This window comes from Theropithecus gelada, chromosome 8 (genome assembly GCF_003255815.1).
Source record: "Theropithecus gelada isolate Dixy chromosome 8, Tgel_1.0, whole genome shotgun sequence".
Taxonomy (NCBI): domain Eukaryota; kingdom Metazoa; phylum Chordata; class Mammalia; order Primates; family Cercopithecidae; genus Theropithecus; species Theropithecus gelada.
In genome coordinates, this window is record NC_037676.1 from 121,128,730 (window position 1) to 121,200,818 (window position 72,089).

The following is a 72,089-nucleotide window of genomic DNA, read 5'->3' on the forward strand; positions in this document are numbered from 1 at the left end:
GGGTTCCACCAGCACACACGCTCTGTTTCTCTCTCTCTGTCTATCTCTCTGTGCACATCTGAGTGCTTGTGTGTGTGTGTATGGAATCAATATAGTAATAAGATATTTAAAATTGTTAAATCCAAAGTTACCACCCTCCAACATGGTTTTGGGTATGGCTGGAGCAAAGTAGGAGGAATGAACAGATGACCTCATTATCTCTTAGAAACCTATGATTCCATGAAAATGATACAGGTTTTATGCATGATTTGCCCTGTTTACCTCAAAATGTCTGAAGTCAGTGAGTCATAAAAAACCAAAATTGCTATAGAAATGTCAATTTGGAAGACATCTTTGTTTTAGTTAGAAGGATTTTTGTGGAAATATGACTTAAGCCTTTGTGTTTCAAAAGATGAGGTATATTTCCCTGGGAAAAGACTCAAGAAAACACAAGGAAATGGAAGATTTATTTTCTATTAAATACTTGGAAAAAGACAGAAGTCTCAATCCATTAGTCACAACCAAATGCCTAGTGATGAAATTGCTCCTCTTATGACTCTTCTGGAAAGATTAATGGCTGTTTAATCTGACCCTTCCTTTCCACTCTGTGCTTCCACCTCCAGTCTGAGTTGTCTGTTTACTCATGACAGCTCTAATAGTCAACCACCTGTTTTAATTGTCTCCAGCTTATTTCTGCTCCGATCCATTCGACATCCCTGTGCCAAAAGAATCTTTCAGAAAAGCTGCTTTACAACTAATATCAACTTCAATAGTTCCCATTGTGTTTATAGATAAATATTATAGAATTAAAGATTCTCAGGTGAATAGCACCTCACAAATCATGACAGTTAGCTCCTCAAACCCAAAGATCTGTGTCTGACATTCAAGGCCTTCTTATGTACTCCATATATTAGTCAGGACTCTTGTTTACAAGAGAGGGACAGAAACTGTCTTGGGTAAAAAGGCAAATTCAAAATGATTCACAAAACTAAAAATGTGGAAGAAAAGATATGGCTAGAACCAAGGGCCTGAACATTAGGATTCTTTGCCTGTCTCTTCTCCCTAGTTTTAGATTTCTCTCTCTTTGGCTCTGGCATCTTTAGGTTGAACATCTTTACATCTTTTCATTAAACAAAAAAAAAAAATCATTTTTAAGTAATTCCAAATGTACAGATCCTAAGAAAGGTCTCTGATTGAATATCTTGGGTTAGAGTTGGGGTAAGGTTGAGAATTATCAGTCCCCATTGGAAATATATGGTTAAGTTGAGAGGATGTGAGAGAACAGTTTATTAAAAGACAAAGGTATTTAGCAAACAGAAATGAAGGTTTCTGGATAGATAAAGCAATTACTTTTATCTACTACAACCCGCAGTATATTATCAATCAGCTTCTACAAGCTTATTTTATACTAGTCATTGAATTTTTTTTTTTTTCTTTCTGAGACAGAGTTTTGCTTTTGTCACCCAGGCGGGAGTACAATGGTGTGATCTCGGCTCACTGCAACTTCCGCCTCCTGGGTTCAAGTGATTACCCTGCCTCAGACTCCCAAGTAGCTGGGATTACAGGCACCTACCACCATGCCCTGCAATTTTTGTATTTTTAGTAGAGACGGGGTTTCACCATGTTGGCCAGGCTGGTTTCCAACTCCTGACCTCGTGATCCACCCGCCTTGGCTTCCCAAAGTGCTGGGATTACAGGCATGAGCCACTGCACCCAGCCCTTACTGAATTTTTACACAAACCACATGGATCTAACCAGTGTTTCCCCAACATGTTACATATATTTTTCCTACAAAACCTAGCTGAAGTTACTGCTTCTTGGTCTGTCCTAAGGTTCAGAGATGACATTTGATGACTGTGCCCTGTTTATACAACTCAATTGGCACTAAGCACATACCATCTGGTATTAGTAAACATTCTTTCATGTGTATATCCTGTTTCCCCAGCTAGATTATAACCATCTTCAGAACAGATATATTTAAACTCAGGTAGAGAGAGAATTGCTGCTGGCTATTATTAAGGTTAAATCCCTGTTTTATAATTTCCTAGTTTGGGAAAGAGAAATTTGAAACATAACAGCAAGGAAGTCATAAAAATTGGAGCCTAGTTGTATTCAACACCAACAATTGGAATTACACTAATTGAACAAATAGTAGCCATTGGGAACCCTTGATCAAGGTAAGAGAATAGTACAAGTTTGTCCCTCAGATTGAGTTTAGGCATTAATTCAGGAAACAACTCTGAAGGTACTAAGTATTTTAGAAAGGAGATATTTCCAGGGCTATAGAGCTCCACATTGGTAAAGAAAGTCTTAGAATTCTCTCCTATCAGAGCGCTCGCTCTCTCGCTCCCTCACACTCACACACAAAATCATCTCTATGCCCATTTGCAAATAATTTCTGTTTGAGAATAATTTTACACATTACAAATTAAAACAACCTAAAACTCAATGCTCTTGGATGTAGTAGTGATTTGCAACTGTATCTCTTGCTTAGAACTACATTCTCTTGAGTACTCAAAAACCTTTTCTTTTCAATAATTAACAAATGAGATTTTCAATGTATGAATCAAAAACTGAAGCTAGTCTATTGAATAAGATAATGAAAATAACAAATAAAAAGTTTTAGTGGACTTCATAAAATGTTTTGCTAACACATCTAGAATAAAGACTTCAATATTGTTTCTTAGTTTTGATATTTTAGACTGTAATATTAATCTACAAAATATTTCACAACTTGCATAGGTTTCTAGATGAACAAGGGGACACAGTAGATCTGGACTCATGGAAATAATTTTAACTCCAAATCAATCTTTTACATCAAGTCTTTAAACAATGAAATTGACTTGATATGTTCTGGCTCCCACCCTGGTATGTATAAAACTGGAAAGTGTAGACAGCAAATATTAGTGATGTTCCAAAACTAATGACAGAAAAGATCAAATTCAAGTTCAAAATCATGACTTTCAAAAACTCATTGGAGAACTGAGGTCACAGAACAAATAACAGGCCCCAAATCTAAGGGACAGTGACTCTGGGGAGAGAGGAGGTACAAATGAGTACCTATCTGAGGTTGATACAACTGGACACCAGTAGGAAGAATTCAGTGGACTAGCTGAAAAATCAATATAGGCCTAGTGTGGGTTGGTGGAACAGCGTAGATATCCCTGGGTGTTAGAAAAAATGTGGGAATCTGTAGCCTTTTGCAGGATCTTTCTCCATTAACCCATTAAGCACTCAAAATAAAGATCAGAAAGAGTCATGCAATCTTGGAGAGCAGTCACCCTGCATGAGAGCAACAAATATCACTCAAAAGTGTTTATGGAGGGAAAGCAAAACTACTGACTTTAGGATATTGGTGACCACTCATTGCAGCTGAGGAAAGGGAACAGGATGGAGGAAATAGAAGTGTATTCCTAGGAAGAGCGGCCAGATTAAGTGCAGAGCCTACAAATATAGCCAAGAGAAAGGCAGGAGAGCTGAAAAGGCCACGCATCCCAGGGAAACAGACATACTTAACCTTAATGAGAACAACAGAGACTGTACCTGACACCCTTTACTGTGAAGCTAAGAAGCTTCGAATAACAAGTAACAGTGTAATGCCATTGAGAGAGGGATAGGAGAAGAACAAGAACGTACAAAGAGAACCTCTTTGATGCACAGTTCAAAGGTAGACCTAAGACTCAGAATCAAGCAAACATTGCTCTGGTATATATCCACCACCCTAGAAATAAGCTATCTATAGGAATTTGAAATCTGTAGTTCACTGAGTATAACCATAGCAACAACAACAAAATCATAAAACCTGTCCAATTTTCACTTGGATTAAGGCAAAGCCCTCCATTAAGGTTCTAGAAGGAGGAAAGAAAGGCATGCCCATTGCCAGGTATAAAAAACATCTCCCAGACTTTCCTAACCTGCCAAACTTTTAACAACAACAACAAAATTATGAGGCATACTAAAAGGCAAGAAAAACCAACACATTCCCAAGTAACCAAGCAACCACTAAATACCTTCAAGACTTACTATAAAGCAAGTGTAATTAAGATAGTGTGGCACTGGTGAAAAATATAGACTTACTAAGTTAATGGAACAGAATACAGAACCCAGAAATATCCCCGCACAAACATTTCAACCAATTTTTGACAAAAATGCAAAGGCAATTCAATGAAGAAATGCTAACCTTTTCAACAAATCACACTGAAACAATGGGTCATCCATATGCAAAAAGAAAAGAGAAGAATGTCAACATATATTGTACAAAAATTAACTCAAAATGGATCCTATACCTATATTTGAAATGTGAAGCTATGAAAAAAACAGAAGGAAATCTGTGCATCTGTTGATGAGTATGTAGATATGACACCAAAAGCACAATTCATTAAGAGAAAGATCAACTGTACCAACATCTAAAACTTTTGCTCTGTAGAACACACAGTAAGAGTATTAAAAGGTAAGCCCCAGATTAAGCAACTATGTTTGTAAATTGCACACTTGAAAGTCTTGTACCCAGAATATGCAAAGTACTCTTAAAACTCAACAATTAGAAGAAAATAAACAATATAACTTAAAAAATGGGCAAAAGATCTTGACTGACATTTCACCAAAGAAGATATATAGATGGCAAATAAACATGAAAAGATGCTCAACATTATTAGTATTATATAATAAACTGTCCTTAAAATTTATATGTTAAAGCCCTAACCCTCATCATGTATTTGGAGATGGAGGTTATATGGAGATAATTAATTTTAAGCGAAGTCATAAGGGTGGGATCCTAATCACATAGTACTGGTGTTCTTACGAGAAAGAGACATGAGAGATCTCCCTCTGCATGTGCACAGAGGAAAGGCCATGTGCAGACACAATGCGAAGGCAGCCATCTAGAAACCAGGAAAAGAGGCTCCGCCGGAAACCAAGCCTGAAGGAACAATGACCTTGAACTTCTGGCCTCCAGAAATGTGGGAAGTAAATCTCTGTTGTTTCAGCACCCAGTCTGTGGTATTTTATTATGGCAGCCCCAGTAAACTAATTCAATTAGTCATTTGACAAATGCAAATTAGGAGTACAATAAGATCCCACGAAACAATGTAAGAATGGCTAAAAAGTAAATAATAAAACCTGACAAAATGAGGTTGCGGCAAGAATGTAAAACAATAAGAATTCTCGTTTATTGTTGGAGGAAAAGCAAAATAGTATAGCCAAATTGGAAAAGAGTTTGGCAGTTTCTTATAATTAAACATAAACTTATCATATAACCCACCAATCTCATTCCTTGGTATTTACCCAAGTGGGTTGACAATTTATGTTCACATAAAAATTAGTGTGCAAAATTGATAGTAACTTTATTCATAATCATCTCAAATAGCAAATAACTACGATCTACTTCAACAGGTGAATGGAAAACCAAAAGAATGGTCATCTAATAGAATGTTACTCAGAAAGACAAAAGAGCAAACTATTAATTCACATAGCAATATGAATGGAATCTCTAATGCATTTTGCTATGTGAAAATAGTCACAAAAAATGGCAATATATTGTATGATTCAGTTTATGTAACATTTTAGAAAAGGCAAAATTATAAGAATGGGAAACAGTTCAGTGATTGCTAGAAGTTGATAGAGGGGGCACAGACTAACTACAAAGGAGCTACCCAGAGACCTTGTTAGGGTAATGGAACTGTGAGGTATGGCAATATGTTGGAGAATACATGATTTTATGCTGTTGTCAAAACCTTTGGTTTGCCACAAAAAGTATTTAATTGTATGCAACTTTAAAAAATCATTCAGGTTATAGGGGGATTCTCCAGGATAGAATGTAGACTGTAAGAATTAAATATAACTATTTCAATATATGACATAACTTCACAGAAGGGGTGAGGACAAAAGAGCTGGCCCAAGTGACTTTGAAAAATGTTTTGAATGCATACTGTAATGCTGAAGATGAAAAGAACTGTAAAATAATACTGTATTCTAGTTGATAAATTTGTTTCTCACAGAGATACCTGTTAGAAAATCTGAAAATACTTTACATGCATTTGTGGTTAACAAATAAATAAATTACATATAATGTGAGCCATGTTACTCACTCTCAGAAGGATGACACAAAAAATCAGGGAGAAGGAGAGTGAAGGCTGGAATGAACCCAGTGACTTATATAGCTGTGTGTATTACATAGAATATATATGTATAGAGATATAGAAATAAGTATGTGTAAACATACATGGGTTAACATACATATTATTTACTAGCTCTGTCTACTGAGATGGCCTAGAAGCAGTGATACCTCAGTAGCAAAGAGCACACCTAGCACCTGGATTGTGGTTTTTAAAATACCATTTTAGAATAAGAAGAAAAATGCCTGGTTCTAGAGTTAGGGAAGAAGAAATGCAAGATGAGCATGGAGAATCTACTAGTGTCAGAAAACACGAAATGCCCAAGAAAATAAGGATGGGGAGGGCCATATTGAAAGGGCACAAGAGTCAATGGCCAAAGCTGAAACAATTTGAGCAACATAAATAGTGATATTATTGGAATATAATCCAAAGAATAACATTAATTTTCTTGAGTCCATAAGCATATAAATAAATGATTGACACAAATAGGCAGAAGAGAATGAAAGCACTTAAATGTAGGGGGCATGAGGGAAATAAGAAAATCTCCGTTAGAAATTCACAATAACAGTTGCTGCAGGCAAGATTGATTGATGAATGCTAAAATTAGTAGAAGAATCTTTGAGAAATGGTATTTTCAGAGCCTCCAAGACTCTCTTCCCTAAAGTGACTAAATCTGTGGTAGTTTTAATACATTAACGCAAATTCCTTGGTATCTCCTTCTCCAATATGAAGAGTTTAATTCTCCTTTCCTTGAGTGTGGGCTAGATCTAATGATCTAACAAATAATTCTAGTGAATAGAGTATACAAAGGGAAAAATAGTAACTTTACGGTGGAAAAACCTGGCAAAGCCATTTTAACCAAGTCATCACGTTTAAATTAACATCAACAGTAATTAGTCATGCTGATATGGTTGGCTCCCGATCAGATGCAATGAGAAGAGTTATGGATTTCACAATATTCTTTCCCAAACTCATAATCTCAGTCTATTCGTGAGAAAACATCACAAATACACAAATTGAAGGATATTTTACAAAAGAACTGACCGCTTCTCTTCAAGAAGTGCCAAGTTGAGGAAAGACAACATAGACTGAAAAACTGTCACAGATCACAGGAGACTAAGAAGAGATGATAACGAAATGCAACATGGGCTCTTTATTTGGTCTTGAAACAGAAGATGAATACCACTGGAAACACTGGGAAAATCTCAGTAAAGTTGGCAGTTTAGTTAATAGTATCAGACTAAGAATTTTTTTTAATAGGTGAATAATGGTTATGAAAAATGATAATTTTAGAGGAGGCCAGGTGAAGGGTATACTAGAAAACTACTTACTATCTTTTCAGTGATTCTGTAAATCCAAAATGAATTCAGAATTAAATTAAAAAATATATATATATAGGCCAGGCACGGTGACTCACGCCTGTAATCGCAGCATTTTAGGAGGCCGAAGCGGACAAATCACGAGGTCGGGAGATCGAGACCATCCTGGCCAACGTGGTGAAATCCCGTCTCTACTAAAATACAAAAAATTAGCCAGGAGTGGTGGCACGTGCCTGTAGTCCTAGCTACTCAGGAGGCTGAGGCAGGGGAATCGCTTGAACCCCGGAGGCGGAGGTTGAAGTGAGCCAAGATCGTGCCACTGCACTCCAGCCTGGTGACAGAGCAAGGCTCCATCTCAAAAACAAAAACAAAAACAAAACAAAACAAAAAAAGCACTGGTATGATATTTACAAATTTTATCTCCCTTGAAAGAGAAGTTCAAGGTAAACTGAACCCAAAGGAGCAGCCAGGGAGGCCGATCAAAGAAGCATTTGAATAATTTAGCCTTGATGCCATGAATTTTCAGACTTTTCTTAAACTTTGTGGAGTTGCGTAGGCCATTTCATTTTCTGCAAAGAACTTTGAGGGAAGAACTGGAGCTGCTGAAGGGAAAATGAGGCCTAATAGTTAACTCTTGGCCTTCTGCTTCTACTATCAGCATGTAATTTCCACCACTTTTGTCATGTCCAGTATTGCAACATTGGGAGGCTGTTACCCAGGTTAGAGCCTCTTGACTTCACTTTCACTTTTCATTTTTCCAGGTTTATGAGGCTGTGTGATATTTACCTAGACATACTCTTCTATCAAGGTGGCCATAACTGATCTAATTTCACAAATCTGCTTTCACAGGGATGGTCTGTGTCAACTCAAAATTCTAAGTCATAGTAAAGTGAGGAAGGCAATAACACACTAGGAACGGATAGGAAGTAATTCCTGGGCCCCATTCACAATGATATCTTCTTCTCGGGAAGTACAACTGATAAACAAGGACAGACACTCAATGGCCATGCCTTTACATCAATCAACCTAAGATTGTTAGAGTCTCCTTCCTGGGAATTTGGAACTAAAAGATACAAAGATGTTTGACTAGGAGGAAGAGTTGGACCTTCTGCCCCAAAGGACCCAGAGTTCTAGAGAGGCCTGTTTTGCGCCTACTTGTCTCCATCCTCTGGTGCCAGCCTCCTTACCATCATTGCCTCATTGAGGCATAGCTAGATTTTTCTTACAACAGTCTCTCCCTTCTTACTTCAACTTCTTCTGGGGATAGGGGGAACCGGTGATATTGAAGATGACTAATTGCTATGTTACGGGGTTGAGTTGCATTTGGCTATAAAACAATCTTGTTTGGAAAAGTATATGGGGGAGAGGACCTCTTCCCACACACTCCTTGAGACAGATACCAAATGGTCTGTGATCTTGTTTGCAAGAGATTCTGCTGGCCAAATGCCTAAAGATAAAGGTGGGATGGCCTTCAGATTGTATCAGCTTAGCTAGCATTGCTAAGCAACTGTTGCCAGCTCTGAAAGTAAAAAATTTTGAGCCAACACGCCCCGGCCCCCTGCCACACACAAAAATTGATTCTGCTCTTTTTAAAGCTTGGATGCCATCTTTGTTAGTGTCCTGTGGCTGCTGCAGCAAATTACCACAGACCGCATGGTTTCAAACGATAGAAAGTTATTCTCTGACAGTTCTGGTGGCCAGAATTGCAAAATCCAGATGTCAGCAGAGCCCCACTCCCTACAGAGGCTCCAGCAGAGTGAGGGCAGCCCATTACTGGCTGCTGTTAGCTTCCTCGACTTACAGCTATATGACTTCCACCTCCGCCTCTGTCTTCACATCATCTTTTCTTCTGTTTGTCTGCTCTGTGTGTCTCATAAAGACACTTGTCATTGGATTTATGGCCCACCTGAATAACCCAAAATGCTTTCTTCATCTAAAGATCTTCAACTTAATTAAAATGACACTTTTTCTAAATAAGGAAATGTTCACAGCTTCTGCGAATTTTGAAAATATCTTTTGGGCGACCACCATTCAACTCAGTCAATATACTACTCTTCCAATTATTTTTTTTTTCTTAAACTTAATAGTGCTAGTTTCTCTTATTTACTACCAAAATACTTTACATAGCTTGGTGTCTCAGGGTTAGTGGCAGCAGTTATAAGTGGCTTGCACTATCTGTAATCTAAGGCTGACTTCAGAAGTTCTCCAGTTTTAGTGTAATACGAATTACTCTGGAACTTGTTAAAAATGCAAGTTTCTGTTCTCATTGCCAGAGGTTTTCAACAAATTAGTCCAGGAATCTGCATGTTAAACACTTCCCAGATGTTCCTGGTGATAACAGGGATATTATGAAAGCTCAGACCCATTAATGTCCCATTCAAATAAAAGCAATAGAAAAAGCAATAAAAAATAATTTGAAAACTTTAATAATGTCATTTATATAGTTATAAAACCAAAAAATCTTTTAAATAAGGTACATTCAATTTCTCAGAGCATCTAATATTCAGATAATTTATATTTCATACGTTTTTCCAACATTGAACAATTGACTAAATAATGCATTTTCTATAAAATGATATTACAGCTTATACAGATAAAATTATAAAAATACTCCACACAGAAAAAAATGGCAGTACCTATTAGAAAAATGCTACAAACTTTCCATTAAAAATATATTTTTATCTCTTTCATTTGTCATAATAAACAGAATATAATTTTTTCTAAAATTAAGTCATATCATTTCTTTATAGGATGATATGTACAAATCTTATATCTGAATGAATATAAATAGCAATACTGTAATAGTGTTACAGATATATTAGTAACTTTTACAGAAAAAAATATGGCTTTCTAATAAAAGCCTCTAGCATAGCTGAACTCTCAAAGCTATTTAAGTTAGACATTCCCATATTTAGTAAGGCACAATGGAGTCTAATTTTTTTTTTTTAATTTCCAGTTAAATTACTGCAAGCAGTAATAAGGCAAAATATAGTCAGTAGATAACGGACCAGATCTGACAGTTAGATAAACCATTTGGGGTTTATTGGAGGAGATGTTAGTTCTTTCTCCACATCATAGTTTCTTTTAGTACCCTGTGGCAAAATTAGTCATTGGTAATGAGAAAGATATCACCGAACGCCTCAAATGCCTGAGAAACAGTTTACTCATCCATGGGATCTGGCCAATTGTGAGGAAACAGCTCAATGGCCATTTCCAGTTATAAGCAGCTTATTTTTACTGATTGGACCTGGTTCCCTATCATTTCTAAAAATAACTTCTGATACAATTTGTACATTGTGAAGCTGTGAAGGAACCGGATGGTCTTCTTCAGGCTCTGAGTGACAGTTTTGGGAAAGTGGTACGTCTTCGAGTGCTTTAGTGCGTGCATTAGGCCCTTCAAGGTGTCTTGGTCGCCATTTTTTATTCTCCATAAGCTGAGCAGCTTCAGGATCTGGTCACTGGGTTTGCATGCTTTTGTTGTTTTCTCGATGTCTTCTGCTCCCACTTTCTTTCCAGGTAAGCTTTCCATCAAGCTACGAAGCTGCTCAAAGGTGAGGTTAGCATGTCCAATGTGCCGCTGCACACTGTTTTCACAGAGGTCAATATCTGCATAAAGCAAAAGCCCAAAGAAGTATTCACATCATTTATATTCATCCAATACCATCATAAAACCAGCCTGAGGCAAAAGGTTCTCACAGAATTTCATAATTATATTTTAATGATAACCTTTTCTTTTTTTGAGGGGGGGTTAAGTGACACCATTTATTTCTAAGAACTGAGATAAATATTTTTTGTTATAATAGGATAATATGCTATATATTCTTGGCATCCAATGAAACTTTGGAAGAAGCCCCTGAGTTTGAAAATTAACAGTAGAAAATAAGATACATCACTCTCAGTTTTCTAAGAAAAAGTTTGAGAAATTAAAACCATAACATTTCAGAAAAAAAGGAAAGTATTCAAGTTAGCTGCTTTGTAATATAAAGTTTCATTCGTAGGAGCTAGTTAATAAGTTCATTGCTCTAACTAGTCTTTAAAGAATACACATAGCACCAGAGGACTACCTCCATGAGGAGGATATCTGAAAACCCAAAGACATGAGGTCAAGGAACTAAAGGAGACACACAGCCTAGAGAATATTTCAGTAATAAGCTAGGGTACAAACCTAAGAGGGAGGAAATATTTCTATTAATGACATGAGTCATTTAGTATCTGTGAGCCCTAAGGCAAATCAGTTCATCTTTCTGCGTTAAAATATCCTCATTTATAACACAGGGAATTTGGTTGCTTCCAATTCTAACAGTCTCTGATTTTCTCTTTTCTTTTGGCTTCAGGGCTAATTATACGTTCAAAGAATACTTTTGGTTTGCCTAAAACAGAATAAAGGTTTACTCTTTGCATGAACAAAAGCATTCAGCTCTCAAAGATGTTGGTCTCATAAAATCTGTTTCCTCGGATTCAGACACTTGAAGTTTTTTAGGGTAATGCAAGACTATACAGTCACTTAACTACTGGTGAGGACCAGAATGAATTTCTCATTGACCCTGTCTGCATTATGGAAACCCTCCCTCCTTTTTCTTCTAACATGTCCTCCCAATGCTTACTGAAGTTAGAACTCCTTCCATCATGTGTCCTAAAACTTACAGTCCACACTGGATGAAACTGCTTTTCTTCAGATTCTTTCCCACTTCTCTCCCTATCTCTCTTTATTTCTCTCTCTCACCATTTCTAATGGAGAATCTTTATATAAACCTATAACATGTGAGAATGTTTTGCTTTAGCGTTTTCCTACAAGAGTCTCCTTTTTCAGACTTTATCTCATTAATTCTCATAACATACGCTATTAAAATAATTTTAATACAGGCCATATCATGAGGATTAATAAGAGGATATTTGTAAGCTACCTAGAGCCTACCTGGAGAAAATTACCAAGTAAATACGACAGAGCTTCTTGGTAGAGATGCAATGTAAGATTCAAAGTTGTTATAGAGCTTCTCCTTGGTAGTCTAGAGGGACTGCTTACAGAAGAGTTAAGGGATCTGAAAGCAGATTCCCTGAGATATGGTCCTGCCTTCAAATGCATTTCTCTTCTCTTAGAGTGTTCAACATACTTTACAAGGAAACTGAGGAGCAGGGGTGAGAACAAAACCTTGTATAACTATTTTTGGAATCACATCTACATTATCAGTTGGTGGAAACTTTTTCAGATTGATCTTTATATTTTAGATTATCATACCTTGGATGATCTTCTTGACTATATCTTGGTCTTTGTTTTGATGTTTCCATAACTTCAGCAGCTGGAAAGTCTGTTCCTGTGAGCTGTGTCGCCGTTTTATCCTCTCTACACTCTCTGCATTTACTTTGGTGCCAGGCAAATTGTCTACCAAGACACTAAGCCAGTTAGGTGTAAACTTTGTAGGAACAGCAAACCTGAAGAATGCCTCCTCACACAGGGTAACATCTAAAGAAAGGTTAGAAAACCAAGAAGATTTACTCAACAATTGGATTTCTGAAAGTCTATTCAATACCAACAAAAACAAAAAACCAACACAATTGAATTTTCCAAGATAAAATATGCTAAAATGCAAAGTTTGAATAAATCAAGCTTTTGTTGGCTGGTCTTAGTGGCAGAGACCAGCTAAGCTTATGTGCCTTCTAATGTTCTTTCTTGGGCATTGTTTTCAAGAGAAAGTTTAGTAAATGTCTAATTAGAATGACATATTGCTGTAAATAAGTAACAGCCAAAAATTCTTATAAAGAATACAAATATTAACATTCTGTTAAAGGTTTACCTACTACCCACGGGGAACTTCACGATTAATGTCAAAACAAATATTATCACTGACTTAAAGGAATTTGAACAGTAATTTGGAATAATACTATGTTATTTTATGCCCACATCTAGACATATAGTTTACCTTTGGAAATAAGGCAAGAGATAGATACAGATATATAAGTAGACATTACATAGGAAAATAACCAAACATAAAACTATGTTATTTACATAGGCATTACAAAGGCCAGAGCATCTGGGTAGAGTAAGTATATCCCGGAAAACGGGAGTAATGAGGGTTTGTTTTTGGATTCATCAGACCTGGCTTTGAATACTAGTTCTGCCGTTCCACTACCTATATTCATCTGAAGCAACTTCCACAGTGTTTTTGTAAATATTAAAGCCTCTATAGCACAGTACCACATAGTAAGTGTGCAATACATGAAAAAAGTAAAATTAAAAATGAATTAAATTAAAGAGAATGTTAAAATTTAATCACTCCTTTTAATACCCCTTCCTTTTTTTTTTTTTTTTTTTTTTTTTTTTTTTTTTTTTTAGATAAGAAAACAGGCTAAATGGCTTGTGTATGATTTCAATTACACAATGAAAAAATGTTGGAACTAGGTTAGAATCTCATATATATATATCAATTCACGTTTCTATGCTTCATAAACTTCTTTGTAGTACAAAAATCTGTTTGGGCAGAGTCAAGCTGGTTTATACCATTGCTTAATTAAACACAAAAAAGCAAATAATCTTTACTGTGATGCGTCTTTGAGTGAAGGTCTGAGATTAGTCTAGCAGTGGGAGTGACAAGGTGAACACATACACTAGCCTGATGAATTGTCATCACTACCGTGGAATGCATTCAAATAACCTGAGCTTAATACTAGTGACCTGTACCCAGTGAAGAGCTTAACACAACCAGAGTATCTTGGAACTTCCATGCAATAGATACACTAATACCATAGGTAACAAAGCCAAGTACACATTTCTAATTTATCTTTTTTTTTTTTTTTTTTTTTTGAGATGAAATCTCACTCTGTTGCCCAGACTGGAGTGCAATGGTACAATCTCAGCTCACTGCAACCTCCACTTCCTGGGTTCAAGCGATTCTACTGCCTCAGCCCCGAGTAGCTGGTACTACAGGTGCCTACCATCATGCCAAGCTAATTTTTGTATTTTTTGTAGAGATGGAGTTTTACCATGTTGGTCAGGCTGGTCTTGAACTCCTGACCTCAAGTGATCTGCCCACCTCGGCCCCCAAAAGTGTTGGGATTACAGGCATGAGCCACCACGCCTGGCCTAATTTCTCATCATTTTTATATCACTTTGCTTCTTAGTTGCCAATTTATACTTTAGCTAATCATACAGACAATCTCGAAAGTAATAACATATAACTTGAATTCTATAATTTGGACTCGACTCTCCTAATTCCATCTCAGTGGCAAACTTGACACTGCCCATCACTCATGGGTATGGGTAAGATTTGATTTCAGTGTGAAAGGAGAGAAAGTCAAGCTTTGAGGTGTTATCTGAGAGAAGATGACTTTTTGAGAGATTCCGAGTTGTAGCTTTAGCAGTGATCCACCAAGAATAGCCTTAGCTGGTTAAGGTTCAAGAAAGGGAAAACGTGAGTTTGACCAAGAATGTGGCCGGAGGCCTTGTGTTCAATTCAGAGAGAAATGATACTATAAAATCGTACTAAGACATATTTTGGAGTGTAATTACCTATTCCACACTTTTGAGTTGATTCACTGTTTCCAGAACATATATTGTCGTGCGTTGCATTTCCTTTCTGAGTTAGCAGGAGACCAAAGACACTGCAATTTGTGTGTTTTCTACAGGGTGCTTTAGATGACGTCTCATTTGAGAAGAATCCATCTGGACATCTTTTGCAAACTGTATTTCGCTCTGGGGTTCCTACAGAAAATACCAAGCAATTTAGTACCTTCTCCTCAAATCCTTTCCCAGCAGATGCCCTCTTAACACAGTTTTGGAAAGACTTTTCACTTGGTTTTTACTGCTACTATTATGTTGCACAAAACTCTAGACATTTTCATTTTTCACTTCATTAGACAGAGAACAAAACTTCCACCGTCATCCCCTTTAGCAGTTTCTTCTCCTTGTAATACAAATGCAAGTCAGTTTTCTCGTTACCTACAAAACGCTCATGAAATGTTAGAGGAAAGGAAAGAAGGGTAGGGTGTTCATTAGTCCAGCCTCTGCTGAGTGGCAGTAAGGGCTTGTTGTCAGCCATATTATTCATACAATTATTCCTAGAAAATCATCAAGATAACTGCTGTGTGTCTGCTGTAATATCATTCTTCGAAATTAGTACCCATTGAATGCTGCATCATTAAATTCCAATCAGTTCCTACTGAAGTTCTTTCTTTTCTGAATCCTAATTGTGAAGCAACTCATAAGTATGCTAACCTTGAGAAGTAAAAATTTACAACATTATAATAAACTTTTGAAGGTGGCAATAAAGTTGGCCGCTGACTCAAAAGCGTAAGCCTGCAGTTAAGTTACATAGTAAACGGAAGATGATATACTATTTGCTTAAACTGTTTAAAAGAGCAGAGTCATTAAAAATTCAGGAAGGGTGACTGCAAGGGCATTTTACTTCATGATGGAAAGATATTTGATAAATTTGAAGAAATCATTGGCAGAAAAACTTGAACCAGTCAACAACTAAAGATGCTATTAAAAATAAATGCCTTCAAGCACTTGAGTCTATTACACATGGCTAGATCATACATTCCAGTGTATCTGAACATGAAAATATCTCCATCTAGTGTAAGCTAGTTGAACAGATTTAGACTTCAATATTCAAATGTAGATTTTACAGGCCAATTCTGGCTTATGCAAGATAACAAATATGAAAGAGACAAAGCTTACAGAAAGTTATTAAACTTCATTTATAAAAAATGTCAACCTCCTACCTCATTGTATCTTTTACCAAAACCTGAAAATAAAAAGGGGGCAAAATGAATTGGTTCTAGTTTCATCTCCTGTCTCTTACCTTTCTACATGATTCATTGACCTGTAAAAATGACAAAGGGCTGGCAGAAAAAAAGAACAGGAGGGGAAACCACAGCCTAAAACCTTCACATATTAAATGTTATTTCCAGCGTTACACTGACATTATCTTAGGAACCATGTTACAAAGCAAAGAGAAGTTTTTTGTTTGTGTGTTTGTTTTTAGTACTTTCCTGCTACATCCTACTCCTTAAATGGGATCCAACTCTACACCGAATTCTACAATATCATAAGCAGAGGTATTTGGGCAGGGATTCCATGGTGTTCTTTCATTGTTAATTTACTGAAAATAGGTGACTTGGACACCTGGACCCCGGTCTCCCTTTGTTGACTGCCATATGTTCTGCATGAAGAAGAATCTTTTTTGGGTGGAAAGGGAGGGGGGACTGCAGTGGGGACAGAATCTTATCTGTCACCCAGACTGGAGTGTAGTAGTGGGATCTCAGCTCACCACAACCTCCGCCCCCAGGGTTCTAAGCAATTCTCCTATCTCAGCCTCCTGAATAGCTAGGATTACAGGCGTGCACCACCACGCCCGGCTAATTTTTGTATTTTTAGTAGAGACAGGGTTTCATCATGTTGGTCAGGCTGGTCTTGAACTCCTGAGCTCAGGTGATCCGCCTGCCTTGGCCTCTCAAAGTGTTTAGATTACAGGTGTGAGCCACTGTGCCGAGCCTAAGAATCTTGTCATTCTTGAGACACGTACCTGTCGTGCATCCTAATGAAAAGTTCATATGTGTCAGATATTTCTTTTAGGTAAGTTAGCTTTTAAACTTATTTAACAAAAAGAATCTAAGAATGACAGAACTAATGTTTCATAATATATTCAGAAGCTTTATCTAATGACCTTCCTGAACATGACTTCCCTCTTTTTAACTGATGGTACTTTTTATGAAAAAGATCTATCCATCTAAGTAATGATTTTACCTTATTACTATCAGTGGAAATATAAAAATTATAACCTGGCAGGCAAAATGTGAAATTATAATGATGGGAAATTTGGCTTTACAGTTTAGAATTCGCCATGGTTGCTATAAGTAATTCCACAGGAATTAACAGAATGAAGTAAATAAAATATGGAGAGGAGACAATCTGATTTCAAAACAGCAACAGCAACAACAAAACGGTTATTAAATACTTTTTAGAGTAACACCGCATAGTCTTTCCTTCTCTTTGGGCTGGAAACCTCTTATTTCCCAAGAGGAACCACTGTGTGGGTTTTTAGGGAGGGAGAGGTAAATAAATCCCACTGTGGTGCCAGTGTACACAGAGTCAAATGTGTACTTTTGTTCTGAGTCTTCTGGTTGCCTGCTTGCTTCATTCTACAAACAGATTTTCATACTTATTTAAGAAAGATCCTTGTTATTTCCATTATTTTTCAAAATTTTCTAGTTTCCAAGCTGCATAGCCCACATTTAATTTTTCTACATATACAACTTACTGAATGAATTACATGGATTTGCTTTTATCGGATGGGATTCCACACCCCCACGACACACATACGATGTAGCTTAGCTTTTGAGTCCCAAAGTACCATCCAATAAAAAGTAGGAAATAACACCAGTTTCTCCCTCAAATACTCATACCAAGAGGAATTTTAAGAGACTCTGATGCAATTTGCATCTTCTGTGATTAATTTTATAAGATTCACTATTTGAGAAACTGAATAGATTTTGATTTTTGAATATGTTTCATTTGTATGCCTTTAAACCTAAAATATTGGTCATCTAATAATTTAGACTTTGTATATCACAAGTTTTGAGAGTTAAAATAGTTACAAATACTTAGCATTGATGACCCTGTTCTCAACCAGGAGCGATTTTGCCACCTGACAACATTTGACAATGTCTGAAGACATTTTTGGTTGTCGCATGGGGGAAAGATGACTGTTACTGGTATCTAGTGGCTAAAGTCCAGGGATGCTGCTAAAATTCTACAATGCACAGGACAGCTGTCCACAAAAGGGAGCCCAGCCCAGGAATCCAGATATTTCTTAAAATATCAGTAGGGCTGAAGTTGAGAAACACTGCTTCAAATTGAGTCATCAGAATCTATACTGATTAGTTCCTCCATCTAAGTAAGTGGATACTCTTAATTTTCTCAAGCTATGAAAAGTTATAGACTGCACTGAAGCTTCACAAATGTGGTAAAAAAAAAATGTAGGTTACTGGTTTAAAAGATTCAATACACATGAGCTCTAACCTATGCTGTTCAAGATGCAAAAGAGAAAGCATTTTGTTTATAGACAAGTGCTTGCTCCTGGCTTGACAATCTGTTTTGTCTAAGATAAAGAATAAGCTCATTGAAGAGATGCTGCTATAGTCTTTATCCTCCCAGACACTCAGCTCCCATGCTAAAGGAAGAACTAGCCTTGTTTTTAATAATGAAATGCAATTCCCCTCACCATTCTCATTTTTTACATAATTAATTATAACTGCTTATTGTTAGCACTCCGGAGTATCATTAATATCAGCATAATTACTCTCTTGGTATAAATTAACATTTCTGATGTTTGTCAAAAAGCACTGCAGTTTGAAGGTGTCCATGCTGAAGTGAAACACAGAGGTATAGATCAACTATCAGCAGTGCAACTCGAGTTGGTTTCTTCAAAAAACAAACAAACAATCCATCACGCATCTCATGAGAGAACAATTTGCTGCATTTGAGATTTGTCACTAAATTACCCTGTAGTGGCAAAGTATTCCTCTGAGCAATGGTCCTTTGGAAGCAGTCCAGACATATAGTACCTACCTGGCAGGTTCCATTACCTTTGCAATTTGCTATCCTAGAATGTCATCAGAAGAAAAGTGTTCTCCTAAACTGTCACAATTATCTGACTTTGCACGATCCTAATTAATTGTGCTGCACATTGACACGTACCAGCTTGCACCACTCCAAATCCAGGAGGGCAGCTCCTATGTTTCAAGCAGAACTCTATCTCAAGGTAGCGCCCTTCCTTGCATTCGCACACACGGTTGTGGGTGCGATTGCACTCCTGCTTGACGTACTGCAGCTCCTTGCACACGGGGCTGCAGTATAGACACTCATCACTGGTGTGCCAGCTGTCTGTGTAGTAGTGGTCGGGGCAAGGGGCACACACGGTCTTCCACTTCGCTGTACAGTGTTGTTTTAGGTAGGTACCAGGAGGACATTTGTCACATAACAGCTGATGAGAGGTTTCTTGATCATAATGAAGGTACTTTGGAGGAAATGTTTCCTGGGTGGTCCACTTAATGGAGATGTCCAGAAACTAGAAGGAGAAAGGAACACAGTGGCATCTTAGCATGAAAATAGCATTGTTCTTATGTGCAATAGTATCATTTAACTCAAAAACTCCTGTATTACCTTAAGCCTAATGAGATTTACCACAAAGTAAGCTTAGAAGCCATAATTTTTTGCCTCCAGGAGCTTAATCTCAAAGACCAGGAATGCAGATAGCAGTGCTATCTGCTGGATTTTACATATTAAGTAAAATCCAGGCTCAAAGACGACTGGAGTAGAAAGCCCATCAAAATAGAACTATAACACTTAGATGCACTGCTGAATTACCATGTGACCCGAAAGACACTGTCTTCTTGGGTTTCAGGATTATCTCTAGGTGAGTGAGTTGGATTAACTGGTTGTTCTCAGAACAGCTACACCAAAATCACCTGTTAAAAATGTAGATTCCTGGGATTCATATCCTTAAGTATTCTTATTCCACTGATGTGGGATTGGGCCTGGGGATTTAAAACACCTGCAGTGCTTCTGACGCCTGGGATGCATACTAAAAATTTATCTTTTCATTTATTCATTTGACAAATAATTACTGAGTCCTTCGTATGTGCCAGGCTTTGTTCTGGGCACTTGGGATACAACTCTGAATAAAAGAGGCAAGAAATCCTGACCTTATGGAGTTAATCCAATTAGAGGAGTAAAAATAATACTTTATACTAAATTATGCAAGTATTGTTTTAAAAAAAAAAAGGAGAGAGAGAGTAGGTAAAGAAGCCTGGAAACATGGAGGGGAAAATAGGGAGATTAATATTTCTAAGTAGGGTGTTTGTATTGGGGACTAAAGGATACCTCTTTCAGAAAGGATACCTCTTTCAATTTTCCTATTCTAAGACTTTTTGATTCCAAGAAAATACGGAAGAGTCGGTGATATGTGAAGGTACATGATTACAACAGTCATTCCTGTCATCATTCATGCAACACATATGTTGAATGCCTTCTAGGTGTCAAGCACCAGGAATATGCTGGTGAGTCAGATATGACCCCCGTTCCCATAAGCTTGCAATTCATGGAAAAGTTTCCTCGAATGTAAGGTTGATATTTTCTCTAAACATCATATTGATCAGCAGTCTTGACTCTCATAGGTGAATGACATCTAAAAAAATATTAAGCAAATTAAACAACCACATCTCTTCAGGTGTACTGGGATAAATTTCAGGGAGCAGGCAGGGTTCAGAAGTTTCCATACATAATGGCAGGAAGAGGCCTGTGCAGTAGGGGAAAGAGGATTTCATGGACAAGGGTGCCACTCGGAAGGACAGTTTCAACTGGGTATTCTATCTTGTATTTTAGATCCCCAAAGGTCTTCCAGGGAGCACTGAAGTAGTTCTTCACACTAATTACAGGAATCACACGCTCAGAAGAAACTGTGTTATTTGTGTGTAGGGGGTGGTTTGTTTGTTTTTGGTACAGGGATCAACACTGACTATTTTCAGGCTTTGGGGAGGTGGTAAACCAAACAATAATTTTTTCCAAACTCTCTTTGCAGAATTCAGGAAATCTCACAGGAACCCCCTGACCTGGAAAAAGCATGCCAAGCTAGGGAAACAGCACACCCTTTTGAATTAGGGGTGGCAAAGATAAAGAATGGCCCTTTTCATAAGCATTTGAACATTTTAACTAAAGGAACTTCATTCACTTCTTAGGGAAACATGGCAAGTGTTTGGGCTGATTTGACCTAATATGAGTTGATAAACCAGAAGAGAAGAATGAAACATCCCATCCAGAGTCATTGACCTCTTTACAGAGACAATTTTCAAAGAGAGAGGGTGCTATAATGTAAGGAACTCCCAACCAACAATAAGCAAAATTCAGTGCAAGCTCAGAGGTGCTTCAGTGGTCTTTCCGGACACTCCCTTGACCTGAGAGTTTCTAGTGAAAGCATCTTCTTGAATTTTCCTGGGGCTTTTAATTGTCTCAGGTGGAGTGGGTTGACACTAGGTTAAAGAAATGGACCAGTAGTGAGTGGCAGCTCTGGTTTGTTCTGAATCTTTCAGAAATAGATGGAACTTATTTCTTCATTCAATACACATTTATTGAGCATTCACTATGTACCAGGCATCATGGAGGGAACTCAGCATGTGGCAAGAATAAAACACAAATGGCCCTTGCCTTCAAGTGCACAGTTGAGTGAGCATGCAGACAATAATAAGAAATAATTACAGCAAATAATTACAAATAATGATCAAAGTAATGCAAGAAAGCAAGATGACATGTCTGACTTTCTTGCTAGTTTGTCATTTGAATATATACTGGGACATCTTTCAGGGCTCCTATGATATAATTAATCCTATAATATATTGGAGAATTATATATGATATATAATTCAGGGCTCCTATTGTATAAGCAATTCTCAATATTATAAAATGAGATTTCCTGATTCAACTTGCAAAAACATGTGCAAGTAACGAGAAATACTATTTTCTCTTGCTGTTCACATTCAGTTTCCTGGAAAGCCACTTTTGAGAGTTGTGTTTGCTTTCAAGAGGCCTGGCATAGAGATCCGGAGGGATTCCTTTATCTTGAGTGCCACTGCTAAGTGAGTCACATCCTGGTAGGTAGGAGTCCTAAAGGTTTTCCCCAGCAGAACTTCTCACTGGTTTCCCTTTCACATTTCAACATGGTTCAGGTGTGCCCATTTGTTCATCAACACACGGACTCTCCTCCCTTGCCAAAAAATGAGAACAGGATGGGAAAACTCTACAGATGGTGCTTGTGATCTTCATTAGAAAAAGCCATATAAATACAGATATGACCAAGAACACTGATGCAATTTATATTTTTCTAGGTATTTGGACATGATATTGTTGGTTTCTAAAAACCATACTTCAGAAATGTGTTGCTCTTTCTTAAAGATACAGGGACGTTGAGGTGAAGGGAACCCACAGAGAAAATGAAAAAATAAGGTCAACTTAAGAATTAGAGAGTATGTTAATGAAGGTAATGTCTCCAAGGCTATCACGTGGAATAATCATACACAGTTTTAAAACTCGGAAAGCCTTGAGAAATTACAAACTTGTTTTCAGCAAGGTCAATTGGGCCTCTGTGTTTTTGTTGAAGATTTTTCCACTTTGGTAAAAAGACAGGCTCTGTGTGGCCAAAATTGGATGTTTAGGTCTCAATCTTTGGTTAGCCCCAATTCCCACACAGAATTTCTGGACTCAGTTACTGGACAGAGGATGGGCAAGATTAATAGAGCTCTTCATCTCAGTCCTTTCTCTCGGTTTCTTCTGCTTATTTCCTGGAAAAGCAATGAAAAAGATGCCACGGGACAGATCACCTTAACATTGGATACAGCCCCTTTGCCACTTGATAATATTTAAAACCTAATAAGACCTTAAAAATTCATTTCTGTGTAAAATGCAGACCCCTGATGACCATCTGCCCAAGCTGGGACACATGCATAGGAGTGTCTGCTGAAGCGTGAGGTGCTGTCTATAGAAGCTACTCCGAGATGGCGCCACTGCACTCCAGCCTGGCGACAGAGCGAGACTCTGTCTCAAAACCAAAACAAAACAAAACAAAAAGCTACTCTATTTTTTGTGTGTTTCATGCTTGACTTTTAAAAAAGAAATGATTTTTTTTCTGTGTTCTTTCTTTCATCCTCCTCCCATTCCCTGGCTACCCATCCTTTGGTATAGACCACTTATGCTTGAAGAGAACCTGAAAGTCTTCTAATCTAGTGCTTCTCATCAGTCCAGAATTTCTTCCTGAAGCCTCCATTCCTTTTTTTGAAAGGACAGTTAAGGTTCCATCTCAGCTAGCTTTGTCCCTCTCCTTGCCTTCCATTTTTAGTGTTGAGCAATGTTAAAGAATTTTCCATTTTAAGCTTAAGCATCTTTTCTCACATATCAAATGCTAGCAGACGATGGTAGTGGGTGAAGATGGTGGGTGAATTGAATTAGCTGTTCTCTAATGCCTTTTCTAGCTCTATCATTGTATTATCCTTTGGTTTCATAGTTTAATTACCCAGTAAACTTGGAAAAAAATGTGTTGCTCTAATCCCCTTCATACTTCTTGTTCCACCTGTTTTATTTGTGAAACCCCTCTTCATAGCAGAACTCTTTACCAATCTCCCCTTCTCAGATTCCCCCATGCCTTCCATTCCCCCTGTAAAATCACCAGATTTCCCAGCTTATCAGTTGTGCCTTTCCTGTAGCAAGCCAGCTCATGTTTGATCCTACCAGTGGAGTTGTATGCTTAACAAAAGTCAGTTCTGAATCTGTTTATGCTAGTTGTAACTATAATTAGGAAATTCAATTAAATTTTATGTAAACCAACAAACATAAATGTGAAAAACATTTTTCTATGAAAAGTAAATGGAATGCTTTGGAATGACTTGAGAAAAATGAAGCCTTTCCCTTACCCTCAAAATAAAACACACAAAAAACAACCTACTGCAGAATTTGGAATAGGTGAGATAACTGTTAAGACAGGGAAAACACCTAGAAGGATCATTTAATCGATTAGTTTCATAAATAGCTTTAAGTTCCAAAGCTGAATGAATGGGTAATACTTACATAAGGGGGTTTTGTAAGAAAGGCAGCATGAGACTTAGCAAACACCGTCTCTAAGAAGGAGGTTAGTTGTATCTCAAAATACAGAGGAATGAATGTTTATTTAAATGTTTTAAGTCAAAATAAAATATTTAAGATGTATGTATATAATTTTTATTAAATGCTCTGATTTTGCAATTAATCATATTTAAGAAGTAGGAAAGTATCATAATGGTATATGCAAGAAGAAAAAAATAAGTATTTTGAACATGGAATTTTATTTTGTCTATATCAATTTTATTTTATTTTTATTGAGATGGAGTCTCGCTATGTTGCCCAGACTGGTCTTGAACTCCTGGGCTCAAGCAATCTGCCTGCTTCAGCCTTCCAAAGTGCTGAGATTATAGGTGTGAGCCACCATGCCTGGCCTGTTTTGTCTGTTTCATTCAAGCATACATGTATTAAAGCAACTCTGTGTCAGACAGTGGAAGAATAAACAATGTATATAATATTTTGGTTTGTACCTACTTAGAATGTTTAATCATTGTTGTTATTAAGTCTTCACCAACTATAAAAATGAGTCAGGGTAATTAACTTGCTTCACATCATAGTAATTAGTGCAGGCAGAATTCAAACTTAGAGCATGTGTCATATAAAATGAATTTTTTGGTCAAATCCTTTAACATTTACCAAATGCTTTCCCTTACACTATTCCCTTCATACATAGTCCAAAAGTAAGCCCTAAAGTGCTTAGTTTTCATTCAGTCTCAAGGGCATAGAGTTAGAAGATCACCAATGTTAGGACATCAATCACAACCTTCCTGAAGTCCAGATAAACTGACCTTGACTTTTCTTTGTGCTAAGACTAGCTCTTGTCCAAAGCTACTGAGTTGAAAATTTCTCAGATCACAATTGATTTGACTAGAGAATTCTACTGGTGTATGCGTCTTCCTAAAAAAACAAAAGAATACACTTGGTCCAGCAAGTTTATTTTTGTATTATGCAGTGTAGCCAATCCCATACTACTGGGCTTGCTCTCTGTATACAGAACCATGAGTGACACAGTGGGTTTCCATTTAGGGAAATTCATTAAAAGAAGCCCACACAAAGTCTGAAATAACCAGTTGGTTTGGGAGTTCCTTTTGTGATCCCTCGTCATGATCTTTGCCACAAAGAACTATTTGAGGACTACCCAGAGTTAGCTAAACTTCTGGTCAGTTTGAAAACCATGTCAGTTTACAGTTCATCTTAACCAAGAAAGGAAACATCCAGGATATATACTATGGTGAATTTACTAAAGATCTCTTGTAGTATAAGTCATGAAAGTTATCAAAAACCATCTTCCTGTGAATGTCAGTTTATTTGATTTTTTATAGTCTTATATTACAACTCCTCTCCCCTTTTCCTCCATTCCTCAAATAATTAATTTATTCATTCAACAAACACTTATTGAAACAATTGCTATATTCTGAGAATATGGCTAAGTGGAGTTGAATAAGTTAATGTTAGCATGCATCCAAAAGCCCATTCTGATGTAAAATAAAAATCACTGCAAAACAATTGGAGGGATAAAAGGGGAGAAAGAAGAGCAAGAAAAGACTCAATAGAGAAAGAGGTTGGAAACTGTAAGGGGTACTGGTAATGGAGAAGGAGAGGAAGGAATAGGTATGACATGTTGCCTGGTCACATTGGGAGGGGGTGGTGCTAAGAAGCAATTGAAGAGCACATCCATGAATTCTAGCCAGTAGGTATGTGGTGTTGCCATTAATTACTGGCAGCAGGAAGAGCCAACAATTATGGAGAAAGAGAATGAATTTGATTTGGAACATCTTATCTGCCTTCTATAGGAGACTCAAGTGATGATGTCTGGTAGACAATTAGAAGTATGTATTGGGAACTCAGGACAGAAAAGCAGCTGAAGACACAGCTTTCATGGTTATGAGCACATAAATTGCTCTAGAAGCAGAGAGACTGGAGTGACATTACCCAAGGAAATTGTGTACAAGCCAAAAAGGACAAAAGTGTTAACCCTTGAGACTTACAAACATTTGGTGAGGTAGGATGAAAAAGGGAAGGATTAAAAAAAAAGCACAGAGAATTTTAAAAAGGGTGCTAAATCTATATACACTATGGAATACTATGCAGCCATAAAAAAGGATAAGTTCATGTCCTTTGCAGGGACATGGATGAAGCTGGAAACCATCATTTTCAGCAAACTATCACAAGGACAGAAAACCAAACACCGCATGTTCTTACTCACAGGTGGGAATTAAACAATGAGATCACTTGGACACAGGGCGGGAAACATCACACACCAGGGCCTGTTGGGGGCTGGGGGGCTGGGGGAGGGATAGCATTAGGAGAAATACCTAATGTAAATGAGTTGATGGGTGCAGCAAATCAACATGGCACATGTATACCTATGTAAAAAACCTGCATGTTGTACACATGCACCCTAGATCTTAAAGTATTAAAGAAAAAAAGAAGGTGCTAAGTGGGTAAGTTCTGAAAAAGTGCACAGCTTGGTTATTTGATCAATCAATTAACAAAAGCACTTTCAGCTGGGAACCTGCATTTAGAATCTGCATACCATAATTCCAAATTGAGCTCCACCACTACTTAGTAACTATGATCTCACCTCTACAATAAAAATAAGCCTTATTTTTACCTACCTCAGTACAATTGTTATATTTCAAATCAACGAAGGGACACAAACTTGGTAAGAAATATGGGTCAGACTATCATGAGACATTATTACACATACTAATTACACAGGAGGTAGGAAGTAGAAGACATTTCAAATCAGACTCATTTCTGGAGACATTTTGAAGATTCTCGTTCTGTATGAAGTAATACACCTAAATTGTGCCATAAGTTCATTATCTACCCTGTTCTTGTCTCCAGAAAAAAAGCACCTTGGATTTGTTGATAAAATTAGTTTCAGTATCTTCCCAATTGGCATCATTTTCTTGGTGTAAAACAAATGATTCAAGGCAGTTCCATGACTTTGTTTAGAAAACTCAGCTAGAAAATAATTTGTCTCCGTATTTCTTAAATGCTTAGCATGGTGTCTTACAAATGGCAAGTATTCAATATATCTAACTTTTTTCAAATCAATAGACATATTGATTATCTACTATGTGTCATTAGGATCATTGGAATTCTACAGATGCCAATATTCACCATGTAAAGGATACATTCGCAAGGATAAGCACAAAGCCTGCAATTTTCTCATCTGTAAAATGATAGTGATGACCGAAAGTGCCTAAAGGAAGAGATTTTTTTAAAGCATCTTTCATCTCACATGGTGTCTTGTATGTACTGTTCCATTTGTTCTTAACTTCCATTTTAAAGGTAAATGTGTGAAAAGGGCAGACAACTCATGGGAGAGGTTTATCTACTGCTGCCAGTTCCCCACCTGAGAGTCTACCACTGCTTAATAGTTTTCACAATAGCCAGTTGTTTGGCCAAGGATTATGTCTCTAGGTAAGGCAGGAAGGGCAAATGAATTAAATCTGTTCATGTATACAGACCTGATTTGCTTCCAACTGCTTTCCTAGGTGAACAGGGGAAAAGAAACACAAACAATTATGATTTATTAGATGAGTCACTGGGCCAGATTCCACACGATTTTGCTTCCCTTGAGGCTGAAGAACTGTCTTCAGGTAAAATTTAACTTTCAGTGTAATTTTTGTTCCCTTCAGAAGTCTCCTTTAGTTGTCTGAAGGCTTTTAAATTAATTAGCAATACCTTGTTTGTGTTTGGAATCAATCATAATTGTTAGGTTGAATTTGCTTATGATTTTTTTTGCTTCTTCAGGGGAATGTTATAGACAATATTTAACAGATTAACAAATGAAGGCAAACAAACAAAAAACAACAACAAAAAATCTGAGAAAAGAGAACTTGTAATGCAGGGATATGCTTAAAACTTTCCCAAGAAGATATACAGAAATCGCACATATTTTATCTCATAGATCTTAATATTTCTTCGTTTGGGCTTCTGTTAATCATCAGATTTGAGAATTGGCATCAAGTTTGTAAAGCCAATTCAACAGCAGGGATGGCCAAATTTTTCATTGTAATTATCTCATTCAGGCCCACCTGACAAGCACAAGGGTAGCACCACTACCTCGGGGTCTTCCAGCTACAATCCCTGGCATTCTGGCTCAGAACTGGAAAAATATTTTTATATGTTGATATTTTTGAGCATCAATTTTTAAGTTCCATTTTATTTCTACAGTTGCTTTTCTTTGAAGATAATGCATTGCTCACATTACCTTATGAATCCCTTTTGGTTTTTAATGACCTATATTAAAGCCCAATCAATATATGACAATGGACAGCTGGTGAAAATTAGATACGAAAAGCCATGTGATGATGAAATAGAATAGAAACTAGAAGAAGAGATGGACTAAAACAGAATCCAAGCTAAACCTGCAGATATTGACTGCATGTCTATGATGAGCAAAACATCATATTGGAAGCCCTGGGTGATACGGCAAATATTAATAACTTAGTATACTATATTATTGTGTAGTGGGCTCTATACTCAGCCCTTTCTTCACATGCTATTACCATCCATCCCCTGCAACAATCTCTAATGAGATATGATTATCCCCATTTTACATATAAAGAAACCGAATCTCAAAGAAGTTGAGTGACTTTTCAAAGGTGTCAGAATTAGCACACATTCAAGCTGGGATTTAAGTCCTATCCTGTCTGAATCTAAGCCTTTAACAACTGACTTTTCCCTCTGGGAACTTGCAGTTATGAAGACAGACATATAAATGACCAACTACAACACAAAATTCAATATGATTTACTATCTATCCATCTACCTACCTACCTACCTATTTGACCATTCATCCATCCATCCACCCATCCACCTATTCATCCATCCACCTATCTACTCATACTGGTGAATAAATGCTTCTCCCTTCTTCTCTTGTCCTAAAATACAGTACTTTACACAACCTCTCTGGAAGACAGTCCTATGAGATTGAGTAATCAGTTGCAATTTATACTAAGCAATAGCTTCTCAGTAATTTGCTCCTTTGTTCTCTTCCTTTTCTACATTACTCATCATACACTTTCTCCTGCTTCCCCAGGGCTGCACTTTCTAAAAGGTACTCAAAGTTTTTGTTTTATGTTCTGTTACCTAGGGAATCTGGGCTTAGACTCATGTCCACTAAGGCTAGGGCGCTTAATTGCTACAGAAAAGAAATATGGTAAACACCTGAAGCTTGAAGAAGGAGCTGAAAAAAGGATGAGAAATATACTAAAATCACTTCACCCAAAGATTTGACCCTCATGAACCCCATCCTGGGCATTCTTAACCCCTGTGGAAAACTCTGAGTTCAGGGTATCCACAGAGGGTTTCCTCTAATTAATGGGTATTTTTTACTGGACTCAGCTAATATATATACACTAGTATAGAGCAGAAAAATTTCTTAGCTGGGTAACATTAGGGAAAGTTACATAACTTCTCTGAACCTCAATTTCCTTATCTTTGAGACAGAGATACTAATCTCTGCATCATAGGCTTTTTGTGAAAATTAAGTGAAATATGGTATATAAGGTCCAAATACAGTACCTATTCTAAAAATGATTAGCGTCTTTCTATTTTATGGCTTCCTCCTTTTGGCCTGGCTTAAATGGGTAGAAGTTGTAGATGAAGATAACTGAACTTCTACAAAGGGTCAACTGGAAGCAAGGAAAAACAGGATCCCTGTTTGCTTACTGTCACATAATAGGGTGTTTGATTTGGAGTGTATTGTTAAGTATCTGTTGACCTTCCCACTTTGCAGCCCAGCTAACCCTTTATGTAATCTAAATTTTGAATTTTTGAATTTTCAGCAGCAGAAGGCAAAAGAGATCCTTCTTCATGAATCCTTCTAACAATAGTTTTGATGAAGAAGGGGTTGGAGAATCTAAAATCACAGATTTAGTCTTTTGGGGTTTGTAAATGTTCTTTGTAGTTGCTTACCCTCAATGATCAGATACAACTGGGATTTGGCTACTGAATAAGTCAAGGATGGTTGGGTCTTATGTCAGGCCAATAAACAACTTCAAGCATCTCACTGGCTTAAAAACAACAAAAGTTTATTTCTCAGACATAGTAAAGTCCCTAGTTGGTCTACTGAAGACTCTTAACATTGTCTTCTTTCCAGGACCTAGGATGATATAGCAACCAACACCTGAAATATTGCTGATTTGCTGTCAAGGAGGAAAAGGGAAAAAACAAAAATCTTTGGGAGGGCTGTATATATCAACTATTAAGTGCTCTAATTTGGAAGTGACTTATATCATTTTAACTCATGAATTACTGGCCAGAACTATTCACGTTCTCCCCGACCCCATCCTTATCAGGAAACTAGGATACACAATCCCACCAAGCTTCTGGAAGGCAGAAGAACCGGGAACAACTGGCAAAGAGCACTAACAAGTACACCATCCTCATAAACATTGCTCATGCTTTCTATTGGCATTTATTTTAGCACAATCTAGTTGGGTTTTTTGTTTTTTTTTTTTGTTTTTTTTGTTTTTTTTTGTTTTACATTTTTACTGGATATTAAAAGAAGAGACAGGAAACAGAGCGTGGGTGCAGAGGTTTCTGTCCATCAGCCTGGTGTATTATTCAAGTGTAGTTGTTAATGGTCATGCCAACATACCCATTATCATGCTTATTCTGCCTGAAGGTTTGACATTTATTCCAAAGAATGGTGTGCAGTTGTCAAGTACTTCCTTGTGAATACAAATTCAAAGAAAATTCCACTCAATGCATCCAAGGAGACTGCAAGTGACCATAATTACATCTCTTCAGTAAGTCCTGAGGGGATGTCTTGAACCTGCTTTTAACTAAATGGGATATGAAAAATACTCACATTCATAACTTCTATGCATACTGGCTAAAGACAAGAAGAATGTGTCTCAGAATGAGAAGGTATTTTTTGGCTTAAAAGAATAATTTGTGACTCTAAAATATATAAGTAATACTACCTAACAGTAGGTGACATTTCAAAAGCTGCTTCATCTTGTAGTCTCACTGATTTCAATAGGATTTCTTATACATGAACCAATGGGGCAGAATAAACTTTGACAAAGGCAACAAAATAGAATATTTTAAAACACTCCTATAATGTTTTTTATAGACAAGTCTGTTTGATATTTGCATGTTTTGAGCAGGAAATAATGCACAATCGTGTGTGTGTGTGTGTGTGTGTTCAGATGGCAAAATCTTTACATCAGACCTTCCACATATCACCTATTCTAACACCTCTATTTTAGCGATGCTGGAAGTAAGACCCATAGAAGTGGTGTCACCCATTAGAGTTCAGAGACTAAATAGAACTGAGAACTTTGGAACCTGGCTTTCCAAATTTAATTGGAATATGAAAAATGCACACATTCATAACTTCTATGCATGTTGGCTAAAAGACAAGAAGAATGTGTCTCAGAATGAGAAACTCTTGCCTCTCACCACTGCCACTGCAAAAGTATTGTCACCATGACCCACAACTGAATTGTTAAATTACATTCTTTGGCGATGGTGGTGGTGGTGAAATTGATGCAAATTGATGGTGAGGAGAATTTTTTAAGGAATAGAGTGCTGATATTCATATTTCTAAGAATAAAAGAAATCATTTTTTGGAACAAGAAAGTAGTATTACATGGCAAGAGAACTGAGGTTTCTGGATCAAAGACCAGAGAAGAAAATTGGATTTACTAAAGGCAGCCACAAAGTTTAGATGAGTCACTGTCTTGTCTTGAATCTAAATTCATCTTGACACCTATTTTCCTATTTTATTGGTGATTATTGAAGAGGCTGTTATAGAAAAGGTCCAGTCTGAATTGGAGTACAAATCTTAAAGCGATTCATTTTATTTTTAAAGAAAATGGCTTCAAGGAAATTAAATATTTTAATAGGTATTAAGACTATAAATCTAGAGAGGTGAATTTTTTTAAAAATCACAACAATAAAGTGGTAAATCAAAGTCATTATCAGCACATTACTTTTTTTGGAAGGGCTTTAGGGATTACATTTCATTTCCTCTTGCATCCTCTATCCAGTTATGGTCTGGCTGACTCAGGTGCTTCTGAGAAATTGGGGTGAAAAACTACTCAAGCACCTCGGAAATTATGTCAACTTGTAGCTGGAAAGAACCATTTTAGTGGGTCTAGAGACTGTTCTAGCCTCGGATCATTCATTTAGAGAGGCCAGGTAAATGTGAGAGAGAGTGGGTACCACTCAGTTTCTTACCTAATGTGTTGTAACACTATTCTTATCCCTTACAACTGTCTAAAATGATTCTTTTTTTAGACTTTCTATGCTAGTTACCCCAAAATATTCTGTGGTAGTGAGTTCCAAAAACTAATTACATGTCACATAAAAACACCGTCCTTGTATCTATTTCAAGTTGGCCATACCTCACTCTTTCTTCTCGCGTAGATAGTTTACGGATGTTCCTAGGATTTCCGATTCACTAGTTCCTGCTATTGTGGGTTGCTAAGTTTTATTTTGATTCTTGTTTTCTTTTCTAAACATGGCTGCTACTGCTGTTCATATTTGCATTTTGTTTACCAGGCTATCGATATCAGAATTGTGCTCTGGGGGCAGCTTCACACTCTTCTGTCTTGGCATGTGAAGTCATCCTTCTCTAGGGCTCCAAAAGTCTTCTCTAGGCTGATGAGACACATTTTTTTTTAATCTCCAGCCCAGCCTTCTCCTGCACTCTGAAATATTTTATGTCTAAATGCCTACTTGACATCTCTACTGAGACATGTTACAAACATATAAAATTTATCAAACCAAAAATGAACAGTTGATGTCCAAACCCACCATCATTTGTTCTCCACTCAGTAGCTGTGTATACTTGTATTCTCTATTCAGTAGATAGCACACAGTCCCAGCTGGATGGGAAGGCCAGAAAACCAGTCCTGCCAGGCTTAGATTGCACTCCAAATATCAATATATGAATCTGGTTCATTTTTGTTACTTAAGAATGGGCTTTCATGAAGGTATTGATATGAACCTTTACAGTAGGAATGTACAAATGTATTTAAAATATTGGTCAGGTGGGTAGGATGTTATGTGTATCTTTTCAAAGAGATCAAAGTTAACATTAGAAGTGAACTATCTGGCAGTAAGCTAAATTCTGTTAGAACATCCATGGAACTTGCTAGTAGATTATCCAACACCCTAGCAGATCTCTTTATAGCTCCTTTGACTCAGGAAACACACCTTAGTGTCATGCACTATGGAGACCCTGGGGCTACAAATGAACAAGATGAAAATCTGTGCTTGCAAAGAGCTCATACTTTGCCACAGAGGTGGTGCTATCCCTTAGGAGAAGTTCTAGGAATCTGTGGGGGCATTTCTCTGGTCATAATGACTGTATGCTGCTGGACATCCTGAACAATGAAGAATAATCCCACATCCCACACACGTTCATGTCCTATTGACCACTGATACCAGTAATCTAAATTAAAAAACCTATTTATTAGTATCTGAGTCTAGACCAGAACTCCATTTTATATACACACGAAGTGTTTTTTGCATGATTGTTATCCATAATTTTTCAGGAATTTAACAAGATAAAATGTGATAGAAGATTATTAAAACTTGTTCTGTTTAAAACTCTAGCAACATTTGTTCACCATTTCAGAAAATCACAGTACCAAAGCCAATGCTGACCATGTTTTTGAGTCACCAATATTACACATGTTCCCCAGTCTTTATTCCTAGTGATGTGTTCATGGCAATTTTACAAAAAGATGCACATCACTACTTCTTTATGTCTTCTAGTGAAGCCTATTTTATTATAAATTACTTTCCTTTTATTACTCTTTATAGTATAGTTATGCCAGTATATTGATTTTTAAAAATTATATGCGCAGGTAAAATATATGCACTCTGAATTTCATTTCAGGAGAGCAAGGAGGTTGTTACAAAGGATTTATTGTAAAAGTGCATGGAAGAAATCTGATATAATTGAGAACTACTGCCCTACAGGGTAAACCACACAAATATCCTGATAATTTTGGCATCTCCGCTCCATTGTAGCAACAGAAGGAGCAGCTAGGCATCATCAGTCAAGGCTTTCATGCAAACATAAATTTTTGTAAGATTACTGTTTCCCTTCAAAATATTCCCCAGTCTTTTTTTTTTTTTTCTTTTTTGGCTGCAAAGGAGAAACTCAAACTAAAGGAAATGTTGTTGGTTAATGAGATGCTAGAGAAAATAATACTTTTCACAAAAAGCTTTCACATAAAGGGAACATGCCAGCAGGGGGCTGAGGGTTGCCAAGAGCAAAACCCAGCAGGCAAGTTAGTGGCTAGGAGAGCAAAAATACCTGAGTGTGTGTTTAGTTCCCTTTGATCAACACTGCCATAGCTGTCCTTCTAGAACTAACCAGATAAACCATCTGGTGCAGAACCCTTACTTCCCTGATCAATGGAATTTGACAGCTGTAGTTTCAGCTTAAGAAGTGAAATTTGAAACTAGATTGAAATGAGAAATTGTGCTGGAGGTTGCTAGGTGACCTAGGCCAGGAACGTTGCTATGGACAGAGATCAGGACTGTTTTGGATTGAGGGTTTGTCAGATTTTCCTAGAAACTACAGGGTATTCGTTCTCGTAAAACAAAACAAAAAAATACAAACAAACAAACAACAACAACAAAAAACTTAACCACTAGGGGGAGGGAGAGGAAACCAAAATAACAACTATAAAACAACAAAAAGCCCCCAAAGGCATTATCCTACAGGAAAACAGACCAGACATTTTTCCTGAGAAAAAAATAAATCTACTCCCTCCCTGCCCACTTCTCCATCCCAACTCCTAGTATCACAAAATTAATTCAGAGCTTAGCTTTGAGAAGTTCAATGGATAATTCTGATACTAAATGATGGGAAGTTTCAGCCATCAGTTAAAACTGAAGCCTGAGTGAAGCAGAGAAGGCCTCTGCTTCAATGCATTAAGGAACATTCCAGGAAAACCCATGTTTGTGACATTAGTACTAATGACAACATCCCATTCCTACCTCCTTCTCTGCTTACCTACCAGCATATCCTTTGCTCTCAGAAAAAGAATCTAGAATTCTATTTTGCTACACAATCTTGCCTTCTCTCACTTCTTTGGTCCAGGACGCCTGATTTTAAATCTCCAACAATGACACGTCATACCCCTCCTCCGGGATGACAGTAGATGGCTATCTGTCCCTTCTCTGAGTATCATCAGCACTTCGTTTACATAATTCACTTGGCTCTAGATTGTCCTATAGTTAGTTATCTGTGAGCATCATGCTAGAAGCTAGTGTTGATATGAAGCAGAAACTTTACGTGGGTATCTTGGATATATGCATATCATTATTATCATTTTATAAAATACAAAACTAAAATTCAAGAAAGAAGTAACTTGGCCACAGTTATTTCTCAGGTAAGTGGTGGTACTGGTATTTGAATCTTGGTCCACATGATAACACTGCACTAGGAACTTCCCTTATAAGATGCTATAGGGCAGAATCTTTTATATTCCCAAGTCACCCATTAGTTTCTGTTTTGCAACTCTATATACACAATTACTTGCCCAATATCTGCTTTCTCCATTACACTTTGGGTCCATGGTGACAGGAATAGTGTCCATCTTGCTTTTCACACTGTCCTGGTGCCTAGTGCTAGTGGAATGCCCATTATAAAGAAGTAAATATCTGTGGTGCTTCTAGTTCCTACAATGGCACCTTGGTTTTACAAAAGGGCATCTGGACTCTATGTGTAAATATGAAGTGTCCATTTGCAATCATTTTCAAAATAAAGTAACTCTCAGAAGCTAAAGGAGAAGCAAAATTCTTCCTATATAAAGGATTTACTGTGTTCACAACACAAAGTCTTCTCTTCTGATAATGCTGTATCATCTAAAATTAGTATTATTTCTATCTTCCTGTACAGACCACATATAAAAATATTTTACTATCATTTATGGATACTTATAAGTAGAAACCTATATTATTTAGTGGAAATCCTGAAATTTAACTCATTGCTAGTATGTTTATTATTAATTAGATCTTTGAAACAATAAAAAGGGCTAGGAAGAATAAAAGTGTCCCCATATTAACAGCAGCGTTATTTATACTAATCCAAAACTAGGATGATTAAATCAATTGTGGTGTGTCCATACAATGGAATACTATACAGCAGCGAAAATGGACAAATTATTATATATCCTATAGTACAGATGAATCTCACAACAGAACTTTGAGTGAAGGAAGTCAAATGCAAAAAATTGAATAAATTCCATTTATAGAAAGTTCAAATACAAGCAAAATTCATCTATGGTGTTCCAATCAGAATACTGATTGTTCTGGCTGTGGACATAGTAGTGATGGGAGTTCCTGAGGGGCTGATAATATGTTTCTTAATCTGTGTGCTAGCTCACAAGTGCTCACTTAGAAAAACTGCATTAGGCACTTACGACTTGCACAATTCTCTATGTGTTATATTTTAATAAAGGTTCACTTTTTTAAAAGCTCTCCATAGTATCTATAGTGATGAAGTTATACACACACACACACACACACACACACACACGTATTTTAACATACTTATGGGTAGATTCCTATCCAACTTACCTGTTCTTTAGTGTCTTTGCTATTTATTTACTTATTTATGTTTCTGTATCCTAGGAACTAAGTGGAAGACTACCTAGCCTTCTATTCATTATTTGTGGGTTGGAGGTTGAAATTCAAACATTTACTCAAACACATCCAAAACACATATGTGGCTTAAATATGGCTTTTCCTAGCCTTGCATAAATGTCTGATTCATATCTTAATGTACTCTACACTCTAGTGACATAAAGAAAATAAGTCATTGGTCGTAGAAAAACTTACATGCAAATCTTATTAACTTGATCAAAACCTAAGCTTAAAAAAAAAAAATCTATGTTACAGAGATTCCTTTCTTTTCCAAATAACATTTTAGAAACAATTTTTAGCCCTATTTAGGGAATTTCAATTATTTAGATATATTTTAGAACATAACATACGGCCAATATTTTCCACAGTATATTGAAGTTGAGAAGTGAAATAATTTTAACAATAAAATTTTATTAAAATATTAAATTGCACAGTTAAGTGTGTGTGTATGCGAAAGAGAGATCTTTTCTCCAAATTATTCCAAATATCCCATATTTGCATTAGAAAAATCTAATAATCTATCATGTCATATTCAATGTATCCAAATTATATTCTAATTATAATGGTTTTAAGAAGACCAACGTCTTCTTCCAACTTACTCTGAATCTAAGGGACCACTTCTTTGCCACTAATAATAAAAGTCCAAGTTCATTAAGCAAAGATAGTATGGACTACATGAGGGCGTTAATATTCCGAGATGAAGACAAAAGCTTAAAAACTAAAAAAACCTTCAAACGAAAAGTTCTCTCTCTTCTGTTCTCTTCTCTCTCTCTCTCTTGCTGTCTCTCTCTCTGTCTCTCTCTCTCTCACTCGCTGTCTGTCTCTGTCTCTCTCGCTGTCTGTCTTCCATAAAGTCAGCAGGAACTTTGCAGCGTAAAAAGACACCCTAGGGGAAGCATGGCATAACTTTAAAGCGGTTTCCTGCTCCAGCCTGACCCCAAGCCTCTCCTGGGAGGGAGCGAGTGGAGCCTTCTTCCTGCCGATCCGCTGGGAGGTCGGGAGACCAGGTGGCAGCAGCCTCCCCAGGCGCCGGGCACCCGTCGGCTGGCCCAGGGACTTACCACGAGCGCGCAGCACAGCAACTTGTTCATTGTGGTCCCAGGAAACCTCAGGCGCTTGGAGGCGGCGGCTGGGCGAGCGCTCCGGTGCGTCTCTGCAGCCCGTGCGCTCATCACGTTATATATAGCGTCCCAGCAACAGGAAGTATCGCCTGCCTTTGATCAGTCATTTTTCTATCCTGGACCAAACTTTGCACCTTTCTTTTTTAGGAAGCTTGGGCGGGAGCCGTCGGGGGGTGTGCAGAAAACTCCAGGGTTAACGCTTTCAGGACTGGGGAGGAAAGGATCCCCCAGGGAGGTGGGGCCTGAGGGGTGGGGCGCTGGTGTCTGGCCCCTGGGAGAGCAGGGGAAAAAAAAGCCACCAGGCTGAGGAACAAGGCGGCTGCTGTCTCTGCGGGGCTCTGAGGTTTCCCGGCCCCTTCCCGCCAGCGGCCAGCCTCCTGGCAGCCGGGACCAGCAGTGGGAGGGCTGGGCACACGCTGGGCAGCTGCCGTGCTTGTGTCTCCTCCACCCTGAGCGTCCGATTCAGCCAAGATCCGGACGCAGCTGGAGTGTGTCCCAGACCTTTGTCCCCTCGCTGGGCGAAAGCTGTGAATTTCCGCCGTTCCCGGCTGCCTGACCCCTTCACTTCTGGTTCTGAAACCTCAAATTACAGGGCCCCTCTTTATGCATGGCATTGTCTGAGCCCTGTTCGGGGAGTTCGCAATTATTCATCTTCAAGTTTACATAAACCATGTAGTAGGAATTTTTCTAACTCATGTCTGATTGGCCCTAAAGCCCGTGCTATTCTGCATTCACTCCTTGTTATCTGGGGTAGTTACAGCCAGAGAGAATCTGCAGAGTGAAAATTGAACTGCCTAGGGCAGGGAGAACCTTGCGGAGCACTATTTCCTTCACCAACACCATCATCAAGAAAGGGCTATTGGTGACAGAGCTTACTAGGTGCTGAACTTCTGGAGTTGTCTCCTCGAGGTCTTTCCACTAGCCTCAAGCTATTGACAGAAGTTTGGCACTTTGCTCTGGGGTTCGCTGTCTCCATCAATTCCCTAGTCTGGAAGTTAGACTTGATGACTTGTAAAGCTAGTCCCATTCATGGATTACAGTTCTCGGGTTGCCACTGAAACTGTTTGCAGGTGGCTGAAAAAGTCCCTGCAGAGCTGCTTCCCCATCAGGGCCAAGTGTTCAAGTTGCATGTCTCCAGAGAAGGGCAAATACTGCCTTTCACCAGATTCAAGGAAAGGAAGGTGAAGAATCAGGAGAGGGGACCTCCGGGGAGCAAGGATGGCCCACCGGGATCAGAGCACTTGCCCCTTCCAATGGACATCCTTCCACCACTAGTTCAAAGTGGATCCAGAGACTGTCCCACGCTACAAATTACAGAAGATGGCGGTGTCATTCAGCTTTGTTCCTCAAGGGCCAGAATATAACAGCATGCTGGTTTCTTAAGTGAACTAGTGAATAAATGTAGCTCAGTGAGTGTGGATAAAGTTGTGTGACTCCAAATCACTCCTCATATTTTGAATCGTAGTTTTGACATCTATAACCTGAGATATCAACGCTTAGACTTGCCACGGGACTCAGGTCAATCCAAGTGTTAGTAGTGAAGCACTATATAAATAGCAGTATTATTGTTTTTGTTACAGTAATATTTGTCTAGGATATTATTTGAAGGTGTTTTTCTCAGAACATAAAATGATGTCCACTTTGGGAGGCCGAGGCGGGCGGATCACGAGGTCAGGAGATCGAGACCATCCTGGCTAACAAGGTGAAACCCCGTCTCTACTAAAATACAAAAAAAATTAGCCGGGCGCGGTGGCGGGCGCCTGTAGTCCCAGCTACTCGGGAGGCTGAGGCAGGAGAATGGCGCGAACCCGGGAGGCGGAGCTTGCAGTGAGCCGAGATGGTGCCACTGCACTCCAGCCTGGGGGACAGAGTGAAGACTCCGCCTCAAAAAAAAAAAAAAAAAAAAAAAAAAAATGATGTCAATATGTTGGTGTCAGACCTTAGAGAAAACTAATCAAGAATTGAGTCCTTCAGTGTTAACCCTGGGAAACGTTTATGTCTCCCTAAGCCTCATCTATAAGATAAAAATATGCTGATATTGCAGAAATGTGAGAGAAAGCAAATGGAAGCATTTAAAAAACAATTATATAAATGATGGTGATCACTAATTATGAGCATTAAATAAAGTAATGCATGTAAAATAACTCAGCACAATGCCTGGCCCATAGGAATTATTTCCTATAGTTATGATTATTCTAGGGCAATACCTAAGATACTGGCCTTTGAAACCTAGATTTGAGCCCCAACTCCAATTTTTCCTAGCTCTGTGACCTCAGACTAGTTGCCTTACCTATTTGTGTTTCCATTTTGTTTTTTATTCCTATAATGAGGATAATAATCATATCTACCTCAAAGTATCATAAAGGTTATTGTAAAGTTGAATTAGATAAAAGATGTAAAACACTAAAAATAGTGTCCAGCACATAGCGAGTGCTCATTAAGTGTTATTATCTGAGGTTCTCATGTGGACATTTGTATAAGCACAAGGCAAATCTAGATTGTAAGCTCCTGAGGGCAGGAACTACATATTTTTCTATGGTATTCACTGAAGCTTTTAGCTCAAATTCTGGCTCTCCCTGTAAAGGAGCGATGGTGGTGATTTGGGGATTCAGGGGATTGGTGATTAGGTGTAATCTGGAGACAGATTGGGGCACCATTTATCTAGAATCACAAAATAGACTGTGTATTGATTGTGCCTTTCATTTCAGGGTCTAACTGTGGGCCTTTTATTCATCACCCACTGACAGGAAACTGACAGAGACCATGAGTTATCAGTCATTTCATTTGTTATATTCTTGGAGCAATCTGGCCCATCCCCTAGGGTATTCCTAAGTAATCCACTACTGTGGGCTGCAGGCTCTGAAGACTCTGAGCTGGAGTTCATTTTAAGATTTAATTGGAATGGACCCAGGGATTCTAGGCTGAACCCAAAGGGGGACATTCGAACAGTAACTGGAAGACTACATTCATCTTCCTGTGACAGATCCCTCATTGACAGAGGCCATCGGTGACATTAAGCAGAATGTTCCATAAATTTAACCTTCTGTTTCTAGGCACCAGATATATGTGATGCTGACTTTCTAGGGCATACCTCATCAGATATTCCTCATCTCTTGTATCCTAAACTCTTCTGAATTAGGTCCCATGTTGAACAGATTTTGGATTGGCCCCCAATGACCTACTGTCTACTCCCCCCAAACCCCATTTCAGCCACTTCTAAAGCTTAGAGAAACGGTGCCTGAATATTAGGAGTTCCTACGGGGAAAACACTTTATCTCTAGCACAGTAGCACAGGCCCTGATCCAGATGGTCATTTATAATCATCATCATAATGGAAATACCTGAGACTCAGGAAAGCAATTGACTTAGGTGATTTGGGAGACAAGCCACACAGCCCTAACGTAACTGAAAAGTGTCTAAAGCATCTTGTGCCTATGCTTCCTCACCTGAAAATTGTAAATAATAGTTCTGGTTATGCAGACAAAAGGATATTAACTTGAAGAACAAGAACAAATTCCTTGTTATTTCATTGTTATTAAAAAGAATTTTTATTCTTATTTTATAAAAGGAACAGAGAAAAACAGCAGATAGCCCATTGATTTATTTTATTAATGTTGTCAATTTCCTCCTTTAAAAACACAATTTTAACCATATTAATATTTGAGACACAAACTATTTACCTTTATAGGTCTAGACTATGTTTTAAAACATATATATTTAAAAAATAATGTACAGAAAGGTAAAGGTAAAGTTATCTAGCTGACTCACTTTCTGATGAAGCAAGCCACCAGCAGCTCAAGAGTTTGCCTGAACGAGTTGGACTAGCGGTCAGTAGTTGCTACTTATGGTTCACTACTGACCTATAATGTGATTCTGGCATTGCTAGCCATGCATTAACATAGCCCTTTCTTTGAAAATTGGCCTTAATCAATCACACAAATATAGAAATATAAACAAGACTGTGTATTACATGAAAAGAAATAAGTGGCAATAGGAGGACCTGACCCGGTGTGACTTTTAACAAGAACTCTGAAAACTGCGTATATTAACAAATGATGAACACATGGTGAAGAGGTGGGGAGGGAGAGCCTTTGGGCAAGGAGGACAGGGTGTCAGTAGGTCTCCCAGTGGGAGGAAGCAAGGTAGGATTTCAAGGAACTAGAAATATTCTGGTATGGTTGCTGCATGGAGAGCAAGGCATTGTGTGGATCAGGAGAGGCTGAAGAGGTGAGTGGACAGTGGCCAGGTTGCAGGTGGAAGTGTTTCCAGTCTTTCTTCAAAGAACCATACAAAGTACTAGAGTTTTAAGCATAGGAGTGTGTCTTAATCACTTTGGACTATTATAACAAAATATCATAAACTGGGTGGCAAATTTAAGCCACAAAAATTTATTTCTCACAGTTTTGGAGGCTGGAAGTTGGAGGTCCAGAAACCAGCATGGTTGAGTTCTGATGAGGGCCTTCTTCTGGTTTGCAGACTGCCAACTTTGTCTTGCAACCTCACATGGCAGAAAGGGTTAGAGAGTTCTCTTGGGTCTCTTTTATAAGGGTACTAATCCTATTTGTTAAGGCTCCACCTGCATGGCCTAATCACCACCCAAAGGCCCCCTCTCCTAATAGCATCACCTTGAGGGTTAGGATTTCAACATCTGAATTTTTGAGGAACACAACATTCAGTCCATAACAAAATGACATGATCATTTAAGCTGCTGAAGGGTGTAATTCTCTGAACCTCACCCTGCTCGTGGCCATAAATACAAATACAGACATGTAAGAGAAAACTCTCTTAAACTGCAAATCATAGTCAAATTGATGACACCTCTGGGTAGGGAAGTTGGGAAATAAGGAACAATGACCTCAACAGTCCATAACAGGGATCTGTTTTTCTGATCAGCTCAAGGAAGAGATACAACCTCTTGCTTATAAACTTTTGCCAGTCACTCCAGTCACTTCAACTGGAATTTCCAGAAACTCAGATAGTCATCTAGAGCCTACTCAGTCCCAAGAAATCAGTTTCTTAGTTAACTGATGCATATTCCAAATAACCACTCATCAGATGGCTTCTGAACAAATAAATGTTTATATCAACAGAGTAGTAAAGAATACTGTACACCCATTCAGGGTTCCTCCTCAAAAAGTATTGATGTAATTTGGTCATCTCTAGCATTAATTCAGAAATGCTCCCCACTTCCCTAATGCCCATGCAATTTGTCAGTACCTGGCTAATGAAGATGTCTTTATTAGATAAAAAGTCTTAAAACGATGTTCTTAATAGCCGATAAAATGCTTCTATCTGGGAAAGTCCTGACCTGGAACTAAAATAAATTTTTAGAAACAGAGGTTTTGATGAGATAGTTTTCAGAGAAACTAGCCTGCAAGAGTGAATCGCTTCCTGAAACAAGGGTTTGCCTATAAAAGCCTTACCCTAAAGGAATCTTTTCAAATAAATATTAAACCAAAGAGGGGAGTTAAGTGCTTTAACATTTAATGAAGGGATACCATTAACAAATCAGGAAAGAAAGTATGTTTCAGCACCAAAAATGTATTCATTTATTGAGCCAAGATTTACTTCGTATCTACTAGTGACAAGCACTGTGTTAAGTACCCTGATACAGATCAAAAGTCCCCATACTTCTGAAGCTCACAATCAAGCTGGAGAGAAAGAGTCACCAACTAAACCTAGAAATAAACTCTTTGGATGGTGATAGGTCAATTTTAGAGCGGTGATGTCTATGACACAAGTTAATGTAATGGTGACTGGCTATGAAGGCCTACTTTAGCTGAGCTTTTTAGGGAAGGGTTTTCTGAAGAAGCCCCTTTTGATCAGACAATGGAAGTAGAGAAAAGAGCACGTGAGGTGGCTCAAGGGAGCAAAGCCAATGAGGCTAGGGCCAAGGGAACTGGAGAGAGATACACCTTATGTGTCCAGAGAGGTGAATAGAGCCAGTCCATGCAGTATCTAGAGGCTCAGGGAAAGGACTTGTCAGTTGAATCTATGGACAGTGGGAAGTCATTGGCATGTCTTAAATGTGAGTGAAGTGATTTGACATATATGCTAACAGATAATGTGGCTAGAGTGGAAGCAGGAGGAACACTGGGTCACTGTCTCCAGGACAATCATCACTGAGTGCTTAGATTACATAAGGAATGAATTCTCTAGCCACTCCTGCACCTCGCATAACCATAATTTCACCCACAGGAGCTCCTTTTACCACCATTATGGTAGGTAACAAAGCCTCTGGTGTTGCTGAGAGATGGACAGGGCTGAATCCCTGGAATGGGAAACTTCTGATGAAATACTAGTTCCTCTCCTGGGAAATGGGAATCCCAGTAAAGTCAATTGCCTGCCTGGAGAGAGTAGCTCAACCTGAAGAATGTGTACATAAGGTCACGCTGCCTGTGCTGAAGTATTTTGAAATAAATTACAGATATAATAACAGCAATCCAGAGCAAGCGAGTAGGCGGAGGAAAGAGTTGTGTGCAGGGAATAGCTCAGACGACAGTGGGAGAGAAAGAATAGGACTTGGCTCCAGAGGAATATGAACAATGCATAAACAAAAAGCAACCCTACTTTCATCACTGCAGTTTCTTCTCAGGTGCGTCAGATGGCCTTTAAGGGTTCATATTTCTGTACGCTCCACATAGCATTTGGTGAGAATTAGGGAGGTGAGAGCAGTGGAACCTGAAAACAGTCGAAGTTATCCTTTTGGTTTGGGTCGGAAAGACGTTGTCTGTGCTTTAGGTTCTTTTCTCCAAAGACACACTGCTTCTGCTGGGAGGAGTTCCACGAAAGCCTAAGGCACACTTGCATTTGTAAACCAGACCACTTAACAGAGTTTTGCACAGTGGCACCAGAGGCTGCATCTAGAAATGATGACTGACTTGTTCTAACTCCAGTAAGTGTGTGGCAGGAATGCCTCCTTGGCAAGAAAAAGCCTCATGGCTGAAGCTTTCAAATTCATGAACACTATGGGTCTTCTGCCCAGGGAAAAAAAAAAGTGTATCTAGGTTTACACAAATCTAGCATTCAATTTCAAAAAGTTCAAGGCCTATGGCTCCAGTGGGGAAATTGATTTGGAATACGATGAGACCTTTCGCTGCTCAGTTTCAAAAAGATGTTTGTACCTTCGTTAATAATAATATTGTTGTGTCATCATTTGTCATATTTCAATATTTATCTTTCCAGGGTTCTTGACCAGGATACCAATTCTGAATTTTCAATGAGGGTTACATAAATGAGGGTTTTCTCCTCACCAGTGCATCATTATACTAACCAGGTCTATAAATGGGCTTGTCCTTTGAAATTAGGTACCCTCAACAGCTCAGATCTCAAGGCAGCTGATTCTGCCTGGCAGGTGTGGGATGTGAGATTGAGTCATTCTAGAATCTCAAAGAGATACTTGTTGGAGGGAGCAGCAAACAGAGACTGATTCAGTAGCTCCTTGACTTCCAAACAACCTGGTACTTACCACAGTTTACATTTGAAGGAAGCTCTGCCCCTTCTTTAGTGGTTGTTAGATGTAGGGAGATGAAAGGTAGACAAAAGCAGAAGTTCCAACAGGCAAGCACAGTGGGAAGTGTGAAAGAGGGGATTTCTTTTCACGGTCTTTTTAAAGAACAACAAAAAATACCAGTGTCAGATAAGGCTTGGAGAGCATAAGATGAAGATCTGGAAGTTCAGTAGCAAATGTGGTCAAGTCATTTGGGGCCCTTGTAGACTGAAAACAATAGAGCACAGTGATTAGAGCTCAGGCTGTGAGGCTAGACTCTTGTATTTGAATCCTTATTCATTTGCTAGTTTTGTCTTTTCATTGCTCTGTGCCTCAGTTTCTCTAGGCAATAAAGAACCATATAATAGTATCTACCTCCTAGGATTGTTCTGAGTATTCAATGAGAAAATATATACAAGGCACTTAGAACAATGCCTGGCAAGCCATAAGCTCTCCACAAATATTAACTCCTATTTGCAATCAGATTCACTGCTGAGTTACCTGAGAGTGATTGTACCTTGTGCTGTGTGGAGACAGCTATTAGGTCATTGCATGAGGAGATTTTATAATTTTAAAGAATGTTCATGCTACTGCTACTACCTATTTGAAACTATAAACTAGTATACAAAACTGAAAACCTGGCAATCATGTCAGCTGGGACATGTGTCCCCAAGTTCCCACAATGTGTTCAGCCCCGTGCCAGACACTATGAAACCTACTGAAATTGGCTATTCATGTGTCTTCCTTGACTTCTATCTAGTCTCTTGACCAAAGCTTGTTCTCTACTTTTTCACACGAATTTGTAAAAGCTTCAGTAAAGAAGTGACGCAGAGGGTCAGAAGGCATAACGATGTGAGGATGGTATGAAGTCCTTAGAAGTTTAGAGATAGGAAGGATATATTTGAAAAGAGATGTAATGGTATTTGGAAAGGCTTCTTGAAAGAAAAGGTGTTTCAAACATTAGCAGTGCTTTGAGATGCAGATATGAGAAGGGAATGGATTCCAGATAGGAGAAACGAGGCTACCGAAGACCCAGAGGTGGATAAGAGTGGGGGATGGGGGGTGTTAATGGTAGTGGTAGAACGGGTACTATAGCATGTGTGGCTCCAGCAGAGGGAATCTGGGCAGCAATGGTGAGAGAGGACCTAGTCCCAGTGCTAAAGCTGCAGAGAAGGAAAGGGCTAAGAAAAAGCATGGATAATTTTGAATTCCATGTGCTATTGTTTTACAGGCAGTAGAGGCTGAAAAGATTTTTGAGCATGATCAGACCTAAGCTTCTTTTGTACTTATTTTCTTTAAAATACTTTTGCATACTTTATTTCATTTTGTCCTGATAGCAGGGTTATGCAATGTGTAAGGGAGCCATCATAAGTCTCATTTTACCTAGCTGTGTCATACCTATTGCTCATAAAGCAGAATGATCAAGAGATTGTGCTGTAATCCCAGCACTTTGGGAGGCTGAGGCAGGCGGATCACCAGGTCAGGAGATTGAGACCATCCTGGCTAACACAGTGAAGCCCCATCTCTATCAAAAATACAAAAAATTAGCCCAGTGTGGTGGCACGTGCCTGTAGTCCCAGCTACTCAGGAGGCTGAGGCAGGAGAATCGCTTGAACCTGGGGGGTGGAGGTTGCAGTGAGCTGAGATCATGCCACTGCTCTCCAGCCTGGGGGAACAGAGCAAGACTCTTGTTAAAAAAAAAAAAAAAAATTGTGCTGTTCACATGCAGGAGAAGGATTAGGAGGAAGGACACTAGACGATATGGATCACCTGCGAGCCAGGACTTCTTCCACTCTGCAGAACTACTTGTTTGGAAACAGAATCTGCTTCTGTTCCAAACTGTGCCAAAAGTTTAAATAAGAATAATGTCTTTATTCATAAAACATATATATTGTCATGTCATGATATCTTTAAATAGGCATTATCAATTTATATTTTAAGTCATGCAACAAAATATAACATTTGTATGGTGATTTTAACCAACAAAACATTATTCGATCCTTTATTTGACCTTCCCAATAACTAAAATATAGATAGGCTAAAATGTGATTAATATTCCCACTATAGTGATAAGGAAACTAAAACTCAGAGAGGACTAGTGACCAGTCCAAGGTGGTCCAGTTAGAAAGAGATAGAATCAAAATTAAAACAAGAACTTGAACTCTACATTCTTTCAAAAATCCCATGGTTCATCATATTTTGTTAGCTGTTTCTGTTTAATGCAACTCAAACCATTACCATTACTTATTTGATAGTAAGCTCCAGCAGGCTAACGGGTATTTTTGACTATTAGTAGATTTCTTTCTTTGCTATGCCTGATGTATTTGAAACCTGTGGGTGGGTGCCAAGATGGAAGACTACAAGTGGCTCATCAGATTCAGGCGCTGGCCCTCTCTGCATGGGGCAGAAACTGGTCAGCAGCACCAAGGGACACTGCCACGCTGACTTTGCTATGAGACATGCTGCACTTTGCTGATTTTTTGGCCTGCCTCCCTCTCCTCCCATCTCTTACTCCTTTCACTCAGGCCAGAGGAGCAGGGAGAGTCTGACACTGGAGCCCTACCTTTTCTGGCCAGCTACCCATCTGCGTCAAAGTGGTGTTGGCTTTGGCGCCTGGGTGGCTGGATTGGAGACCATTCTTGGGCAGTTATTATTTCTTTCTAATGGTTTCTTTACCTTTAAAGTCAAGGAGGGTTATTTTTGCTTAGAAAGACCTTAAGATTTCAATGGGAATTTTGGTTTTGGATATTTTTTAATGCCCTACTCTGTTCTGAAGAAATTAAAAGAGGCTAAATCATTTTCAAAGAAGTATTTTGCAAGTTGGCATGTCAGCTAGTGGGCCTGCAGCTGAGCTCATGTTCTCCAAGACCTACTTCTCTAAATGAGTCAGGGAAACCAATCACCCCCCTGTTGTTTTGTGTGACCTAAAAGCCAACACTCCCACAGGGCAGTGGTGGATGTAATTTCTGGCACCCATACAAAAATGTTGAGAAACATTTGCAGTCTCTTTAGAATCTTGTAAGGTAAACAGCATACCATGGTCTGCTGGGGCAGCACGTTGAAGTCCAACTGAGAGGAATAACTGACTGTGGTAGAGGTTTATTAGTATGATGAGGAACGTCCAAGGTGAGTACCAACCTGTGCATTCTACAGACTATTCCTGTGTATTCCAGGGAGCAATAGTGTTCTCTGAAACTATTGCCAGTTAGTGTTTAAAGAAGTTTTGTTGAGTGCATAGATAAATATCTAGTGTATTCATCACCAAGGCTTTAATGAAACCATTCGCTTTACCTGGAAGGTCTTTTATCCAACAAATACTTTATTTTTTACAGCTTTATTGAGCTGTATCAATAAAGTGTATCTCTTTATAAGAAAGGGATAGAATCAAAATTAAAGCAAGAACTTGAACTCTACGTTCTTTCAAAAATCCCGTGGTTCATCATATTTTGTCAGCTGTTTCTGTTTAATGCAATTCAAGCCATTATCCATTATTTATTTGACAGTAAGCTTCAACGGGCTAACTGGTATTTTCAACTATTAGAATTCTTTCTTTCCTATGCCTGATGTATTTGAAACCTGTGGGTGGGTGCCAAAGTGGAAGACTGAAAAAAAATCATATTAAATGAACAATAAATATGTAAGCTGTACAATTCGATGACTTTGGATATATGTGAACACCTGTGGTACCATCACCACAATCAAGGTAATAGGCATAATCAATACCTCCCAACCATTCCTTGCATTTCTTTTTGTTTTTGAGGCAAGAACACTTAACATGAGATCTAGTCTCTTAAAAATTTTTGAGCTTATTTGAATTTATAGTATTGTTAATTATAAATACTGTGTTATACAGTAAATTTCTAGAATGTATTAATCTAGCATAATTAGGACTTAAGACAAATTGAACAACACCTTCCCATTTTCCACAACCCTCAGCCCTCAGCAAACACTATTGTATTCTCTGCTTTTATGATTTTGACTATTATAGATATCTCATAAGAGTGGAAACTTCAATATTTGTTTTCCTGTGACTGGCTTGCCCCAATTCACTCTCATATTCAGTCAACAAATATTGTAAGAACCTTCTTGGTGCCAGGCACTGGATATGAGTAAATCTGGGTTTTCATGTTCAAGGGATTAATAATCTAGTTGGGGAGACAGATTAGTGATAAGTTGAAACTGAGGGTGTAAAAGAAAAACACAGAGTGCCATGGAAGTATGCAGAGGGGGCAGGGAGCCGGGGTCTGGCAAGTCAGGGTGGAAGGTCTGACAGTTACAACAAACAACTAAACAATAAATCAGCTAAAGTTCAGTTCAGGAGTTACCAAATAAAGTAATAGAGGTAATAACAACTACCATTTATAGAATATCCATTAACTTTAGTCTTTTGCATACATCACCCATTTTCCAAATTAGGAAATTGAGACTCAGCAACTTGCTCAAGTTCACTCAACAAATAATTATCAGGGCTGAGGTTAGGACATATCTGCCACTAGCGTTACTACATAACATGTGAATACACACTTGGTTCTTGACTAATATTTCTATTCTTTATGACTAGTCACTTGTTTGATATTACACTCTCCCTCCATACCTAATTCCAGCTTCATTTGACTCAAGGAGCTCTCTCTTGACACAACCTGTCTACTTTTATATTTCACTTTAGCACTTGTCATCATCTAACATGAAATATCCTATTTCATCAAATCTAAGATGCCCATTTTTCATATTTTTACATCTCTGAAGTTAGGATGCATTAAAACATCAATGGCATAGAAGAGTTTGAGATATCCTTTTCATAGTCTACACATAAAAACAGAGCATTATTGAATTGATAGCTCTAAAATTCCTCAAATATGTAGCATTTTATTTATGTTATATTGCTTTTTTTTCTCTCTTTCCCCAGTAGAGTATAAGCTCCAAGATGTTAGGGTTTTTGTCTGCCTTTTTCACCTTTGCATTCCCTATCAATTGGAACGCTGTTGAACAAATTAATAACTGGATAGATACAGAGTGCCTACTACGTGTTGGACGCTGTGTGAGATGCTGGACATGGAGCGAGCAATGAAATGGATATGAGCCTTGCCCTCCTGTGGGGGATGCACGTTGAAAACAAACAGACAAACAAATGAATGCATATACCAATGTGCAATTTTATGTGGAGAGATGGAAAAAGTGAAAACATTGAAAGTGCGATGGAGCAAGTAAATGGGGACTGAGGTCTTTTCCAAATTTTGATTAAAAAGTCTAGGAGGACCTCTTTAAGGAAATGACATCAAAGCTGACACCAGAGGGATGAACGTAATAAGTCTAGGAAGCCAGACTGTTATGTTGCCCAGCACACCTAATAGCCAATCTTGATCATCCTAGTCCAAAATATTTTCTCCCTTCTTGCCACAATGTCTGATACCTGTATCTGCATGCACTTTTAGTTATATTTTTGCAGATGTCCTTTCATCCTCCTAGATTACAAACACATCGATCCCTTCTCATAGAATAGAGCACTAAATTAGGAGACAGTAGGTCTGGGTGGTAGTTCCAACTTTGCCCCTCCTTTACAAATTGAGGAAGTTAGATAAACTCTCTGGTCCTCAGTATCTTGCCTGTACAATTAGGTTATATTAGAGAATCTCTAAGGTGTCAATGAGCTTTAACATTTAAATTCTGTATTATTAGTCCACTTTAACAAACAGTTTTGAGGAACTACTATGTACTAAGCTGGTGAACTTTCTGTAGGGCACTGAAGAAATTAAGATGAAATAAAAGAGAAAGATATGACCTGTTTATTTAAGGTGCTTATGATCTTGAGAAGGATACTGATACTTTGATAACTTCAATATAATGTAGCATAGAAACTCCTCTGCTTCTGAATTTTCAGCTATTATAATTGTCTTTCCAAGGAGTGACCAAAGTCAGCCCTGTACCCTGAACTTCTAAATAAAGGCATTTAACTCTGCTTGCCACCAACAGATGGTGCAAGGGGTCACATTGACTAGATACTGTTGCATTAAGTTTTAGAACTAATGGATGAGAGGCAGGCCTGATAACCTAACTTATATGTAGGAAAATAAGTATAATGAGAGGCAGGTCTGATAACCTAAGTCATTTGTAGGAAAATAAGCATAAGCCAGGGTACCATGGGAATTGAAAGCAAAGGGTCACCTTGTTCCACCTAGGTGAAGGTGGCAGTGCTGTAGGGAGGTCAAAGAGAGAGATTTCATAGGGCATTGATGTCTCAGCTGAATGTTGAGGGAAGAGAAAGGATTAACCAGGTATCTTTCTTGGGATGCTTTCAACTTCAAAATACAGACTACCCATCTAAAGGTGGATTTGATAAGAAGTACAATGACTATTCTATTATTTAAGACTATTCTACTATTATAAGATACAGAGTCAGGGAAATTCTCTGTATTGTAAGATACAGAGGCAGGGAAATTCTCTGTATTATAAGATACAGAGGCAGGGAAATTCCAAGCTCAAATGGAATCTCAATAACTCAAAATATCGTGGAGAACTCAGGCTCTTTCTACCTTTCCTAGGAATGCTGGGTTTTATTAAGTTTTTCCCTAGTGGTTGCAAGATGACTGTCAAATCTCTTTACCAAAAAGAATAACCGTACTCTTCTTGCTCCATTTTCCTCATTTCTCACCCCAGTCTCAACAAGATTCCTGGTAGGTTCTGGTGACCAGGCTGAGCCACACACCCATGCTCTAAATGCAAAGGAGGTTGGGAAAGTGTGTACCTGGCATTTCCAGTCTCCATATGAGATGGCAGATTCTGTCTGCTAGGAAGAAGTGTGGATGCAAAGCAGGGAAGAAGTAAGTGGAGTGATTGCTGGGTAGGCCTCCAACACGGTCTTTCAAAACAAGAAGAGAAGAAAAGGGGAGTTATTCATGGATTTCATGTTCAGGACCTGGCACAGTGCTTTGCTTTCTGCATTGCAGGCATTCAATTGATATTTTTTGATTTTGGAATCATTATCATGGAAATAGAATCAATGTCAGGTCAGGCAAGTGAGTAGTTAAATTAATTATTCTTTCCAGGCCATGACTAGATGACAGAAAATTAATTCCTTTATTTGAATGGGTGGCTGTTGATATTTCTAGTGAGGGGTTAAACTGAAATACTAATTCAACATCAAGAGAGGTAGTGGTGGCATTTTCATAAACCATGTCTAATTTGGCAATGGTTTTATAAACTAAAAGCAAATCAGGGGAAAATCTAAGTTAAATGGAAAAAGACCAGACCCTAGCAGATGAAAGTTTACTGAAAACACCATGTGAAGGGTTTTAATGGAAACAATAGAGTTTAAAATGGTCCCAGGAATATGGAAAAAATTTAGTAGGTCCTTATAAAGGATTGTTTGTTGACTATACATGGAAACTCACAAGAAGGAAGCAAAAGAGGACACCACATTAGTTCATTTAAAAAAAAAATCAACTATATACAAAGCAGACATTAATATTTTTTGGAAAAATTTCCTTTGCCTTTTCCACAACTACAGAAAGAACAGAAAGCTGTGAAGTTTTTTCCTACTGTAACAACAACAAAAAGAATATTACATTCAGAAAGAAGAAACGAGTCATTCTTTTGGAAGGGGTGAATTATTTTAAATAATTTGTATGAAGTAATGCAGGGAGATTTCAGTATCAGTATGAACTTGTAGCACACTGATCCTTTGAAATATCTTTTCTTCATGTCTTTTAAGCCTGTCAAGTCCTTTTGCAGAACTGTGAGAGCTTACCTAAAGAATTGAAAACAATACAGATGAATAAAAGATATAGATTATTTCCCTCTGCTCTTTTCTTGGATGAAATTGTCTCATGGTTTTTTAAATGACTGGGACTATTTAACTGCAACCATAATGTATTTTCTGTGGTTTCTTAATTTGGAATTTTACTCTTCAGCTCCACTTCATCCTGTCTTTCTTCTTATTGAATGCCAAGGCATTCAACACAGGAAATGGGACCACAAAGGATTATAGGAGGTTGGCTTATGTTTAAGTCTTTCTAATTTCATAGCATCTGCTGTGATGTGTCAAGCCAGGTACCATATTTCTATTATAAATCAGTCTTTCTGCCCAGACTAGATTCACAATCTTTTTAGAGTTATTATATACTTTTGTTGATCAACTTTTTAAAGACCACTTGGAGTCTTTAGATTCCTCCAATTCTTTAAAGGTAATGATGCGGTTTCTGTACCTCTTTCAATATTTAATAAGACACAGGAAAATGGTTTTACCCCAGGAATCCATATTACAATAACACAGGGAGATTTTATATCTATACAGGGTCTACTTGGCTTGGCATGCCAAATTAAAATCTCTAGGGTAGAGGTCTGGCAAAAGTGTTTGGAAACACTTGTTTGATTTATTCTGTTGTACAAGTCTGGTTCAGAGACATTGGCATATTTGAAGTAATAAATTTACCATCAAAAAAGAAAAAAAAAAATAGAAAGAAAAACCAAAGTCTGCATAGGCAGCTCTTGCCTCTAATATGCCACCTTCATAGTATGGTAATACTGAAAATTGACACAGTATCTTGCTTAGGATACAAATGCCCTGGATTCAAATTTCTGCTCTGCTTTGTCACCTGAATCAAAGTAAACTTGTAGCTGTTCTATGCCTTAGTTTACTTACTTGTATAATAAGTACAATAATAATGTCTGAAGTAATTTTGGAATTAAGTTATATATCATGTGTAAGATTAAATACTTATAAAGTACCTTCTGACTGGCATAAATTAATTGCTCAAACAATGTCAATTGTTATTTCAGGCTGCTCAGAGGCTCAGATTGGAAGTTAAATAACATGTTTTATTAGAAAATAAAAACATAAATAATTGCAAACAAAGAAATTTTGTTTAGTAGCTGGAACATTTAAAAACCTAAGATCCACATGGCATTTTGTTTTAGGTCCTTGGTATTATAAATGTTAAATCCATATTTTCATTAAAATAATCATATTAGCATTGAGAATGCCAGAGCAGTCCCCTTTAATGGCATTAGTAAAACCCTAAAGTATCACAACGTGATAGAAATTACTGGGGTGGATAATTAAGGACGGTGTTATTTCCTTCAGGCTAGGGGTATTTTGGACTGGATTATCCAATAAGAAGATTAAGAATGCATTTAGTGCAAGAAGAGGATGTGACAAGAAAATGACAGTTCTTTAAATGAAATTATTCAATATAGATATTTCAGAAATGCATTTAGTCATCAAAATAAAATTAGATATTTTAGCTATTTATATTTATTTTGTGTTTAGAGTTTTTTTTTAAATACAAATAAGAGTAGGACACAAAAAGTTTTTTTCAGTTCTTGGGGGTCTCTGATAGCTTTTAGTCTGGGCCTGAGTCAGATTCACTTCTAGGAATTCTGAGTGTGAATTCCATGTAAGCAATTTCTTTAGACAGTGTTTTCTTGCAGTGATGTCATCTGGGAGTGGAGTTAGTAGAAACTCTGTAATTAAAATCTTTGCTCTGGTTATACAATAGACAGGAGTCACCTGACAAAAATTCTCTTTCAGCGACTCTGATTTGCCATAGAACTCCTTTACTAACTTCGTAATAGATTGTAAGCTCCACAGCAACAGGACCAGGCACTCTCCATGGTCCCTGGGCTCCACATCAGCAGTGGGAGCGTCCCACATTTCAGAATCAAAGGAGTCTTTGTGTGTGTGTGTGTGTGTGTGTGTGTGTGTATGTATACACACACACTTTAAATTCTGGGGTACATGTGCAGAACGCGTGCAGTTTGTTACATAGGTGTACATGTGCCATGGTGGTTTACTGCACCCATCAACCCGTCATCTGCATTAGGTATTTCTCCTAATGCTCTCCCTCCCCTAGCCCCCTACCCCCAACAGGCACCAGTGTGTCATGTTCCCCTCCCTGTGTCCATGTGTTCTCATTGTTCAACTCCCACTTATGAGTGAGAACATGTGGTGTTTGGTTTTCTGCTCTTGTGTTAGTTTCCTGAGAATGATGGTTTCAAACGAATACTGTTCCCTCAAAGATGTCCAGATTCTAATACCCAGAAACTGTGAATGTGTTAACTTACATAGCAAAAGAAGTTTCACAAATTTGATTACATTAAGGATCTTGAGTTAGAGGCATTATCCTGAATTATCTGGCAGGCCCGATTCAATGACAAGGATCTCTATAAGATGAACGCAATAGGATCAGTCAGTAGAAGGAATTATGACAATGGAAGTAGAGTTTGGAGTGATGGGGCCAAGAGCCAAGCCAGCAACCTCTGGAAGTGAATAAAGGAAGGAACAGATTTCCCCCTGAAGTCTCCAGAAGGAACCAGCACTGACAGTACTTTGATTGTAGCCCCATAAGACTTATTTTGAACTTGTGGCCTCCAGAATGATAATAAATTCATGTTTCTTTAAGCCACTAAATGTGTGATAATGTTGCAGCAAACATAGGCAACTAATGGAGACTCATGGATCATCACATTCAATCTACTCATTTTTGATTAAGTGATATAAGGTCCAGAGAGTTTGGGTGTGCATTTATTCACTTATTCAACAATTTATTCAGTTGCTAACATCTGCCAGGCACTGTTAGCAGTAAACATTTGATCTATACTACGCCTTTTTCTGAATCTTTTGCTCAGGACCCTGGGAATTGGAATCTGGAATGGAGAGTCCCCCAGAAGTGAGATGTTTGGAGCTGATGAATTGTAATGATGGTTCACCCAATCCCCACAGCTGTACTCTTTCCATTCCTTCCAGAGGCTGGATAATTGCTTTCTTTCTTTCTTTCTTTCTTTCTTTCTTTCTTTCTTTCTTTCTTTCTTTCTTTCTTTCTTTCTTTCTTTCTGTCTGTCTGTCTGTCTGTCTTTCTGTCTGTCTTTCTTTCTGTCTGTCTTTCTGTTTGTCTTTCTGTCTGTCTGTCTGTCTGTCTGTCTTTCTTTCTGTCTGTCTTTCTGTCTTTCTGTCTTTTCTTTTATTCAGCTCCTTATAATAAATTCCTTCATTTATGCAAGTTGGATAGAGTAGGTTTCTGTATTTATTATACCCACTGTAGAAAATTATCTAAATAATCAGTTAATGGTGTCCTCTGATCACTTCAAAGGTTTATGAGAGTTTTAGATCAATGATTTCTTTTTACAAAGGGCATTTTGTTCCACAGAAATAATTGGCAGGTCACTAACCAACTGATGTTGTCATCCCCAACAAACCAAGACCACACCCTCATCTCAGCATTTGGGAAATATTTTTCTCTGTCTATGTGGAAAGAAGAATGTGAGCCACAGACTGCATTTGCAATCCTCTGATGTCTGAGCTGCTAAAAATGTGTTGTGGATAGAATCATTTTATTATAAATGTGAATTTCTTAATAATTTCAGTAAGCATTATCTGTCATCTACAAATAAGAAGATTGTTTTTATTGGATAAGTTTTAAAAATAGCCAAGAAAGGTGTGATGGCAGATGTATCTTGAGTTTAATAAGTAGCCATAATCCTATTTAAGGAGTAGCAAGTTATTGTAAGAAGGATAAAGGACAAATCAGAGAGCAGAGCCACTGCCTGTATGGGCACAGGTCTGTGGGGGTACATCCAATGACTCCACGAATAGTCTCTCGATGACTCTAGTTCCAGACACACTTGAGACTTTACTCTGTCTCCCCCTTTCTGACTTTGACAGTCTCTAATAGTAGCAGGATTCAACAGGTTGGTTAAAAGATTAAAACTGAATCCAGGTTCCACTATTTGATTTCCTTGATCAACTTAACTGTAAATGGTAATATTAACATCTATTTTCTAGGTGGTGTTCAAAGAATCAAATGAGATAATAGCTGTCAAGTATTTAGCAGTGTCTGATGCATAGTGGAATCTCAATATATGTTTTTGCCTTTTCTTTTTTTTTTTCAAATGCAAGTGTGACTAAGTACATGCTTTTACTTTTGTATCTCTGGGAGATCATTAGAAAGCATTGTAACTCTTTGAATGATATAATACCCTTTCACACACATCATACTTTTTTGTCATACCAATAATTTAATGAGTAAGTACTATAATTATGTCCATTTTATAGATAAGGAAAATGAGGCTCAAAGAGATTAGGCAACTTGATCAATGAGTACAAGCATAATACTTGTCACAAATATGACTTGCATTCAAGTCATTGAACTCAGAGCCCCTTCATTTTACAGTCCATGCTTTTTCTTTGAAATTTGCAGGGAGCCTGACTTTGTAATGGCCAAAGATCAAGCCAGGTTAGGACTATCTCTGTCTAGTAGTCTTCCTATTTTCACTGTCAGTAAAAACACATGACTTAAGGTCAACCCTAGGTATGCTGAATCTTCACCAAGGAAGGGGGAGTTGGGTTAGTGTTAGTTTGAGTGTGGCCTCCTTATTCTGTAGGAGTGGGAAACCACGTTTTAATCTTGCTAGGGTTTCAGACAAGCAACCGAAAGGAAAAAAAAAAAAAAAAAAAACTGTGCTTGCTATCTTTTCATCCTTCACTCCCAAACTCCACCTCCATCCTTGGCATGCTAGTTGGCATAGACTACACTCTTTCTTTCTAGGTCACCTCTGGATGATTGAATTTCTATGCTGAAAGTCATAGGTGGCTTTAAGGCATGACTCTCTTTTTCTGGGTTCCAATAACCATATCATCTCAATTTTTGGAAGGTGGCAGGGGGAATTAGGAGTGGTAACACACTCAGGGTACCACACACCATTGTAAACAATAGCTTATTAAATCTTCCTCAATTTAGCCTACTTTTTAAATGGGAAAATAAGTGATAAAATAGGTAGCTCCAAATTGTTCTAGGAAGACCTACCCTAGGTAGATAATGGCTGTTTATATCAGTTTCTTTTCTCGTCTCCAAATCAAAGTCCTCAATTGCACAGTGTCCTTTTATGACTGTTTTCTCTTTCAAGGGTATCCTATGCAGTCATTTTAATTTGGTTTTCCTTATACATAAAAAATGTTGCAGTCTGGTTATGTGGACATTGTAAGGAATATTTAATACACAACCTCATAAAGGAGTCTAGTTGGATTTCAGAGGTAGCAGAAGATAATATAGTGAGAGTAGTGGTGTCAGATCACTTGGCTAAAAATCTCAGTTTTACCATCTGCTAACTATTTGATCCCAGTTTGCTTAAACTCTTTTTATTTCAGTAGCACCAGGAGAATTGTATCAGGAGCTTTTGACAGCTCTGCGTCACACTCCCACCTGCAATCAGACTTCTAACCTCTATCATTTTAAGATTAATCTGTACTTTACTGCTTCCCACTCCTACTCCAAGCTCATCCCCTTACTAGAGTCAAACTGAATGAATTTGTTTGCTGCTAACACATATGTGGCTCCTTCCTAAATTTTTTCTTAAAAAATAGCACCTAGTGTGATTTGAAAACTCTAATTTTTCTCTTGATGGTCATATGTGCCTTGAGTAGAAAAAGTTATGTTGGGCTTATAACCAATTTTCTGATCCTGCAATTCATTTATTTGTTTAACTTCATTTCCACAAGCCCAGGTCTCTAGAAGGAAGCAGAGACCCTGAGCAATGCAATTTCAGGGCTTACATGTAACAGCTTCTGGTTTTACTCCATTCTTGGCTCTGAGAGAGTCAAATAAAGAGCTACTTCTATGTTCTTCTTTCTCCTTTGTCCTCTAGTTCTGGGGGTACCTGCTCTTACAATCTCCCAGGGAGAATGTGAGAGTAAATCATGTGATTTCCAAATTTGTATATCCAACCTGGGCTTTCCACCTGAACTCTAGATGTAATGTCTACTTGGGAATGACTGATAGGAGTCTCAAACTTGGCAATCCAAGGTAGAACGCCAATTTCCAACCTGTACCCTCACCTCTCCCTAAAAAGTAAAACAAACTGACAAAATTTTCTCCTAGTCTTCCCCAGTAACCTGAGTTGCTGTGGCTAAGAAGCTCAACACTACCCCTGACTTCTTACTTTCTCCCATAGTCCACATTCAATACATCCGCAAAACTATGAGCTCTGCCTTTAAAATCCATCTACCTTCTAGTATAATCATTATTGTACCCCTACTCCAGGTTATTAGTTCGTTCTCACGCTGCTGATAAAGACATACCTGAGACTGGGTAATTTATAAAGGAAAGAGGCTTAAATGACTCACAGTTCAGCATGGCTAGAGAGGCCTCAAGAAACTTACAATCATGGCAGAAAGGGAAGCTAACATATTTTTCTTCACATGACGTCAGTAAGAAGTGCTGAGCAAAAGAGAGAAAAGCCCCTTTTAAAGCCATCAGATCTCATGAGAACTCACTCACTATCAGAAGAACAGCAGCATGAGGGTAACCACCCCCATAATTCAATTACCTCCCACTGGATCCCTCCCATGACGTGGGGATTGTGGGAACTACAATTCAAGATGAGATTTGGGTGAGGACACAGCCAAACCATATCACCAGGTAACTGATACTTCTCACCAGAATCATGGCTTGAGCTTCTTAACTGTTCTCTCAGCTTTTGCCTTTATTCTGTTTTAGTTATGTATTAATGCATAATAGTTCACCACAACATTAACAGCTTAAAACAGCATTCATTTATTATCTTATAACTTTTATGGGTCAGGAGTCTTGGCACAGCTTCTCTCAGGGTCTCCTATAAGACTACAATCAAAGTGCAACCTGGGGCTAAGGTTTTATCTGAAGGCATGACTGGGGAAAGATTCACTTCCTCAAAGGCTGCTGGCCTGAAAGGGTGTCAGTTCCTTTTTGGCTGTTGGTCAGAGGCTACCCTCACTTCTTTGACATGTACATTTCTCCACTATGGCTTCTTGCTTCATCAAAGTACACAAGTCAAAAAGACAGGAGAATCTACTAGCAAGACAGAAGTTACAGTCTTATGCAACCTAATCACAGAAGCAACATCCCATTACATTTTCTACATTTTATTGGTTATAAGCAAGTCATAGATCTTGCTCACACTTAAGTAGAAGGCATTAAACAGGAGCATGAGTTAGCAAGAAACAGGAATCATTGAGAAGTTGCCTGCTACATTCTCTTACTCTTTCTTGTTCATGTAGCAGTTGGAGAAATCCTTTTAAGCATGAGTCAGGTCATGCCATACATATATTCCAAATCTTCCAGCTATTACATATTTAACTCACAACAGACTCCAAATTTTTCACGATATCCTTGCATCACCCCCATCTCAACTTATATTACTCTTCCGATACTCACTTTGGTCTGGAAGTACTGACTTTCTTCTTATTGCTCAAACCCACCTGGCCCTGTCCCATTTCAGGACCTTTGCACTGTAATTCACTCTACTTGGATCCCTCTTGCCCCATGTACATTTATGGTCTTTCATTTAATTCAGGCTTTTGCTCCAATGTCACCTTTCTAAGAGGCCTTTCTAGACTATGCTATCTAAAACAGCAATTCCTGCCTTGCTTTCTGCCTCCTTACTTTTCTCTATTTTTATTCTTATTATTTTAACTGCATAAAATATTATATACCATATTTAATTCTCTGGGTTTTTTTTTTTTTACCACTAAAAGGAAAGCTGGAGCAAAGACTGCCTATTTTATTCATGCAATACATGGAGACTTATTTGTCAAAATACAGGGGAAGTATGATAGGACAAATGTAAGCACTAAAGAAGTAGAAAAAGGAGAGTGCTGATTTCTTCTAATAATTATACTGTAATCATTCAAAAGGGTACCCCAAAGCACTATGCTCTGACCCTAAGGAAGAAGTGTGTTTTCCCTTAATTAAGATAAGAATTCCTTCAAGGACATTCAGTTACCTTTACTGCTGTCTTATCAAGCAACTTTGTGTCACTAACTCAGTTTTGTAATTGTCTTGTTCTGGGTACAACTGTGAACGGAGGGGTATTGGCATGAGGGTTTTGATGACTACAGTTGTTCATTCTCACTGTTCTCAAGTTTATAGTGGCATTTCTCCTTAAATTTACATCAACTTATAAAGTCAAGATTCCAAATCTGAAAAGCCAAGGACTCAACTCTGCACTGTGATCTTTTATTGAAGAAGCAGCAGCCATCATAGAACACATCTGAAAAAGTTATCCAACCTTATCCATTACTATCATCTGGTATTCCAAGGAGGTCATATTTGTTTAAATGCAATAATTGCAGGTTTTTCAAAGTAATAAGCTTAAAGTTTATGGTTTGTTGCTGGGGGAAAAGGGAGACATTTCTGTGGCATTGGCCTTGAAGTTTACTTTTAAAGGACAGATTTTCATTTGATGAACTGCACAAAACAAAAATGCTACAGAAATTTTTCTCTAAGTAGCTACTTAATAAAGCCTAAACTGGACAACTTCCATGCCCTTAAGGGTTTCAGAAATACAAACAGGAAGTTAACATTTCCATAGCGATAATGATTCAGTAATAAAATCTGAGGAGAAACAATAAAACAGAAGGTCAGGATGAAAGCAATTTACATTTTATTAACATCCTAACACTACATCAGAATAGATATTAAATATTTAAATGGAGTCAGAGTGTAATTATAAAAGCATCTGTAATCAAATGACTTTTTTTTTGTTTGTTTTTGGGCATGGCTTTGCTGTGGTCTTGTGTTAAAGTGCAAACTTATACAGCATTTCTAAATTCCCTCAACTTGTAAATTCTGCTTTGTTATCTTATGGACAAGTTTTGCAGACTAAGTTTCTTGTGTAAATGTTCTTTTCAAGGAAAAGGCATATAACTTATAATGTCATTCATGTCATTATTGTCAGACACTGTATATTTTAATGAATGTGATGAAATTCAGTTATTGGAAATGAGTCAAATGAATTATTTCAGAATTTCAGACACTCTTTTAAGCCAATAGGGAGACAGGTTGTCCTTTAGGCATGGATAGATCCTATAACTGGTAAAGTCTCCTGGGTTTTCCAGTGGCTTGGATTTTTCTTTTCCAAACTATTAATCTTGCCTTCTCTCTATTAGAGGAGAGAGGTGATTTCCTGAGAGAGTGATAAGATACTTCAACATTGCATTAGGAAGGAAGAACTGAATGTCAAGGAGAGAGAAAAGTGAATGTTCCAACCCTGAACTAGAGGAAGAATGACCAGGTGATGGTGAACCACTGTTAAGAATAGAAGGAAAGAAGGTGGTGTTAATTCTGTAAACCACGAATTTCTTACTGTGACCTTGAGCTGACCAGGCTTCTGGCGTTTTCTATCTTTGTCAGGTGTTGAGCTTCTAAGGTAGAAAAAGTAGCTAAGAATTGGGAAACTGATTCAAAAAATTTGGACTCCCTCTCATTGTAAAGATAATCTATCTTTCATCAGTTATCTTTTGTTGTTTCAGGAATACATACCCAGTTTCTTTAAATGTTTAAAATACCTTAATGACAGTTTCTAAGCCTTTCACTCCTTTAAAAATGTGCTGATGGCCAGATAGTATCCAAATAAATTCTTGTTCCATTATAATAACTATCCTCTTTTATTTTTCCACTTCACCTCTAGTCATTGAAATATGGTTTTGATGTGGGAAATAACACTGATGTTGAACATTTAGTTGTAATCATGTACTTTGTAGTTTACACACGATACATAAAAAGTAACTCTTTCCAAGCCTACATCCTAGTCCTAGAATGTCCTCACTTAGTTGGGTTGACATACGTGTTTTAATATGCCACAGTACTGATGGGATTTAAGAATAGTCTCCTTGTTCTAAATAAATGCAAATCTGACAGCCAGAGAAATTGTAATGTGACTTTCCTTTGACTGTAGTTGAGGTAAATTTATATACTTGTACTTAAAATATACAAATTACTTTTCCTAACATAGCCCTTAGGTTGTAATACTAGCAAGTGCTGCACCAGTCTCACACTCCTGTGATATCATTGTACTGAGCATCTACAGGAAATTGTGTAAGATATTGTGCAAATGGAATGCTGCCCTCTTATGGTTGCACAAACCCTTCCAGGGTCAAACATAAAGCCCCAGTCGCTAGCTAGGGTACTTAATAGAAAGATGTAAGAACTAGGAGGACATAAAAAAAAATTAACCCACACTGATTTTACAAATTACAAACTGGATTGAATGGAGGAGACTCATACCAATTTCATATAAGCTGACAGGATAGAGCCAAAGATAAAATCAAGTTTATTGTTTCTTTCATTCTAATGCACATTTGAATATGATTTTTAACTTCTGGTTTCATAATTTAAGTATATCAAGGGACGTCACAAAACATCAATTTTATCAAAATAAGTTATAATAGGGTAATTACAGTAAGTCAACATGGTGTCACATTTCCTCAACCATTGAAGGACCTCTTCATTTTGTCAAATTAGAAGTCTCAAATATCTAACCAAAATTTGAAAAGGTCTCAAATATCAAACTCAAAAATTTTCAATTTCCAGGACATTTTTGCTTATATTTTCCTAAGATCATTCTTATTCTTGTTTATCATCTGGGGAGTCACAGTTGAATGCTTATCCAATATGTGACAGCCTGTCAAACATTGGATAAAAGCTGTTTTTTTTTTTTTTTCCTAAAAAACCTCTTCCAAGATAGCTATTTGCATTTTTATTTGTTCTCTATGCAGTTTTAAAAATATATATTTAAGTTTACATTACTGCAATTTATTTATTGAACATAAATCACCCTTCATTATATATACACACATATATGTATATGATTGTATATATATAGTTTTATATATTCTGATTGCTGAGGCAAAAGATATGTATTTGCATATAAAACTTAGATAGACAGTGTTAAATTGCTTCTGAAATAGCTATACCAATTTACCCTCCCACCAACAGTATACAAAAGCCCATTTTGCCGTACGCTTATAAATACCAGATAAACCTCTCATCCATGCCTTTTAACTTTTCTGTCATATTTTCTATCACTTAGGCATTTTTAAAACTATGAATTTGGAAAATCATTTTATCATTCATATTTTACAAATCTAATTTACCAGTTTGTTGCTTATCTTCTAATTTTACTTGTGTTATTTGACAAAGAGATGTTTTAAATTTAAGTAGTTTTCATGCCTTTGTTAAAGTAATTTACAAGATTTGCTCACCAAGTTTATATAAAATACTCAAATTTTCCTTTAGTGGCTTTGTGATTTATTTTATTGCCTTTTTATTTAAATCTTTATTTGAAATGCATTTTATTATATGGTGTAAAGTAAGATAATTTGATATTTTTTCCAAATGGTTATTTTTCTAAGCATTTATGAAACAGTTCATTGAAACCCTACCATTTAGAACTGTCGCTTTAAATCAAGTACCTTACACTTATGTAAACTCAGACCTTTATTTGTTCTCTCTACTTTTTGGACATTTATATTATTATTTTAACTTTATTACATGCATTGACATCCAATATTCCACAAATTCGTCTTTTACTATGTAGAAAATGACTATTATAGACTTCCAAATTTTTGACATTATTAAAATACAGTAAGGTAAACAATAATAATAATAATAACTTTCCACCTAGAATTAGCTGCTAACATTGTGGCATATTTGTTTTCAATTTTTTTTCAAATTACTCTGATATGCTTGTAAACATAAAACTGAGATTTTGTAAATATGCTCGTTATAAAGAATTTAATCATTCCACAAATTGCAAATAGGCAACCATCGTCCCAATTTTCAAGAGCTAGAAATTGTCATCATTAACATTAGTTAAATGTCATTTCAAGTATTGTTCATACCTATATAAATATACAAGAATGGATGCATGAACAGACAGGCAGAAATGCATTTATTAGAAGTAAATGTGTCTGGAATTGCTTTCCAGCTTGAATTCTGTGAGGTTGCAGTCAAGCTGACAGCCAGACCATCCCATCAGACATCTCAAAATTTGATCAAGTTGATGAGTTCAATTTCAAGCTCAGTCACATGGGTGTTGGCAGACTTCTGTTCCTCATGGGTTATTGGACTGATGGCCTCAGTTTCTTGTCCTTTATAAGGCTGCTCAGAACTTGGCAGCTGGCTTCCCCAGTGTGAGTAATGTGTGAGAGAGAGTGAGAGAGACAGGGAGAGAGAGAGAGAAAGAGGGCACGCAAGAGAGCCCAAGACAAAAGTCACCGTCTTATTACAACTTAACTTCAGAAGTCATATAATTTCTGCCATATTTTATTAATTAGAAATGAGTCAATAAGGTTAGCCAACCATTAAGGATTACTCAAAGGCATGGATACCAGGAAATAAAGATCACTTGGGGATCTTTAAGTACCATAAAATATTCTGTCTTTTTTTTGAGACAGAGTCTTGCTCTGTCACCCAGGCTGGATTGCAATGGGGCGATCTCAGCTCACTGCAACTTCCACCTCCTGGAGATTCTCATGCCTCAGCTTCCCAGGTAGCTGAAATTACAGGCGAACACCACCATGCCTGGCTAATTTTTGTATTTTTAGTTGAGATGAGGTTTTACCATGTTGGCCAGGGTGGTTTCAAACTCCTGACCTCAGGTGATCTGCCTGTCTCCACCTCCCAAAGGGCTAGGATTACAGGCGTGAACCACCATGCTCAACCCCATTAGACATTCTTTAAGCTGTAGTCTTATATTTTTTTAAATACCTGTCATCAAGTTAAGGACGTTCCATTATATTTGTAGTTTATTAAGAGTTGTTATAAGTAGCAATTAATTTTTTTAAATAAAATTTTGCTTCTACTCAGGTGATTTTATGTATTGTCTTAGCTTTCTTGAAGCATGTTGTTCAAGATAGTACCATTTTCCGTACACTTAGAAATGAAATCTTCATTATTTATGAAAATTTAGAAATACTTACAGACATGTTCAAAAAATTCAGTTGACATATTGATTGTAGAAGTTTCATTTGTAGTTTCATATGTGAAAAAATATTGTCTTCCCATTATGATAATTGTATATTTTCCTATGGCTCAAGTGTGTGTTTTTTTGCTTTTTTTTTTTTTTTTTTTGAGGTGGGGGAGGTGTTTGTTTTTTACATCTAGGGCAAACTTTGTTGCTTCTTCATATTGACCCTGTGCATTTTTTGTCTAACTTATTTCAAGGTACCATATATTTCTTTGCAATGTTAATAATGGAAGTTTTCCTATATATATTTCCTAGCAGTGTTTGCCTACAGAGTCTTGTTAGTTGGAGTAAAAGTGTAAATCAGGTGGTTATAAGACAATAGGGAGTGGTGGGGCCTGGCTAAGCTCTTCTGTGGGTTCCACCTAAAAGTGACAAATTCAACTAAAACAAGCAAGCAATGAAACCAACACTGCAACAAACAAAACATATTTATACTTTTTGTTTAAAACAAACAAGAAAATAAACACTATGCTTTTTAAAACTATCTGCAGAATCATGGGCACCAAACTGAGATCTGTGATATCCTTTACATTACTGCAATTTGAATTTTCAGTTATGTTGCTTCCCTATGTCTGTTATATTTCTCAATTTTTATTTTCTTAAAAAAACTATCAATTTATTGAGCTATTTTGCACTTTTAATGCTTTTAGAAATACTATGCCATTTTTATCTCCCAGTGGTTATACTTAAATTTAATAAAATATATATTTTATCCTAGATTTTTTAAAAAATAAATTGTGTGGGATATTTTCCAACCTGGGGTAAAAATGAGATGTTCTATAAAATTATCTTCTGTTTCTTGTAGTAATTCTATTTCTTCAGGGGGCATTTCCATCAAGTCATTGAATTGTTTTCCGTATTTGCAACTAAAGTTACTTGTATATCCAAAGATTAGTGTTTTGCTTATCCTGATGGAATAGAGAAAACAAATTTTGTTCAGCAATTGAATCTGATATGGCCAGAGATGTTTGAATCCTGTTATTGATGTATTTTAGGCCCAGGGGATGGGATAAGAAAACATTGAAGATTGATTAAACCCCATTTTCTCAGTTCTCTGATGAGTTGCGAAGGATTTGCATGGAAACAATGACTTCCTGGAGGTCCTCCTAGTGTGATGAAGGGTTTGTGCCAGCTGAAGTTAGCTATTTCTTTCCTGACACATCTATTCTCCATATGACTCTGCCAGGGCATCATCCTGCTTTTTTTGACTTTATAAAAGATAGTTTTATTGTTAATTATTTACCTTAATAATTTCAGAAAGAAAAACAGACTAGCTCAGTCCGACATGATTGGCAGTTGGCAAAATCTGGGGAAGCAAGTGTTCTGATTGCTAAGGATTTGATTAGATTCTTTTAATACTTAGCTATCTAATGCTTCACATATAATCCAGAATAAATGTATCATCTCCTTCCCTTTCACTTTAATACTACACCTACCTCCCTTCAATGTGGAAATATTTTCCTTAAATATGGTTTTCAGAAGAACAAGTTCCCTCAATAATATAACAATGAGGACAGTGCACAAAAAGAAAAACTCAAAATGAAACTCTACATGAAAATTTGTCTAAAGAAACAAATCTTTCAAAATATTATGAAATAAATCCAGTTACAAATACACTTATTCATCTGTGAATAGGTTCTGGTATAATAACTGAAAATGGCTGACTGTTTACAAGATACACAAACAGGAACAGTGCACCTACCCCTGTAATGGCCCTCAGAAGCCCAAAATGTTCCATGTGCTGTAGGCCAGAACATACAACAATCAATCTTCATCTTTTTCCTTCTGAAAAGCTGTCCCATAGTTAGGCTGGACTATGGGACTGTCTTGTTCACAAACAGGAAGATCTCCTTTTCAGAAGGAAGCTGAATCCTTTTCCTGATGATTCATATTAACTGAGCTACAGTGGCATCAACTGGACCCAACTTCCTCTGGTTGTCAGTGTTAACGACCTGAGAGCCCGAGACCTTTTCCACAATTACCAGAACCTGGTCGGGATATATTGCTCAGATCTTTGAGGATTCTATGCATCTATGTTCCAGTGAGTGTTCTTCCTTGAACATATACTTGATGATGGCAGTGAGTAGGAGGTGGAGCTGGCTCTTGGAGCTGTGGATCTCAGTGCACCAACCACACCATCCTCTGACTTATTTAGCCTGCTAGCCATGCTGTTACAGCTTGGGTTGAACATTGCAGTCCACGATGCTTCTTGTGTCATCACGGTGCTCTTTGCCTGAAATGCTGGTAGAATGGAGATGTGTTCTACAATGGATGTCCTACGTCTCTGTTGTTGCTTTGAGCCCTTGCTCTCAATTTATCAGTATTTTGGTGTTCCACAGAGTTAGAGTGAGATCCTTTTGATATTTTCTTCTAATGAGCTTTTCCTTTGTTGATATCACAAATGATCAGTTATTTCAATCCACTCGTGTGTCTACCAGAATGCATAAAATCCTTCCCCAATTTCAAAGGCTAGTATATGTTTTTACTTCTTTTGTTTATACTTCTTTGTTTCTTATATGAGATTTTGAAGGTTAGTGAAGATAGGGAGGAGTTATATTTACAGTGTCAGTGTGATATGTTAAAGCAGATATCACATGACATATTCTTCATGAACCCAGTCTGCTTCCCAGCAACCACATGGGCTTATTTTATGGAGGCTCATAGATACCTCTTAACAAAATCATCCAGAATAATTATTATGTGTTGAATTGTGTCCCTTCAAAAGATCGTTGAAGTCCTAACCCCTGGAAATTGTGAATGGGACCTTATTTGGAAATAGGGCTCTTAAAGCTGTAATCATTACAGAATCTATAAAGAATTTAAACAACTTTACAGGCAAAAAACAACTCCACTGAAGAGTGGGCAAAGGATATGAACAGCTAATTTTCAAAAGAAGACTTACATGCAGCCAACAAGCATATGAAAAAATACTCAACAATACTAATCATTAAGTAAATGCAAATCAAAACCATGATGAGATACCATCTGACACCAGTCAGAATGGCTATTATTTAAAAAACAAAACAAAACAAAAAAAACACAGAGGCTGGCGAGGTTGCAGAGAAAAGGGAATGCTTATACACTACTGGTGGCAATGTAAATTAGTTCAGCCATTGTGGAAAGCAGTTTGATGATTCCTCAAAGACCTTAAAACAGAATTACCATTCAATCTGGTAATCCCATTACTGGGTATATTTTCAAAGCAATATAAATTGTTCTACCATAAAGACGTGAATAATCTATTAATTGCAACACTATTCACAATAGCAAAGACATGGAATCAACTTAAATGTCCATCAGTGGTAGACTGGACAAAGAAAATGTGACACATATACACCATGGAATACTATATAGTCATTAAAAAAGAATGAGATCATGTCCTCTGCAGCAACATGGATGGAGCTGGAGGCCATATCCTAAGCAAACACAGGAACAGAAAACCAAATACTATATGTTCTTACTTATAAGTGGGAGCTAAATAATGAGAACACGTGGATGCTAAGAAGGGAAAAACAGACTCTGAGGCCTACTTGAGGGTAGAGGGTGGGAGAAGGGAGAGGATCAGAAAAAGTAACTATTGTGTACTAGGCTTAGTACCTGAGTGATGAAATAATCTGTGTAACAAACCCCCATGACACGAGTTTACCTACATAACAAATCTGCCCATGTACCCCTGAACCTAAAATAAAAGTTAAATAAATACGGATGTAATCAAATGAAGATGAGGCCATTCTGGATTAGGGTCATACCGGATTATGTAGATCCTAATCCTGTGGCTTGTATTTTTATACAAGGGAAATTTGGACACAGAGTCACAGAGGGAAAAAGCCATGTGATGATAGAGGCAGAGATTGGACTGATGTGTCTATAAGCCAAGGAACACAAAGAGTCGTCAAAAGCCACCAGAGCCTAGGAAAAGGAAAGGAAGGTGTATTAGTTTGTTTTCACGCTGCTGATAAAGATGTACACAAGACTGGGCAATTTACAAAGAAAAGAGGTTTAATAGAGAACTCACAGTTCCACGTGGCTGAAGAAGCCTCATAATCATGGCGGAAGGCAAGGAGGAGCAAGTCATATCTTACGTGGATGGTGGCAGGATAAGAGAGCTTGTGCAGGACAACTCCCATTTTTTAAAACCATCATATCTCGTGAGACCCATTCACTATCAGAAGAACAGCACGGGAAAGACCCACCCTCATAATTCAATCGTTTTCCACCGGATCCCTCCCACAACACATGGAATTATGGGAGCTACAAGATGAGATTTGGGTGAGGACACAGAGCCAAACCATATCAGAAGGATAGTTCCCTGCAGCCCTCAGAGAAAGCATGGCCCTGCCAGCACCTTGATTTTGGACGTTTAGCTCCCAGAATGGTGAGAGAATATTCTGTTGTTTGAAGCCACCAAGTTCATGGAACTTTGCTATAGCAGCCTTAGGAAATGAATATGGTAGTCATTTGATAATTTGAAGAATTCAGGTCCTCCTTAAAAAAAAAATTGGTAAGGAATATTTTATTGCCCACCATTCTGCAAAACCTCTTTCTTCATGATTCTGCGATGATCATTAATTTTGTAAGAAGGTCTGACAAATTTCATAATTTTTCCTTCTAGTTCCTGTTGTGCAGGAGTATGAGAGAAAAAAGCAGCTTCTGAGCCTGGTGTAAATTTTACCTGGGGCAGTTGTTGAGTAAATGTGTTATTTTTTAAAAAGGTGATTTAAACAGGGATTTATGAACATGTACTCTCCTTTCCACATATAAGATGTGCATTCAGTGGGTCCAAAGGGCAGACTGAACATGTGCTCAAGCCTCATTCTCCCTCTCTTGGTCCCCAGATATAACATACAGTTCTAGAAAATACCCAAGAGGTCTAGAAATTATTAGGAAATCCTGAAGAAAGAGATAAAGAAAATCAGTGGTCTAGAAATTATTAGGAAATCCTGAAGGAAGAGAAACCTAGAGCCAAAAGCATAGCTCCAAATACATTTCAGGTGGAAGAGGACTCATAGTTACCCCAAGCTGGGAGGTGGTAAATAAGATTGTTAGGTAGGGGCCCTGAAGTGCATATCAGGTGTTTGACTAGAGACCTATAGCAGTTCCAATCTGAAGTTTTCACCCTCTTTCAACAATCAGTTAGGCCAAGCAGTGACCACTGCCATCTTTGGAGTCAGAGTTCAGTAAACAAATACAGCACTTATAGAAAGGCTCTGCGAGAGACTCTCCAGTCATGATGGTCCCATGGTCAAGAATCACCAAAACTTGGGGAAATCTAATTTAATGAGGAATAGTAATACAATGAAAACTCCCAAACAAAACCAAAGCAAATACAGAGATACCATGAAATGACTAGAAATGACAAATTAAGACTTTTAACAAAAGTTTATAACTAGTAAAGATATGGAGCAATATTATATCTATAGAAAAGAAACAGATGTAGAGATAGGAAATTCAAAATCTGCCCCTTGAAGAATGCATCTGATGCTCTGAGTAGCAGAATAAACATAAAAAGAGTTGTAAATGGAGTTGAGCCATTTTCTTTATTCAGGAGAAGAGAACAATGTGATTGAAAATGCAGAAGAAAACCAACATCCGACTGTTCTAAATAAACTTGTTAGAATTCCAGAAGAACATAAAGAGCATGGATGGAACAAAATATTCAAAGAAACGTTAAAAATTATTTTACAGTGCTGAGAAAAATAAATAGATTATAAAATTGAAAGTAATGATTGGATGCCAAACAAGATGAATGAAAAGAAGACCCACATCTAGGCCAAAATGTAGAAACAACTCAAATATCCATAAACAGATGAATGGATAAACAAAATATATTTATGTACACTCAAATAGTATTTCTCCATTAAAATGAATGAAGTACTGATGCATTCTACATTGTGGATAAACCTTCCAAGCCTTATGATAAGTGAAAGAAGCCAGTCACAAAAGGCCATACATATTATATGATTCCATGTACATGAAATATCTAAAATAGGTAAATTTATAGACACAGAAAGAAAAT

At 37.7% G+C, this 72,089-nt stretch overlaps 1 protein-coding gene and 1 pseudogene across 1 annotated transcript; both read right to left on the minus strand.

The window, feature by feature from the left end:
* Positions 1 to 9,814: 9,814 nt before the first annotated feature.
* Positions 9,815 to 38,213, minus strand: TNFRSF11B (TNF receptor superfamily member 11b). The gene is made up of 5 exons (XM_025395301.1): positions 37,750 to 38,213; positions 19,107 to 19,476; positions 14,916 to 15,107; positions 12,648 to 12,872; positions 9,815 to 11,017 (listed from the first exon to the last, which is right to left on the minus strand). Exons 1-5 carry the CDS (start codon positions 37,858 to 37,860, stop codon positions 10,629 to 10,631), a joined length of 1,287 nt encoding a protein of 428 aa, XP_025251086.1. The 5' UTR covers positions 37,861 to 38,213; the 3' UTR covers positions 9,815 to 10,628.
* Positions 38,214 to 67,789: 29,576 nt separating this feature from the next.
* Positions 67,790 to 68,291, minus strand: LOC112630200 (annotated as a pseudogene).
* Between the last annotated feature and the right edge of the window lie 3,798 nt (positions 68,292 to 72,089).

Bases quoted from the DNA above. Each gene is read 5' to 3' on its own strand.
- TNFRSF11B (XM_025395301.1), bottom strand. From the start codon at position 37,860: ATGAGCGCACGGGCTGCAGAGACGCACCGGAGCGCTCGCCCAGCCGCC. The intron at 15,108-19,106 runs GTACGTGTCAAT...TATTTTCTGTAG, and splicing joins ATTTGGAGTGGTGCAAGCTG to GAACCCCAGAGCGAAATACA. The intron at 11,018-12,647 runs GTATGATAATCT...TGCTTTATGCAG, and splicing joins AGTCAAGAAGATCATCCAAG to ATATTGACCTCTGTGAAAAC.